General features: G+C 42.7%; 1 protein-coding gene and 5 gene segments (V, D, J or C); 1 reads left to right on the top strand and 5 right to left on the bottom strand.

The window, feature by feature from the left end:
• The window catches only part of LOC144986879 (T cell receptor alpha variable 4-like), a 538-nt gene extending 236 nt beyond the window's left edge, over window positions 1–302 (bottom strand). Inside the window, 2 exon segments of the V gene segment in view lie at window positions 1–114; window positions 193–302. The exon segment at window positions 1–114 is cut by the window's left edge and continues 236 nt beyond it. Of these exon segments, the coding sequence occupies window positions 1–114; window positions 193–247 (169 nt within the window).
• A 5,957-nt stretch (window positions 303–6,259) lies between these two features.
• LOC144986878 (T cell receptor alpha variable 13-2-like) lies at window positions 6,260–6,852 on the bottom strand. The segment is given in 2 exon segments: window positions 6,260–6,678; window positions 6,757–6,852. Coding segments are annotated over 2 exon segments (474 nt in total).
• A 12,663-nt stretch (window positions 6,853–19,515) lies between these two features.
• On the bottom strand, window positions 19,516–20,199 carry LOC144986727 (T cell receptor alpha variable 3-like). The segment is given in 2 exon segments: window positions 19,516–19,949; window positions 20,028–20,199. Coding segments are annotated over 2 exon segments (426 nt in total).
• Window positions 20,200–24,732: 4,533 nt separating this feature from the next.
• On the top strand, window positions 24,733–30,643 carry LOC101167093 (uncharacterized). Its single transcript, XM_004084928.5, has 3 exons — window positions 24,733–25,102; window positions 25,697–25,888; window positions 28,814–30,643. Exons 1-3 carry the CDS (start codon window positions 24,871–24,873, stop codon window positions 29,875–29,877), a joined length of 1,488 nt encoding a protein of 495 aa, XP_004084976.1. The 5' UTR covers window positions 24,733–24,870; the 3' UTR covers window positions 29,878–30,643.
• Window positions 30,644–31,617: 974 nt separating this feature from the next.
• On the bottom strand, window positions 31,618–32,209 carry LOC144986877 (T cell receptor alpha variable 4-like). The segment is given in 2 exon segments: window positions 31,618–32,021; window positions 32,100–32,209. Coding segments are annotated over 2 exon segments (459 nt in total).
• A 23,751-nt stretch (window positions 32,210–55,960) lies between these two features.
• On the bottom strand, window positions 55,961–56,686 carry LOC144986728 (T cell receptor alpha variable 4-like). The segment is given in 2 exon segments: window positions 55,961–56,498; window positions 56,577–56,686. Coding segments are annotated over 2 exon segments (459 nt in total).
• Between the last annotated feature and the right edge of the window lie 15,403 nt (window positions 56,687–72,089).

The raw sequence follows: 72,089 nt of genomic DNA, 5'->3' as shown, positions 1-72,089 counted from the left end.
AGAAGAAATAATCACTCGTTGATAGTTTGGGATATTTGTAGGACAGAGTGACAGAAGTTCCTTCCAAAGTGGACTCTTCTTTCTTGACTGCAGTGAGTTCTTCACAGCTGACATCTAAAGGAAGAGAGAAGTCAGATCAGTGATGGACAAACATCAAATGCTGAAATGGATCTTTGAAAGAATCCCATCAACCTGTTCCAATGACTAGAAGCAGCAGAGTGAACACAGATGTCTGCACAGACAGCATGTTGGATGAAGCTGATGTTTGGCTTTTGTGTGTTGAACTGTGTTGAAAGTGGAAGTTTGTGTCTCTTCTATAGTTCACTAACAGCTCAGCTCCTCCCTCAATCTCTCCATCTCCTCTTTCATTTGTTCTTTCTGTTTTCTTAGCTCCCCTTCCTCCTGGGTATTAGTCTGTGTAACAATTGCAGCTGTTTACATTCTTTTTACCACCAAACTTTATCATTGCAGCTTATGCTCCAGTGTTTACATTCTTTTTATTACCAAACTTTAACCTGTGACAAGGGGAAGGTTGAGGATTGTGTATTTATATAGCATTCATCTGAGCACCTGGTTCCAGCCAGATATAAAGGCTATTAAGGCAGGAATATAAATTGCGTGCACATGTGCCTCCCAATGCTTGATGCTTCACTGTGGTGGTGAACGTGCAGATTCTGCAAGGGAGCTTGGATTGCTGGTGAGGCAACTTCGTAGATGGGATTGCTGCGGCCGGGATACGTAGCGCATCCCCTGGGTTTAATCTCCAGATCACTGAATTTGTGGTGCTGCATTTTAGCTCTCTTCCCTACGACTCATCTCATCAGTGAATGACTCCACCCCTTGCTGAAAGCTGCTGCTTTGCTTTGAATTCTTCTTCTGGTGTCATTTTGGCAAACGTTTTTTTCTATTGAGAACTTCCTCTGATCTCATTTTCAGATTTAAGAATTTTGTTTTAAAAACCTCAATTGACTTCTAATATTTTTTGTTCATTTGTTGTCATTTGAGTTTTTTTGTCACTTCTTCCCATCCAACACTCATTACTCTCTTCCTTCCAACAAAAAATAGTTGACAATCTTTCCCACAACAGGAAAATTTGTTCTCTTGACCCATCACCTGAGGGAGCAGTGAGCTGCAGACAAGCCGTGTCCGGGAGACAGTAGCGTTAAGGCCCTCACTGGGTGATGTTAATTGCTCACCATTGATATGGTAATTGCCCCATTTCATTGCTTGCTATTAATAATAAATTCCCCCAGGAATCGAATCCTGTCTTCCTGCATGTCAGTCTTTCACCTTACCAACCAAGCTACCCAGCACTCAAACATGTCTTCAAGAGTATAGTGTGCAATAGATTCTGTTTTTTCACTGAGATGTGTTACAGTAGTGTACATGCAGAATTTACTATTGATTTATACTCTTCATATGAAACTCACAAATCTAAATGCCTAATCCTCTGCAGAAATCTAAGAACACACATTACTATAATGTTTCTAAAAATTTTACTAACAAAAAGAGCATTGTGTTTTCCATTGTTTTGCTGTAGTGTGTAATGATGTGTATAGTGTTTACATTTTTGAAAGCTTCAAGCTGCTCTTTTGCTGTGAAAGTTTGAGTTTTGAAATGAGAAGTTGTGGTTGTGTTTCTGTAGCTTTAGAAAAGGTTGTTGTGTTTAGACATTGGGGAACATGGAAGACACCTTTGTGAAATGTGTTTTGGCATTTGAGAAAAACTGTAATAGTTCAAATGATGGATTTTTATTGAAAGACAATATTTTTTTTGGTTCTTTTGTTGTTGGCTTTGACAAAGATTTACTTTAAAAAGGAACTTGAAAGGATACGGGGTGAGACATACTTTATTTATTTATTTAAATAATAAATGAATACCAGTGATGTGTCTTTTATTATGGCCCGCAGCAGCAGTCACTGACTGCAAGGACCATATTGTTCTCGCAGTTGGAACGACTTTGCCCTTCTTTCAGCGAGAATGTGACCCCTTCCGCATGCTCGAAAAGTCACCAAAATGTGCACACACATGGGATAAATTGCAAATGAATTTTCCACAAAGTCAACGTCACCCCCCAAAGACGATGACATCACGGCCAGCGATCCCGTCAAAAAAATGAATGGGCTGAAAATCGCGTATGGGGCCGAACAAAATGTACTTCAAAATACAGTTGCAAAACCCAAACACACGTGTTGGAGACATCCCAAAGAAGTTTTGAAATCATTATTGGACGGCCACACGACCTACGGCTTAGCGGCCATTTTGTGGCGAACTTCGAGAATTGGCGATTTTTGTGTTTTCCCACGATATGGGAAAACAACACTTTAGTTTGAGCAATTTTCACGCAATTGCACACACTTGCTGCCAGCTCCAGCCTACAAACACCACAGAAGTGTCGTTGACCTTTGACCTTGGGAAAAGGCCGCCATCCTGCATTTAAAAAAAAAGCCCCTTTAGTGCCACATACAAACAAAACTCGTCCTAGGGATTTTTTTGACATTGTCTCGTAACTTTTCAGGCATCCATAGCAAGGTGATGTGGACAAAATGTTAGAATTAGAAGTTGTAGATTTTGAAAATGTGGCGAATTCGTAACCGTTGCCATGTTAGCTAGCTCGCACATTTTTTATCGGATTACGGTGAAGAGAAAAGATGCGATTCCCTGGCCCACGCTATACAAAACAATGTCACGCACGACAAGATCGATAAAGGAATGTGGGCGTGGTAAAACAAAAACGTTGAAAAAATAAATTTCAGATTTTTTTTTAAGAATCGGCTAACGAAACCCAGATAACTTTGTCGGGTATATCCAAACACAGTTTTAAAATCATAATGTGATGGCAACATGACTTATGGTTTGGCTGTCATTTTGTGCCAAAATCTGCCATTTTGAGATTTTCGCGTTTTTACATAATATGGAAAAATGAACTTTTTTTCAAGCGATTTTTACTAAAGTTGGCTCACATGTTCTTAGCTTAAGTCTACAATCACCTCTGGAGTTTTGTTGACCTTTCACTTTGGGAAAAGGCCGCCATCTTGAATTTTCTATCAAAAACACCTTTACCACCGGATTCAAATGTGAACTTGTCGTTGGAATTTTCATCAATCATCTCGAAACTTTTTGGGCATCAATGGCAAGCTACTGTGAAAAAAATGTTGGCATTAGAAGTTGTAGATTTTGAATGGCGTGCGTGTGGCGAGCTAGCAAAGTGGTGCACTGTTGTAACTCTCATGTTTTTCAATGGAATACTGTGAAATTTGAATGGATGCATTCATGCCTGAAACTGAATACATTGAAAAACACTGTATATGGACATATAAGGAATGTGGGCGTGGTTAGCATAAAACCACTGTTAATAAAGATTTTTTTTTAAAGAAGTGAGACTGTTTTTTGTTTTGTTTAACCTGATTTGGAGGCTGTGAAGATTCGAACGGGGAAGAGAAGATCAGCCTTCGGAGAATATTGCTCCCCCCCCCCACACAAGGAGGAGTGGCCCACAGTTTGAGAACACACAGAGTAAACAGCCATTTATTTATATTTTATAAAAGATCATTCCCTTTGTACATGTCTTCACTGCCAAGATTATTTCTTAAATATTTCCCAGACAACAGTGCTCAATACGACTGGCTGAGAGATCCATTTAACACAGCAGCATCTACTGAGGAGGATCAGTTAATTGAAATCATGTCAGACTCCACCCTGAGGATGAGGTTAACAGCACAGACAGTCCCTGAATTCTGGCTGGGTGTGGAGAGGGAGCATCCCCTCATAGGGCAGACAGCTGGGGGCATTCTGCTTCCATTCTACGTCCTATCTTTGTGAGAATTTCTGCTGTTCCCACTTTGAAAACAAAAAACAGAGCGAGGTTCAATTTTGAGAACGACTAAAGAGTTGCAGTAACAAACCTGCAACCTAGCAAATCAGGCACATGGCAGCCAAGTTTAGGCTGTTGGACATTTGTCCAGAAATGTGTTTGTAAACTTGATGCTCCTGTGGGACAAGCTAGTGTCAAAGGTTTTTAGCCTCATCGCTGCATGGGATCATTGACTGTATCTCTGTATTTCTCATAGTCAGTCAAAGCAGGGAAGTCGAGGAACTGAGCTCGTATCGTGTTGAGGAAACAGATTTATTTATTTTGAAGAGGTCTACAAAAGACAAAAACATCTGTAATCATTTCTCCATGTTTGGGTTCATGAGATCATTCAGAGATTTTACTAGTACTGTGAGCTTTACCATCTACTGCAGCAGTTGTGTCTGAATAACAGCGGCTATCAGCTGTACTTCTGTCTCTCATGACCCAGTTTGATGATTTAATTACCCACAATAGTAGAAGAAGAGAAATAAAATTAGATATAAATAAATGAATACAAATTGGTGACTTTTGAAAGAGCTAAAAACTACCTCAAACAGTGTTTAATGTATACAACAATTTCTCTAACTCTAAAATAAAAACTCATTGCAGTATCAAGAAAAAACTTCATAAACTGCAGGTGTTAACATAAAAAACTTTTATCAAAAAAATCTAGGCATTTACTATAAAATTGCTGTTCCAGTTAATGTATTTTCTACTTCTGCCAACAGTGCTGGCAATTACATGTAATATATCCAGAAAACATTTTCCACATTTGTATTTGGGTTCAAATCCATAATGAACTGCAATTGTACTGCGAGCAAAAATTTGATCATGATCAGTCTGGTTGGTGTGAGCGGGAGGAGATGTTGATAGTCTGTCAGATCAAACCTTTTTTATCCCATAAACATTTCCTTCTCAGTCAGAAGTTTGTGGGACAAAAATAAAGTTAGTGGAGAAAACCCACACATGCACGAGGAGAACAAACTCACAGAAAGGTCCCAGCTGAGATTAAAACTGCTGACTTATGAGGTAACAGTGCTAACCATTAAACTACAGTTCAGCCCACATAAAGAACACTGGTTTCAGTTCAAGGATGTTTTAGGGGAAAAAATTGGGAATAATTGAAAATCAAAGTGGGTGGATCAGTCAATGTTTTTAAAAGTAAGAGAAAGAAGGGGAATAAACCTTACATCTTCAGCATGACTGAGGTTATTCTGAATTGATGTCTCTATTTTTTTAAATTTCATGATAATAAATGTTTGTTGTGTTGATTTGTGTTTTTGATTTCAAAATATTTTTTTCTTTTTTACTTAAGGTTCATAAAGTGAAAGACTACAGTATTTCTGACCAAGTTGATTTGTGTTACAGATCAATAAAAAGCTGGAAATCAAAGTTCTTGCTGAATCTCATTCATCAAGGGAGGAAGAAGATATATTTGTTGGTTATTCAGGAAAGAATTACATCACAAATACTATTGGAAAGCTTAATATCAGTTTAAATATTTATTAGTTTCTTTGTCCCATGTTATTGTTTCATTATAGTTTGTGTAAAACAGCTTCACGTACATGTTTATTGGTTGATGTGGATCATCTGCTCATGTGAATCCTCCCACAGTGTTTCATTAGCAGCTGTAACCACAGAGACTCTGATCAAACAGGAATGAACAGAATCCATCTGATATGAAGCTGTGCTTTGAAAACCACTTCCCTCCTCTTTGAAGAGTAGTCCCATATCTGTCTCCAGGTTTTTGTACAGCCTCTTCTACACTTTGGATCACTGTGTGTCTAGAGCACAGTAGTAGAGAGCTGTGTCTGCCAGGGTTAACTTTGTGATGATCAGTTCAGTTGATGTGTCTGTTGTTCTGGATTCATATAGTTTATCTGGGATGTTTTCAGCTGTGGAACTTTTTGCTCCTTTCAACAGAATAAACTGAGGAGCCTGACGGTCAGAATCATGTTTGTACCAATAAAGCCTAGGATAGCTGTCGGCTGTCTGATAGTTACATTTCATTGTAACAGATTTTCCTTCAGTTCCTGTAAGTTGATCTTGTTCAGGAGAGATTGTGTCTCCAGCTGTGAGTCCTGGAAAAAGTGGAGAAAATGAAGCCATTAGATGAATGAGATGCTGAGTTGATGCAGCAGCTTCTAGCAAACTTGAATCTCTGTTCTTAAACTCACCTAGAATGTGAGATAGAAGCAAAAAGAGGTAAAGCAACATATCTTTGGAGTTCTTGAAGCCACACAGACAGCAGATGAACTCTGTTCTTCCACTGCAGCACAATGAGGGTGAGGTTCAGTGGGCGGGGCCAATAACTTTCTTTTCTGCTAAACTCAACCAATCAAAGAGTTTAATTCTTCCACAGCAGGTCTGTGTGATTTTCACTGCTTCATTTCTCTTTTCTCTTTGTTATCTGTTCAATGGGTCAACAACCAGTGCTTTCACAGTGTGTGCCGCCCTGTAGTGGATGTTTTGTAGTATTGCGTTTCCCTGTTGCAGGTTTTTGTACAGAGTTTTGTTGTTTCCTGTCACTGTGGGCTCCACAGCACAGTAGTACACAGCAGAGTCTGTCACTGCAGCAGAGGAGATCTGCAGATCTATGTGTTTGTTTTCAACTTGAATTTTCAGCCCTTTGACTTTTTCATTTCCTTTTGCTCCTGAAGAAGAATGGGAGATCAAGAACTCTGGAGGTTTTCCTGGAAATTGTTGATACCAGTAGAAATAATCCGCAGTTGACAGTTTGGGATATTTGTAGGACAGAGTGACAGAAGTTCCTTCCAAAGTGGACTCTTCTTTCTTGACTGCAATGAGTTCTTCACAGCTGACATCTAAAGGAAGAGAGAAGTCAGATCAGTGATGGACAAACATCAAATGCTGAAATGGATCTTTGAAAGAATCCCATCAACCTGTTCCAATGACTAGAAGCAGCAGAGTGAACACAGATGTCTGCACAGACAGCATGTTGGATGAAGCTGATGTTTGGCTTTTGTGTGTTGAACTGTGTTGAAAGTGGAAGTTTGTGTCTCTTTTATAGTTCACTAACAGCTCAGCTCCTCCCTCAATCTCTCCATCTGCTCTGTCATTTCTTCTTTCTCTTCTCTCTTTTCTTAGCTCCTCTTCCTCCTGAGCATTAGTCTGTGTAAAACTTTAGCATTGCAGCTTTAGCCCATTCTTTTTACTATCAAATTTGTTTAACCTGTGGCAAGAAGAAGGCTGAGCATTGTCTATTTCAATGGCATTCACTGAAGCACCTGGTTCCGGCCAGTTATGTTACCAGGGCAGGAATATAAATGGCGTGCACAGTTCCCTCCCTATGCTTGATGCTTCACTGTGGTGGTGAACGTGCAGATTCTGCAAGTGATCAGCAATCCTGTTTGGATTGCTGGTCAAGCGTCTTTGTAAACATCATTGTTGCGGCCGGGATACGCAGCGCATCCCCTGGGTTTAATCTCCAGATCACGGAATTTTTGGTGCTGCCTTTTAGCTCTCTTCTCTACCTGTAGAACTCATCTCATCAGTGAATGACTCCACCCTTTGCTGAAAGCTGGTGCTTTGCTTTGAATTCTTCTTCTGGCGTCATTTTGGAAAAGGTCTTTCTCTACTCAAAACTTCCACTGATCTCATTTGCTCATTTTTCCAGGTGGTTGTTATGGGCACGAGGAGCGCACCTAAGGACATCATTGTCATATAACGCCTGGAAGCGGTGAGTCCGACCATAACTACGGTTGGGCGATGTCCCCTAATTTGGCCGTTGACGATGTCTGCTGTCAACCATCGGGATGGATGATGACATCGTCCGGGGGGGGGGGGGGGGGGGGGGCTATTTTTTACATTTTTCGTTCTTATATAAATGCTATTCGTTATTTTGCTTTTTTTTATTTTATTTCCCAACTAATGGTTAATCCGCGATGATCCAGTATAAACTGAGGGAAGTGACTTTAACAGAAAAAGTAACAAGCAAGATAGAAAAGAAGAAGTCCGCTCCCGCACTTAACTAGCGAAGTGGACCGGCGGAGGGCGGATTTACAGCTTTATGTTTGATGGGAAGGGGGGGGGATGTTGTTAGCCTGTGTTAGCATACTGCTAATCCTGGCTCCGTTCAGAAAAAGCACTGACCACACGGATTAAAATTCAAATGATGAGCGAAAAAGTGTTTCATAATAACCGTAACATTATTAAAAGCACGTTTCGAAGATCATCTCGTATTTTACCGAGCTGACATGTCAATATATATAGCCGCTCGGCGCTGTTATCGTTTTGTATTGAATTGTTACATTCAATAAAGTTTGGAAAAAAAGCCGCTCGGCGGAAGTTGTATTCCCTTTCCGGTTTTCAAACTGCGCATGTGCAAATACTGCGCAAGTGCGAATGATTTATTCCGACGGAAAGTGTGACCTTAGTGAACGTTTTTATATTCTGAAAACATTTTTCTGGGCCCATGTACACGGTTGGATTCTAATCCGACCATTGATCCCATCAAGATATTTTGTACATGTAACCGCGGCTTATGGTGTCGACGCGCAACGTGGCGGGGGCGTGGCATCACGATGGTGGTCTCTCCATCGGGATGTCAGTCACCCATCACGATGGACGATGATATCGTCCATCGGCACAACCCTAACCATAACTGTTTTTTTTGTATATATTTTCAAAGTTATGGTATCATGTGAATATTGGGACTTCATTTATTCATTTAATGGGCAACGCCCCTCAATTCTCCTACAAAATGAAATTTTGCATTCAAAACAATGTTATTTCTCAGCCTTTCTTGTAGGGTTACTCCCAGTTACACTTGAAAAAGCTGTTCAACAAAAAAAGCCTTCAGATCTCATCTTTTCACTCAGTTGTTGGACATAACAAGTAAAAAAGAGGAAAGGACAAAGGAGCAATACCCCACAACTGCCATGACTCCCCCCCCCCCCCCTCAATGTTATAGCCCAAAAGAATCCAAAATTAATGTAACTAAAGAGATAAAAAAAGCCACAAATAAATAAAAAAACACATATCAACAAAAAAAAAGTACTTTTCTTAGGAAAAGACACAAAACGTGCAGATGGACAGACAGACAGACAAATAGACAAACATAGAAAGAAACATAAATCCAGCTTCCACAGGGCACTGACAAATATCCTGTTTTTGCTTGTCCCAAGCCTGGTAAATGCAGAGGGTATTGTCTGGAAGAGCATTCAGGATAAAACATATAATACAAATATTTCAAAGAAGCTGAGGTTGAAACATCTGTTCATTAAAAATTTCGTCTGACTCAAAGGTCAAAGGAACATTTTCAGTTTTGCATATATGTATTTTGACGACAATCACCAGAACTCAGTTTTGGGTTTAACCAATAAAAAGCGTTTTCTGCTACAGTGGTCAGCAGGTCATCTCTGCAGGACATTGAGTTACCCCTTGTGCTATCTTAGATGACCACACCCTTGTATTGTCTTCTCCCTCCCTACCATGACAAAGGTGGATAAAGGTGGAAAGATTTAATGTAATCCATGGACACCAGTGAAAATCACAAATCATTGAAGAAAAAAGGTTCAGCCCACTGTCTAGTGGGTCTATATGACCCTACTCCCAATGTTAAAGTGCCTAGGATAGCACAAGGTTTACTATGGCATAATTTACTAATGTTAACCTCAAAAGAAACCTTCAGGATTCAATGAGTTCTGTCAGCAACGGGTTACAAAGTTGATATCCCACAAAGATCATCTCCAACAAGACCTTTGTCCCCATCTGTCAACACTGAACTACTGCAGGTTGTTTTCCACAGATTTATGGAGAAGGTTTGCAGGAGGACATTTCTGACAGCTCTATGCACAGACAATCCTGAACAAACCACAGCAGAAAAGCTCCTGTGATGTATCTGCAATGCTGGAACCTGAACATGTGGAAAACATTATGTTCACAGATAAGTCCAGACTCTGTTGTTGGATCAGAATGTCCAAGTATGCAGAAGCCAGAAGATGCTCTGCTGAATACTGCACTGAAGAGGAACATGTTTTAGGGGAGGTGGTATGATGGTTTGGTCCGGCAATCTGAACGCTGAGAGAGAAGAGAAGAGATGACTGGCTAGAGACAAGAGTTTACACCCAGTGATAATTCCAGGTTTCCAGTCTGCAAAAATTCTAAAATGAGAGTGTTTGTCCCCACAGACCTGGTCAAAAAGAGAATACCTCCAGAATCTGGAAGTAGAGAAAATGAGACAGTTCCACTGGTTTAACAGTGTGGGACGCCCTCTAGTGGATGTTGTGGAGTGCTGTGTTATATTTGAAGGTTTTTGTACAGAGTTTTACTGTTTCCTGTCACTGTGGGCCGCAGAGCACAGTAGTACAGAGCAGAGTCTGACACATGAAGCTTCTGGATCTTCAGAGGAACTGATTTGTCTTTGAGTTCAGCATCAAATCTGTCTTTCTTGAACTCTGGAGCATTTTCTTTTGTTTTTGAGAAACGTCTCAACATGTACTTTGGGTAACTGTTCACTTCTTGTTTGTACCAGAACAAATATGGGTATGGATCACTGGTCTCAAAGGTACAGTTGAGTGTGAGAGAGTCTCCTTCAGCAGCAATGACTTCTCCTCCTGGTTGGATCACTTTGTCTTCTCCTTTACACTCTGAGGAAGAACAGAACATGCAGAGGAAGAGATGAATCAATAAAGATGGTTGATTAAAGGAAAAAATCAGCAGCTTTAACAGCTCTTAATGTACAGCTCAGTAATGTATTGAAGTGTTTGAAGAGGAAACATGTTGATCTTTGTGTCTTACCAAAGAAAAGAGCAGCAAGAAGAATCCACAGCCAATGTTCCATCTGTACAACAAGGTTTCAATCAACAGGAGAAACTAGCTGATGTTCAACATTCACTCTGACAATTGTTCTCTTCACAGACCACTTCTTATTGACTGAATGTTGAATGCAGAGCTGAAGGAGAGCCCCTCCCACTTCACTATGTCGCCCTCTTGTGGAGGAGCAGAAGGTGCAGTGGAGATGTGGCTCACGTGCACAGGTGCACAGATTTGATTCGTCTGGGCTTGTGGAGGTTTGTAGAGAGAAGCAGTTGCATCTTGAGGGGAGCACAGAAGTGTCTTGGAATTTCCTTGAGGTTCGAACAGTGACTTCAAGGGACGTAGTTGAAAATAGAATGAATTATGGTGTGTGTGGGAAGTATTTATAAGGCTAATCTAAGGTACACGCTTTATTATTACATTATTACGTATGGATGATGCTGTTGTATGGTGCCATTATGCCACACTCTAGTCGTTAGTAAGGTGCAAATGTTGGTCCCTTACTGATCCTACAGGAATGCTGCATGCACGGGGTGTGCATGTGAAGTGGCTGTAGGACACTGACAAAACCATGCTCTGGTTGTCTAATTTCTTGATTCTTAACAGACAGGCTGCACACAAGGAGCCAGGAAAGAGCACACATCACTCTTGGACACTGCAGGATTTTATGGGAGGTGGGGGGTGGGGGATTTAGAAACAATGAAAAATCTGTGCAACATAATTGTGTCTCACCTACTTCATTCTTACTTATTACCCTTACGTGTTGTGTAAGTATTTGCCACAATCTGCTGCTTGCAGCATGCTCATACAAAAGAATGTGCATGAACATTTTCGCTTTATGGACTCATCAAGTGCTCTGCAACCTTCTTAATTCATGTGGGTCACCTGCGCACCCTGACAGGTTTACTCATTTTTGTCTGGAGACGGCCCCTATCCAGCCAAAAAGGCAGTTGTGACTAGTGCTGCATTCCCACTGAACGGGATTCATGCAGCAAATTTGCATCTGCTGCCTGTCTTTTGACCTGAGTCAAATTTGCTGCTGGACGTTTGTACAAAAATGTGCTTGAAAACTTGACATTCCAGACGCATGTGGGAGGAGCTAGTGTCAAAAGGTTTTAGCCAAGGGTCTCCCTTGGGGGCCCTGCCTTGTGCCTGGGGTTGGGGTGGGGAGATGCTTAGACCTGCCGGGTGGTGGTGGGTTGCTTGTCTGGGGCCTTGTTGCCTTGAGCTGGACTCCTAGCTCTAGCTAGGGCTTTCCTCTGGCTGGGCTGGGGCTTGCACTCTCCAAGGCCCCTGTGTCCCTCTGCTCTCTGGAACTGGGGGCCCCTGTGATGTTCCTTCTGGCCCTGGTCTGGGTGGCTGATGTTAGGTTTCCCAGTCGGCGTATTCCCTAGACCTGGTATCCTGCACATTTCTCTGGAGGGCCCTGGAGGCCACTGTTGGCTCGGTTTTCTTGAGGCTCTTTCTCTTGTGCCACCTCACTTTTACACAAATAGTGTGCATGATGGAGTGACATGCTTGACATGTGTTTCTTTGTCTGCATAAGTACGTGCGTGTGAGCAGTACTTGTATGTTGTACGTGTCGACATGTTTGTGTGTGAAGATCTTTGGAGCCAACAGGTGTGTTCGTAATATTTGAGTGTGTCTATGAACAAACCCCTCCCTTTTAACTATCATCTACACCTGACAGTAATAATGATAAATCTCCAGCAACTTGTTGATTTGTGACTCAACCCCCTCCTACTTTTTAATTATCCTCAATTTTATTTAACCCCCTTTTTTTCTCCTTTCTTTTGTACCCTGACCCTTTACCCTCTAGCATCCCACTCTCTCCTTCTCTCTTCTTTTTTTTTTTATCCGGTCCAACAAGAAATGTATACATACAAATGATATAAATAAAGTTTAGCCTCAAATACAAAAAGGCATTACACAAATTTACACCTCGTGTGTCTGAAGATTCACTATTGTAACAGTAAAATGTCCAACACAAGACGCCTTCAGCTCTAATCTGTTTTCTCCGTTGCTGGATGGGACAAGTGAAAAAGCATCAGTAGTCACATCTCCTTCTATACTGGAGGAGCTGCAGTCTGTCTGAATGATGGCCGCTTTCAGCAGTGCTTGCGTGTCTCAAACCACGTTTGATGACTTGCTGCCCCCCATTATGACATCCCTGCCAAACAAACTGTGTTTTGTGTGAATTTAGTTTAAGGCTTTAGGGTCAAACTGGTACAGATAATCTTGGCTATTTTTTTTCCTGTTGTGATGCTGAAGAAGCCTCTGAAGAGGGACTAATGTTACAGTGAGAGCAAAGACATTTATGATATTCTACATCTCCATGTTTCTCACTTAAACAAGAACACTGAAGAAAAAGTTCAAGATGACAGACCTTTGAAGAATGGACTGGAGTGAATTGAAGGAAATCCAACTGAGAATAAACAAATGCGGGGACTGTGGTTCATAATGAACTCATATTTCAGTAAAAATCTCTGTCAGAGAACAGAATAAGTTTAGATAAAGCTTAAACCTAGCTTAGATCTACTTTGAAACATAAATATTAAAGCAAAAAAAAGCTTACTTAGGTTTTAAATTCAAATACTTTAACATTATACCAAAATGATGTTCAGAAGCTGCAAACTGGGGTTCATTCCAAACTGTAGTTGTTATTTCGGGACATAAGATTGTCAAGAAATATCTGTGGCTACAGAACTAAAAACTAGCTCAAACAGTGCTAAATGTATAGAACAATTACAGTAACTCTAAAATATAAACTAAAAGCAGTTTTAAAAAAAACATAATAAACTGCAGTTCAAAACAAACATTTTCGGTAAAAGTCTTTCTTTAAAAATGTTCCTTACCAATTCACTTTTTGCCAAGATCCACAATGCTGCATTGCCCACACGTATTTTACGTTCATCCAAGGCTAAATGTTGTTGTTTGTCGTACGTATTATCCTAACTCTAAACGTAACCGTCACCCTTCCTTCAGGTCCGTGCGGCCAAGAAAAATGTACTGGCTGCACATATTTAGAAAATTACCTGTTATTAGTCACTTTCAAAAAACAAATACATAAATAAAAGCACCCTCAAAAGATTCTATGGCTGTTTCCGGTATTTCAGATAGTTATCTGCATGTCAGAATGATTTATTCTGATCAAACGTGTTGCACATGTAAACATTTGTTTTAATAAAATACATTTTTTCAGGGCCCATGTACACGGTTCAATTCTAATATGACCTTTAATCGGACTAAAGACATTTTTGCACATGTAAATGCAGCTGGTGACTGCAACATTGTGCATATAAGCAGTGGTACTCCCATCCTCTGGTGAAACTGTTAAAGAGGTGTGTGTTCTACTGCCAACAGTGCTGGCAATTATAATTATTATATTCAGAAAACATATTCCACATTTGTATTTGGGTTCAAATCGATACCTAAAATCGATACCTAAAATCGATAACGGACTGCATTAGGGCCACACTTTGGGCACACCCACTGAATCCCTTTTAACCCTTGTGCTATCTTAGGCACTTTAACATTGGGAGTTGGGTCATCTAGACCCACTAGACAGTGTGTTGAACCTTTTGTCTTCAATGATTTGTGATCTTCGCTGGTGTCCATGGATTACATGAAATCCTCTCCACCTTTATCCACCTTTGTCATGGTAGGGATAACACGTCAATGTGAGGATCAGGTCATCCTGACCCCACAGGATAGCACAAGGGTTAAAGGGCAGCTGGAGTCCCCCACCACCACCACCCCACACACACACCCACACTGACAATTTAAGATACTCAATGAACCCATAAAGCATGTTTTGGACTGTGGAAGAAGACTGGTTTCAGGGTCAAAGGGAGTGATGGCTGCCACCTCATCACCTCATCAGGGTAGTAACCTCCTGGACCACACCCTATAATGGTTCACTGTATATTCTGCATATACTTTTAGATGATTTATTTTTTCAATCATAACACAAACAGACATTTGGTTGAACCTAAAACTTATCAACAGACTTTGGTTTATTTTATTATAATTGTTTTCATTAATTCAGTGCTATGTTTTTTGAGTTAACATTGCTGCTGCCATCTGCTGCTGGAACCATGAAATCTGACACAAGAATGCATGCCAGTCAGCAGAGGCCTTATATTCAGCAGATAGCTAAATGGACTGAACCATCGCCTGGGGGGCGAAGAAACTCTCTCAAAGGGCAACTGGAGTTCATCCCAGCAACCCCCCCCCCCCCCCCCCACACACACACACACAGTGTGAATTCAAGATAATCAATGAGTTGAACCAACACATGCACGATGAGTACGGCTTACAGAAAGAACCCAACTAAGACTTGAACCTTTTTTGTTGTAAGACAAGCGTGCTAACCACTACATCAATGTGCAACCCTAGATAAAAAAAAAAAAACACATGAAGTCATTCTGAGTTGATGTCTCTATTTTCTTTATTTCATCATAATAAATGCTTATTGTGTTTTTTATTTACAAAATATTTTTTTTCGGGGTTTTTTTTTTGGGGGGGGGGGGGGTTCATAAAATAAAAGACTAAACGAAAGACTGATTTTTATTATCTATCAATAAAAAGCTGGAAATTAAAATTCCTGCCAAACTTTATTCTTCAATGGAGGAAGCAGATTTTTTTTTTTTGTCGTTGAGCTTAAAATTACATCACAAATCCTATTGGAAAGCGTGATATTAGTTCAAGTCTTCTGTTTCTTTGTTCCATGTTTGTGTTTAATAGTGAGGTGTGTAGAACAGCTTTATGTTTAGTGGTTGATGTAGATCATCTGCTAATGTGAATCCTCCCACAGTGTTTCATTAGCAGCTGTAACCACAGAGACTCTGATCAAACAGGAATGAACAGAATCCATCTGATATGAAGCTGTTCTTTGAAAACCACTTCCCTCCTCTTTGAAGAGTAGTCCCATATCTGTCTTCAGGTTTTTGTACAGCCTCTTCTACACTTTGGATCACTGTGCTGTATCTGCAGCACAGTAGTAGAGAGCTGTGTCTGCCAGGGTTAACTCTCTGATGATCAGTTCAGTTGATTTGTCTGTTGTTCTGGAAATATATCGTTTATCTGGAATATTTTCACGTGTGGAAGTTTTTGCTCCTTTCCAGAGAATAAACTGAGGAGCCTGAAGGACAGAATCATGTTTGTACCAGGAGAGTAGGACATAGTTGCTATCTGTCTGATAGTTACATTTCATTGTAACCGATTTTCCTTCAGTTCCTGTAAGTTGATCTTGATCAGGAGAGATTGAGTCTCCAGCTGTGAGTCCTGGAAAAAGTGCAGAACATGAAGCCATTAGATGAATGAGATGATGAGTTGATGCAGCAGCTTCAAGCAAACTTGAATCTCTGTTCTTAAACTCACCTAGAATGTGAGATAGAAGCAAAAAGAGGTAAAGCAACATGTCTTTGGAGTTCTTGAAGCCACACAGACAGCAGATGAACTCTGTTCTTCCACTGCAGCTCAATGAGGAAGAAATAATGTGACTGGATGATCTAACGTTCAGTGGGCGGGGCCAATGAGCTCTTTTTCAGTTCATGTCAACCAATCAAATAGTTTAGTTCTTCCACAGCAGCTCTGTCTCTGATCTTTACTGTCTGTAGACTTTGTCTTCAATCCATTGGCTTAACAGTCAGCGCTTTCATAGTGTGTGACGTCCTCTAGTGGATGCTTTGTAGTATTGTGTTTTCTCTGCAGGTTTTTGTACAGAGTTTTGTTGTTTCCTGTCACTGTGGGCCTCACAGCACAGTAGTACACAGCAGAGTCTGTCACTGCAGCAGAGGAGATCTGCAGATCCATTTGTCTTTGGTCGTCACTCACTTTGAAGGAAAATCCAGGAACTGGCTGGGAAATTGGTGTTCCTGTTCCAGAATTGGAGATCAAGAACTCTGGAGGTTTTCCTGGAAATTGTCGATACCAGAAGAAATAATCACCTCCTGTTGCAGCATTTTTATATTTGTAGGACAGAGTGACAGAAGTTCCTTCCAAAGTGGATTATTCCTTCTTGACTGCAGTGAGTTCTTCACAGCTGACATCTAAAGGAAGAGAGAAGTCAGATCAGTGATGGACAAACATCAAATGCTGAAATGGATCTTTGAAAGAATCCCATCAACCTGTTCCAATGACTAGAAGCAGCAGAGTGAACACAGATGTCTGCACAGACAGCATGTTGGATGAAGCTGATGTTTGGCTTTTGTGTGTTGAACTGTGTTGAAAGTGGAAGTTTGTGTCTCTTCTATAGTTCACTAACAGCTCAGCTCCTCCCTCACTCTCTCCATCTGTTCTTTCATCTTCCAGCTCCTCTTCCTCCTTGTTAACAGACTGCTATAAGTTTGTCAAAAAGTCTAAAAAGTCTAAGTCTAAAAAGACTTTTGTCTTTTCTATAAAAATAATTCACCCCGTAGTCAGAAGAACTGTGAGATTTCTATTTCAACTTCAGCTTAAACAGAAAAAGTTTAAACCTTTTTTTCAGCTGGTTTCTGCTTTGCAGAACATACAAGTCAGACATACATTCACCAGTCACTTTAAAGGCACCTGTCCAACTGCTCGCAAGTGCAAATTTCCGCCAATCACATGGCAGCAACACAATGCATTTACATGTAGACATGGTCAAGACTGTCTTTTGCAGTTCAAACAAGGCATCATAATGGAGAAGAAAGGTGATTGAAGTGTCTTTGAATGTGGCATGGTGGCTTGCCCCTTTAATGAGCTTTAATAGTGAACACTTCAAAGAATGATCTCTGGCCATATTTGTAAACTATGGTGGAAAATATGTATTTGGTCAATAACAAAAGTTCAACTCAATACTTTGCTATATATCCTTTGTTGGCAATGACAGCAGTCAAACGTTTTCTGAAAGTCTTCACAAGGTTTTCACAAACTCTTGCTGGTATTTTTGCCCATTCCTCCACACAGATCTCCTCTAGAGCAGTAATCTTTTGGGGCTGTCGCTGAGCAACACAGACTTTCAACTCCCTCCAAAGATTTTCTGTGTGGTTGAAGTTCTTGAGACTATCTAGGCCACTCCAGGATGTTGAAATGCTTCTTACGAAGCCACTCCTTCGCTACCCGGGCGTTTGTGTTTGGAATCTTTGTCATGCTGAAAGACCCAGCTATGTTTCATCTTAAATGCACATGCTGATAGAGGGAGGTTTTGACCCAAAATCTGATGATACATGGCTCCATTCATTCTTTCCTTTTCACGGACCAGTCGTCCTGGTCCTTTTGCTTAAAAACAGCCCCAAAGCATGATGTTTCCGCCCCCATGCTTTACAGTAGGTATTATGTCCTTTGGATGCAACATAGCATTCTTTCTCCTCCAGACACGTTAAGTAGAGTTCTTTCCAAAAAGTTTTATTTTGGTTTAATCTGCCCATATGACATTCTTTTAGTCCTTTTCTAGGCTTTCCAAATGCTCTCTAGCAAACTTTTGACTTGCCTGCACATTTACTGGCTTTATCAGGGGACTACAGGATTTGAATCCCTGGCGGCATAGTGTGTTACTGATGGTAGTCTTTGTTACTTTGGTCCCAGCTCTCTGTAGGTCATTCACTACGTTCCCCCATGAGGTTCTGGGATTTTTGCTCACTGTTCTTGTGACCATTTTGACTCCACAAGGTGAGATCTTGCGGGGAGCCCCAGATGGAGGGAGATTATCAGTGGTCTTGTATGTCTTCCATTTCCTAATAATTTCTCCCACAGTTGATTTCTTCACATCAAGCTGCTTACCTATTGCAGATTCAGTCTCCCCATGGTGCTGGTCAACAATTTGGTTTCTGGTTTCCTTAGACAGCTCTTTGGTCTTGGCTTAAGTGGAGTTTGGAGCATGACTGAGGTTTTGGACAGGTGCCTTTTATATATATAACAAGTTCAAACAGGTGCCATACATACAGGTAACAAGTGGAGGACAGAGGATCTTCTTACAGAAAAGGTTACAGGTGTTATGATTAATGCTGAGTGGCAGCCTCGCCCCTCCCCCTCTCTAGATTTAACAGCTGTTTACACTTTAGCAATTCTTATTTCAGGTATTTATAGAGTAGTATTTTGAGTTTTCATCATCACAGTGTCCTGTTTAGTCCTGTCAGTTACCTCATGATTCTGTCCTACATGTGTGGTGGATTTTTTGTTATTAAATCTTTTGGCTTTCAAATCCCTTGGATTCTAGTCTTTCCTGCTCCTGAGGTCTTACTAGTTACGAGCCATAACAAAAGGATTGTGAGAGACAAAAATCTTGCTTGTTTGTAGTGACCAAATACTTATTTTCAAACAGAATTGGCTGATAAATTATTTAAAACTCAGATAATGTGATTTTTCTGGATTTGTTTTTCTCATTTTGTCTCTCATAATTAAGGTATACCTATAATGAAAATTACAGGTCGCTATCATCTTTTTAAGTGGGGCGGCTGTGGAGCACCGGGCGGTCGACCCATGATCGTTATATTGCAGGTTCGATTCCTGCCTTGCACGCCCATGAGTCGATGCGTCTTGGGCAAGACACTTAACCCCACCTTGCCTCTGGTGGTAGGCGGGCACCTGTGTTTGGCAGAGGAGCCGCTACCAGTGTGTGAATGTGTGTGTGACTGGGTGAATTGGTCCGTGACTGTAAAGTGCTTTGGGCCCTGTAGGTAGACAAGCGCTATATAAGTATAAGCCATTTACCAATGTGTGTTTGGGTAAAAGGGACTTTGACTGTAAGCGCTTTGAGCCTTCCATTATAGTGAAGTGATTTACAAGTATGTACCATTTACCATAACTAAAAAGGTCAAAAGGTTAAAGACCTATTAGTTGTCTAACACCTTTATGTGTGACATTTGTTCTCTGCATTTGACCCATCCCATGGAAAAGCAATGAGCTGCACACACAGCTAAGGTAACCATTTAATGGTTGTCATGAGTCCAATGACTCGACAATCAGTGCTTTCATGCCCTCTAGTGGATATTTTGGGTGACTTTACTCTGCAGGTTTTTGTACAGAGTTTTGATGTTTCCTGTCACTGTGGGCTTCACAGCACAGTAGTACACAGCAGCGTCTGTCACTGCAGCAGAGGAGATCTGCAGATCCATTTGTCTTTTGCCGTCACTCACTTTTAAAGAAAGACCAGGAACTGGTTTTGACATCAATTCTCCTGTTCCAAAATGAGAAATCAAGAACTCCGGAGGTTTTCCTGGGAACTGTCGATACCAGAAGAAATAATCACTTCCTGTTGCAGCATTTTTATATTTGTAGGACAAAGTCACAGAAGTTCCTTCCAAAGTGGACTCTTCCTTCTTGACTGCAATGAGTTCTTCACAGCTGACATCTAAAGGAAGAGAGAAGTCAGATCAGTGATGGACAAACATCAAATGCTGAAATGGATCTTTGAAAGAATCCCATCAACCTGTTCCAATGACTAGAAGCAGCAGAGTGAACACAGATGTCTGCACAGACAGCATGTTGGATGAAGCTGATGTTTGGCTTTTGTGTGTTGAACTGTGTTGAAAGTGGAAGTTTGTGTCTCTTCTATAGTTCACTAACAGCTCAGCTCCTCCCTCAATCTCTCCATCTGCTCTTTCATCTGTCCTTCCTCTTCTCTCTGCTCCTATTCTTCCTGGTTAACGATCTGCCTGAAGGTTGTATGTTCATTGTTGATGGAAATTCAAAGACTTTAGATGCAATAGATGAACTTTAAGCCTTTAATGGATTCATGGTTTAAAAATGTCCATTACTCTGAGACATCATTGGTTTCTCTGATGAGTTTGGCATATTCAGTTTCGAATATATTAACGCCACAGATCTGTAGTATTCATGAACTTTTTTTTTTTACCACTGAAGTTTTCTGTCTGCACTCTACTCTACTTTACTTCATTTGCTGTCATGGAAAACTTAGGTTGTGTCCGAATTCCTTCACTATTGACTACTTACTGCACTACATTGTGCAGTATGTAGTAGAAATGTGCCTCTCTACAAATCCAAAACTAAGTGTCCTAGCAATTTTCCAGAAGTCTCTGAGAAAAACCAGTGTGCCTTAATGTTCACTAGATATAGAGCACAATGCATCACATTTGAACATTTTTGTGACAAAAAGTATTTTAATTATTTTCTCACAAACCATCCAAATTTTCATCATCATAACACAGTAAATTCGTAAATAGTCTTCATTAAATGCTCAAATGCTATATATTGTTAGAGTAAGCCCCATCAATAGCTGATTATATATTTCTTTATATAGTTGTTTCCCTTTCGGCTTTTCCCATCAGGGGTCGCCACAGCGAACGAGTCGCATGGTAAACTTGGCAATGTTTTACGCCGGATGCCCTTCCTGACGCAACCCTCTCAAAGCAACCGGGCTTGGGACCGGCACAGAAGTAGAGAAGGGAACAGGGAGCAGCCCGGAGTCGAACCCTGGTTTCACGGACGGAAGGCGCCGCAAACCAGCACGAGCTAAACTGGCTCCCACATATTTATTTATATAGCTATATAGATATACGCAAAATACCTATATAGCAAAAAGAATCCACAGCCAATGTTCCATCTGTACAACAAGGTTTCAATCAACAGGAGAAACTAGCTGATGTTCAACATTCACTCTAAAAATTGTTCTCTTCACAGCACCACATCTTATAGACTAAATGTTGAACACAGAGTAGGAGGAGAGCCCCGCCCACTTCACTCTGTCACCCTCTAGTGGAGGAGGGTTAAGACTCAGATTTCGTTCTCAGCACGTTCTCCTTGAGTTTGTGCTCTGAAGACTGCAGGTACCGGTAACTGTCTCTATGGGGGGTCTTAGAATGTCTTACATAAAAAAGGTTTAAATCTAAAACTGATTCATTGAACAGCAATACAAATTGCTTAGAGCAGTAGAAATGTTAAACAAAACTGTTACTGTTTAAACAGATATCTATAAACTGCTTTTTAACACCAAGTTTTTATCCCTCTGACCTCTCCATCCCTCTGAAAAACAATATGGTGGGATCTTCCTCCATAGAAAATCTATTAAATTCATTTATTATTTAGATTAACGGAAACTTTGTGAGCTTTGAAATAAATGTAATTTATTTTCAAATGTAAATATTTAAAAAGGTATCCAGAGACTTTCTTTGTCATTTATTTGATGTATTTTTTTATTTTACTTAAGTAGGCTGAAGGGATAGAAGTATATTATTAATTAATTTCTCTTTTTGTTCACAAACGTTTCCTTTTCTAAACAAGTGGTGATTTTACATATTGAAGTTTTACAAGATATTGAAGTAATAAAAATGAATTATTTAACACTTTTTTAAAAATATTGTTACTTTCTAGTCTCTGTACTAAACAGGACTGTCATAACCAATGAGTTATATCACTAAAGGAGACAGCCCCGCTTGGGAAGCCTGGCCAACGGTGGCGGAGCGCAACGCCATCTTGGTGAGATCGACGGCGCCCAAATGACAATGCTTTCTATAGCCTTTGGTGGCACCTAAGGAGCATTAATATAATTCATATATATTAATGTTTATATATATTTATACATATATATATATATATATATATATATATATATATATATATATATATATATATATATATATATATATATATATATATATATATATATATATATATATATATATATATATAATATATATGTATGTCATTTATATACAACATTTACATAATTTGTTGTTAAATAAGAGAAACAGTCAGCCTTAAAAGCTCAAACTTTAATGAAAAATGCATAGTTGCAGGACTTCTTACAAATAAAAAAAATTATTACAAAGAATTTTTAAAAATAAATTTTAAAAAACGTAGAATTTTTAGACCTTTTTGACATTTAATTTAAATTATTTAGAAAAGCCCAACAACAAGTTAATAGGAAGTCAATAACAGTAATAAATAATAACAATATATACATAATAAGTCAATAATTATAATAATAATAAATCTATAGTAATTAAATAATAATAATGATAAGAATAAATCAATAATAAGTCAACAATAAGTTCAAAAGTCAATAACAGATTTACGCTAAAAAAAAAGAAGAAGAAAAATAAAGAAAAACAATTGATTTACTCTTCTAATTCATGTGAGTGATCAATTTGTGTAACACAGATGGTTTGGTGTCGGGTTTCAAGCGAACAGTCTGGCCTCTTACCAAAATCTGTTTCCACAAAATGTTTTGAACATAGCCAGACTGTATTGCTAGTTGGTACCACAGTGATCCATCTGGATTAGCTCTTTTGATAGTTAAGACCAATGAGTTATATCACTAGAGGAGACATCACGTGGTTCCTCGTGGGAGGAGAGCACCGCCATCTTGGTGAGGTCAAGTTACTACTGCAGTGCATGCATGTGAACACATTTTTTGCATAATACCAGTTAATTTTGCGGGTTTCAACTGCCAAAATCAGAGCACTGAGTCCATGAAGGAGGAAGGTATCTCATTTCACAGGTAAGTACTAAATTTCTTTTCTTTTAATGCTGCAGGGGCTTCATTAATCATACACATGTTGACATGCATGATGCTGCAGGGCTGTTATCAACATGCTGCATGATGTATGTATAATTTGCTGTCGACATAAATGTACATTTTATTTTGCTAAACTTGTATACAGCATACTAGGCTATTATAGTAATACAGATTTATACATTTCAGACTCAGTGACTGAACTTTTCTTGCAGGTTTCCAATGGATTCAGACTTAAGGAAAAAGTGGATCTTAGCAATAAAAAGATCTAACCCAGATGGATCACTGTGGTACCAACTAGCAATACAGTCTGGATATGTTAGAAACATTTGTGTAAACACATTTTGATAAGAGGCCAGACTGTTTGCTTGAAACCCGACACCATACCATCTGTGTTATACCAAATTGATCACTCACATGAATCAGTATAAATCTATTGTTTTTCTTTGTTGTTGTAGTTGTTGCTTTTTTAGGGTAAATCTATTGTTCACTTTTGGACTTCTTTTGAATATTTATTTTATTATTATTATTATTATAATTATTAATAGACTTATTATTATTATTATTTATTGACTTATTTATTTATTTTTTGTATTGACTTACTATTTATTTGTTATTATTATTATTATTATTATTATTATTCACTTATTGTTGGGTTTTTCTAAATAATTTAAATTACATGTCAAAGAGGTCTAAAACTTCTAAATGTTTAGAAATTATTTTTAAAAACTCTTTGAAATTATTTTTTTCTTCGTAAGAAGTCCTGCAACAATGCATTTTCATTAAAGTTTGAACTTTTAAGGCTGCCTGTTTCTCTTCTTTAACAACAACAAATGATGTATCTATATATATATTATATATATAAATATAATATATTTACATATATGTATAAATATATATAAATGTAAAAATATATATAGTATATAAAAGCTACCTAGACACCACTAAATGCAATAGAAATCATTGTCATGTGGGCGTCGTCGACCTCACCAAGATGGCGTCGCACTCCGCCACCGTCGGCCAGGCTTCCCAAGGGGGCGTGTCTCCTCTAGTGATATAACTCATTGGTTAAGACCCACTTTTTCCTTAAGTCTGAATCAATTGGAAACCTGCAAGAAAAGTTCGGTCACTGAGTCAGAAATGTATAAATCTATGTTACTATAATACCCTAGTCCTTGTATACTGTATGTATGTTTAACAAAATAAAATGTACATTTATGTCTACAGCAGATAATACTGTAGCGATCTGGGGGTTAGCCCCTAAGGCTCATGGGAGGTGGGGAGTTTTGGGGTGAAAACCTCAAGTGAGAGGGCTGGAAGCATAAGTGAGGTCCATGCTGTTTGGGCTGTTCATGTGTGCTTGTCTCAATGGTCCTGATTAAATTGGCTTAGTGACAGTTTAGCTAGATTGTTACAATATGTAAATCATCCCTGCATGTTGATAATAGCTGCATTATGCATGTCAACATTTATACTATCAGTGAGGCCCCTGCAGCATTAAAAGAAAATTAATTACAATACTTACCTGTGAAATGTTATGCCTACCTCATTTGTGGACTCATTTCTGTGATTTTGGCAGTTGAGACCCGCACAATGCCTGGCATTTTACAAAAAATGTGTTCACATGCATGCACTGCAGCAGTCACTTGACCTCACCAAGATGGCGGTGCTCTCCTCCCATGAGGAATCATGTGATGTCTCCTCTAGCGACGTAACTCATTGGTCATAACAAAGACCAACCGGAAGTTGTTTTTGTTTCATCCGGAAAGTATGTTAGCATTAGTTTTCTTAGCTTAGCATGTGTGAGCCTGCAGGCTGCTGTGTTGTGGATTCTCCGCTGAATAGAGTTGCAGCTGCAGCAGCGATGTCTTCAGTTCAGTCTCTGAGAGAGTTTATCAGCGAGCGACTCACTGCTGCTGCTGAAGAAATCTTCAGACAGTTTGAGAAAACCATCATCCAGTATGAGGAAGAGATGGATCGTCAGCGCAGACTGCTGGATTACAGCTGGAAAAGAAGCACAAACAGAGCAGGTATGGATGGGAGGCATTACATCAGGTTGTACTAGATCGCTGCCATTCTCGAGTCCGCACCTCCGTGGTTTTTCATTCATTTAATTTTCTGCCTTGTTTGTGGACTTCATGGAAAAAAAGTCAAGCAGCAGAGCTCTGGACGGACATAGATCGTTCATGACGAAGATGGTCCACCCCTAACCGATTACCAATCATTGACCATCGATAATTTGTTTTTGTGTCAGAGTATGGCTCCTGTCTTTGACTCTATCTGTGAAAGAGAACAAAACATCTCTATTCTTCTGTTTCTGAAATGAGCCTTTGAGCTGTAGTGATGCAGGAAAAGAATCAGTTGTGGTTCCTGATAAACATCCACTCATATCATTTTGAGTGCGTCTCCATGGAAACAGATAAACATGAGCAGACAGCATGCTCTGTCCAGATGAAGCCTCTCTGTGATGACACAGACTAGACTGCCTTCCATGTTTGCTTTTGTGGATTCTTTAAAATAAAAAACATCCATTCTGTGTAGACGTTGATGAATCTTTCTGTCCACAGATCCGAATGTGGATTATTTCTTCTCCTTTGAAGCTGAATGTTGTGTTTCTGCTGCAGACCTCCAACAGAAACACACGTGGAAGCAGAAACCGACTGTCGCTGACCAGCAACTCTTTAACCAGGAGAGGAGCTGCAGCCAGAACCAGAAGGAAGCAGAACCTCCACAGGTCCCAGAACAGCAGGAGGAAGAGGAGATGAGCTGCTTGCTGGAGAACATCTGGGAACCAGAACTGGAGCTTCACAGAGCAGGTCTGTAAAGGTCTGAATGAATGACAACATGAACGTGAGCCATGTTTGAACTTTATTGAAGATCGGCATGAAGTTCTTGGGGGAATTTTCAGCAGCTTGAAGAAAAACTGTGAAGATGCTGTGGATGAAGCATGAATTTATTGTGCGATTGCAAATATGAAAAAATACAAGAACAGTCTAACGGTCAAACATCTTCAAATTCTGACATCTAACCATTTCAAACTGTGTGTACAGGTCATTCATGCACAGGAAATGTTCCACTGAATGGCCTGAAAAGGCTTTTGGAGTAAAGTTCAGTCTCTGAGGGTAAAGTGTAAAAACAGTAAAGTGTTTAAGGGTTTATGGTTCACACTTAAAGTAACCATCATGAAGTTTTCTCTTCCTCGCGTACCTCAGAAGCTACGTTCACTCCGGCGTTGCACCTTCAAGCGGCCACTATCAATATTTGTTAACTCACGTTGATGCATGTTTCGGGCTTCCGCATTCTAAACTCTAACATTAACGCGTCATCACTCAAGTTTCTACGACTTTTTTCAGGCTCTACGTACAAAACAAAGCTTTGATATTTTACACCAAGCCTCTTTCAACTGTAGGTGGCGAACATCTGCTAGTATACAGTAAAAGGCCCTTCCTGCTCGTCCAGTGTGAACACCACATTCTTGATTGTGTGTCTCATGTCTGGTGTGTCCGTAGTTTCGCGGCAAAGCTGAGCGGACTGTTGGTCTTTAACAGGGACAGCATTGCAGGCCTGGGATTATCACCGGTTGGTATCTCTCGACATGTAGATTGATGATGAGGCTGTTTTTCTCCAGTGGGGGAGATGTTGCCCCAAACCATCATACTGCCACCCCTAAAAGATGTTTCTCTCTCAGTGCAGCATTCAGCAGAGTGTTCTCTACCTTCTGCTCACTTTGATCATATGCTACAAAAAAACAAATCTGGTCTCATCTCTGAACATACCAGGCTCCAGTGTTGCAGACACCAGGAGAGACGGGACAGTGAAGGTCACTCATGGCTGCTCAGGTGTTCTGCTGCAGTTTGTTCTGGTCCCGTCAGACCTGAGACAAACGGTACCTCAGTGTTGACAGAGGATGGAGAAGGCTTTGGTCTGGTTCTGGGGCTCAGTCCAGAAGAAGTCTCTGGCTGTGGACACAGCAGCTGTTGGGCAGAGACCATCAGGCTGCATTATCATGAGCATTTCCTTCCTGCTTCCTGCTCTCAACTCTGCTTTTTCTAAAAATGGAAGCTGCTGCATCTATGAAGGGACCGGATGTTGTCTCATTCTGATGAGCAGGGATTCTTTTTCAGTGGGAGTCTCAGAGAGAAGGGGTACATCTTTTGGTTTAAACCTGACTGTCCCCCACACACTCTTCTGCTGGGTGGGGGGTTGCTAACTTGACCATCTAAGCCAGGGGTGGCCAAACCTTTTGACAGAAGGGTTGGACCAGGAGCAGATGGACAAAAACATGCTTTAATTTTGGTCGAAACTTCTCATATATACTTCAATGCAGAACATTTTTGAGTTTTTATTTTCCAAACTGACTTTTTTTCTCATTTTAGTACCATTTGCACCTATAAGTTGATGTCCCATTAGGGAAAAACGCAAAATTAGAGAAATGCTGTGTTCATGCAGTGTTGGAATGATCAGAAAAATGACCGTCTGACTAGGAAAACATACATGAATGTCAGAAAAACAACAAATCTTCTAACAACACATGAATGCAGATTAACATTACAGTTTGGCGGGCCAGATTAAATGATTTTCAGGGACGCATTTGGCCCCAGGGCAATAGTTTGCTCACCCCTGATCTAAGCTTTAAAATTTAACAGACTCCACTTTAAAAACGTACCACTCAAGAAGGATGTTTAAAGACCCACTCCAAGGAAAATTGTGTTTTTAATGATGTTTTATGATGATAAAGGAAATGTTTTTTTTTTATCTTTTGGCTTAACCTGTTAGGGGTCGCCACAGTGAATCAGTTTTTCATGATTGGCACAGATAGTTTGGCAGAGATTTTTCCCTGACAACCCTGTATTTTTAAAACCCAGGGAGACCCAGATAGGCAGGAACCCAGCTTTCCTGTGTGACTATCCCAACTGAGCTTTCCAGCTGCAAATATCAAGAAAATAAAGCTTAAAAATTCATTTTGTTATTCAAATTTTGTGAATCAGGAGCAGACGACTACATGCTGTTTAAAAAAAAAAAGAGATTATTTGTTTGACGTAGAAAATACACTGGGTGGGCCACAAGCTCCCTCCATTCTGATGCATCCACTTCCAGACAAATAGATCCGTATACGTATTTGTTTTATCTCGCCTGAACTGACATCTGGCTGTAATCTGAACAGCTGGATGACGCCAAAACTGCTCCCCATTTTTATTGCACCAGTAATGTTAGGTTGGGGGTGTGAGGGGCTGTAAGCCATCCAGGGGGGCAGTGTTAACAGATGGATGACAGGAAGTGGAGGCGGGCTTATTCTGCACTAATGGTCACGCCCACAACTCTGATGTAAATCCTTCCCCTCTGTAGAAACTATGTCTTAGAACACGCAGTTATTTTTACATTTTGCTAAAAATGGCTTAATCATAATTACAAGACCACTGGGAACGTTATAAAAATAGATCAAAAGAGGATCACAGTGATACTTTAAAGGTAATGCATAAACTTGTCAAAAGACTTCTTTGTGATCTCTAACATCCTGGACCCTCCGTGTGACTCCAGACTCATCAAGATTCTGGTCCAGATCAGTCCTTGACAGATCCTGGTTTCAGAGATGAAGGTGTCCAGGTGCTGCTATTGTCTGTTTGACATTGTTGGGGGTCCTGCTCATTTTTAGTGATGGCTTGTCCCTCTCACAAATTTCCAAATAGAAGAGCTATCATTTCTCCAAACTCATTCAATCTTGTGTCTGTTTGTTCCTGCAGATCTCCAGCAGCTTCCTGTTTGTAAGGAGGAGGAGGAGGAGCTTCTTTCTGAGGAGCATCTCTCTAAGTCTCCACACATCAAAGAGGAGCAGGAAGAGCTCTACACAGAAGAGGAAGGGGTTCAGCCTGAACTGAAGCCGGAATCTGAAACCTTTATATTCCCGTCATCCTCTGAGGAAAGAAGCCTTCATGCAGCAGAACCAACTTCTGAGCAGCTGCTGCTCTCTGAGAGCCGAGATCCACAGCAAGTCAAGCTGGAAGACTATGAATCGACTGAAGCTGCAGAAAGATGGAGAAGTAGTGTCTGTTGGAACATAAATGCAGAAGAGTCTCCTCTGTCAGAGACGGATGCAGGTGAGAGGTCAGCATGGAGGAGTCCCAGCAGGATCGGGTCTCCTCCTTCCACTCTGAGAAGACTCTCAGATGTTACAGAAATGCATAGACAGCCAGGTGAGAAGTCAAACTTCTGTGAGGTGTGCAGGAAATGTTTCCGAAGCGTTTCCGTCCTGAAGGTCCACATGAGAATCCACACGGGCGAAAAGCCGTTTTTCTGCCAAATCTGCGGAAAGCGATGCCGTCAGCAGAGTGACCTGGGGCGCCACATGATGGCTCACACGGGCGAGAGGCCCTTCCCATGTCACCTGTGTGAGAGGAGTTTCATCCAGAGGGGGGATTTGCTGCGCCACATGAAGGTGCACACGGACGAGAGGCAGTTCCCCTGCAGGCTCTGCACCAAAACCTTCAGCGAGGACGGCCAGCTGAGCCGGCACATGAGGAACCACAGCAGGAAAAAGCCCTACTCGTGCAAAGTCTGCAAGAAGAGGTTCATCAAGAAGACTCACCTGACGGCTCACGCCAGGACGCACACGGGCGAGAAACCCTTTCTGTGCGACACCTGTGGGAGGGGTTTCATCAACCGCAGCAACTTGACGCGCCACAAGAAAGTCCACACGGGCGAGAAGCCCTTCATCTGCTCCGTGTGTCTGAAGACGTTCAGCCGCAACGAACACCTGTGGAGCCACATGATGCTGCACAAGGGGGAGGAGACTCTGTGCAACCGGTAACACCGAGATGTGGGCGTGGTCTTCTTCCCTGTTGCTTCTCTTTTACGTCAGAATAATAGCAGAGCAGCTTGTGAAGCCAGGCTGAACATGGTCCTTCTGCGTATGAGACTCATGACCGTCGCTGTGAAGATCTGAAAGCGGCGGTTTCAGGAGCTGCTGCCGTGGCTCCCAGGACCTTCAGGCAGCTGGAAGAAAGTCGCTGGATTTGTCCTCACGTCCCTTTATATTCCTAAAAATGAGCACTCCAGTGGAATCACCTGATGAACCTCCAGGGAAGCAGGAAGGTGTGGTCGTTAAATTTCACCAAAATTGTAGGAGAAATTGGTTTAATTCTGATAGTTCTTTGAAAGATCTGCCATAGAAAGATACCAACCAGAACATCTGGAGTTTTTAACCCTTGTGCTATCTTAGATGACCCCACCCTTACATTGATGTGTTATTCCTACCATGACAAAGGTGGATAAAGGTGGAAAGATTTCATGTAATCCATGGACACCAGTGAAGATCACAAATCATTGAAGAAAAAAGGTTCAGAGCACTGTCTAGTGGGTCTAGATGACCCAACTCCCAATGTTAACGTGCCTAGGATAGGACAAGGGTTACGGTTGTATAGATGTACTCAAGAAGACATCCAAAACTTTGAAGGATTTCAACACTTTTCATTTCATGCTTTGGGTTTTAGGATTGCTACCAAACGTAAAGGTTTCCTGGTTTATGTTTTATATGAATTTATGTGATAAACACAAATAAAAATGTTTACATTCTTTCCAAGTCTTACCTTTCTTCATCATCAGAACAGAAACTAATCTATATCAAAGTCTGTGTTGATGAACTGTGAGTTTTTGAACCTTTATGTTGTCGTTTAGTTGATGTGGCTCATCTGCTCATGTGAATCCTCCCACAGTGTTTCATTAGCAGCTGTAACCACAGAGACTCTGATCAAACAGGAATGAACAGAATCCATCTGATATGAAGCTGTGCTTTGAAAACCACTTCCCTCCTCTTTGAAGAGTAGTCCCATATCTGTCTTCAGGTTTTTGTACAGCCTCTTCTACACTTTGGATCACTGTGTGTCTATAGCACAGTAGTAGAGAGCTGTGTCTGCCAGGGTTAACTCTCTGATGGTCAATTCAGTTGATGTGTCTGTTGTTCTGGATTCATATCGTTTATCTGGAATAAGTTCTATGTGGCTGGAGCTTTTTGCTCCTTTCCGTAGAATAAACCGAGGAGCCTGAAGGTCAGAATCATGTTTGTACCAATAAAGCATAGGAGTGCTGTAATCTGTCTGATAGTTACATTTGATTGAAACCGATTTTCCTTCAGTTCCTGTAAGTTGATCTTGATCAGGAGAGATTGAGTCTCCAGCTGTGAGTCCTGGAAAAAGTGGATAAAAAGAAGCCATTAGATGAATGAGATGATGAGTTGATGCAGCAGCTTCAAGCAAACTTGAATTTCTGTTCTTAAACTCACCTAGAATGTGAGATAGAAGCAAAAAGAGGTAAAGCAACATGTCTTTGGAGTTCTTGAAGCCACACAGACAGCAGATGAACTCTGTTCTTCCACTGTAGCTCTATAAGGAAGAAATAATGTCACTGGATGATGTGAAGTTCAGTGGGCGGGGCCAGTGAGCTCTTTTTCAGTTTATCTCAACCAATCAAAGAGTTTAGTTCTTCCACAGCAGCTCTGTCTCTGATCTTAACTGCTTCATTTCTCTATTGATTTTGTCTTCAGTTTACTGACTCAACAATCAGTGCTTTCACAGTGTGGGACGCCCTCTAGTGGAAGTTGTGTAGTATTGTGTTGTTGCAGGTTTTTGTACAGAGTTTTGTTGTTTCCTGTCACTGTGGGCCTCACAGCACAGTAGTACACAGCAGAGTCTGTCACTGCAGCAGAGGAGATCTGCAGATTTATCAGTTTATCATCATCTTTCACTTCATGAGAAAATCTAGGATCCAAACTCTGTAATGTTGCTTTTGATCCCAAGTGAGAGAAGAAGAACTCTGGAGGTTTTGCTTGAAACTGTCGATACCAGAAGAAATAATCACTCGTTGATAGTTTGGGATATTTGTAGGACAGAGTGACAGATGTTCCTTCCAAAGTGGACTCTTCCTTCTTGACTGCAGTGAGTTCTTCACAGCTGACATCTAAAGGAAGAGAGAAGTCAGATCAGTGATGGACAAACATCAAATGCTGAAATGGATCTTTGAAAGAATCCCATCAACCTGTTCCAATGACTAGAAGCAGCAGAGTGAACACAGATGTCTGCACAGACAGCATGTTGGATGAAGCTGATGTTTGGCTTTTGTGTGTTGAACTGTGTTGAAAGTGGAAGTTTGTGTCTCTTCTATAGTTCACTAACAGCTCAGCTCCTCCCTCAATATCTCCATCTGCTTTTTCATTTGTTATTCCTCTTCTTTCTCCTCTTTCTGCTGGTTAACAGTCTGCCTAAAGGTGCGATGTTCTTCATTGATGAAAACTTGAAGCCTTTAGAAGTTCTCTTGTCTTTTCTGTTAAGTTCCTCCCTGAGACAAATAAACTTTGATCTTTTATTCTATTCATAGATCTCTGAGATTACTCTGAGATAGTTTTCTTTTCTTCAGATGAGTCTGGCATTTTCAGATCCTGACTTCATGAACATCACAGTACTCCAATGAGCTTCTCTGTAGAAAAAGTGTTTACTGTTGTGCTTTAGTTTTCTTTGTGGCTCTTCGGACAGCCTTTCTATCACAAAGTGTTTGCGTCAGCATCAAGACAATTTTCTTTTTCACCTTGTAAACTAGCTTTTTAGTACACAGACACTGATTTTTAATCAATGTTTTACTTTTCTCTACAGCTTTATTTAGTTTCGAGTGTTTTCTCGAACCTCTCCTACAACATGAAAGCTTTGGAGGTCAATGAAATCATGAGTTCACAATGGGGATAAAGATTACATTTAGAGCACCCTCTAGTGGATAACGTGGAGTATTGTGTTGACTGCGGGTTTTTGTACAGAGTTTTGCTGTTTCCTGTCACTGTGGGCCGCAGAACACAGTAGTACACAGCAGAGTATGTCACTGCAGCAGAGGAGATCTGCAGATGAACTGATTTGTCTTTGAGTTCAGCATCAAATCTGTCTTTCTTGAACTCTGGAGCATTTTCATTTGTTCCATAGGTGTCACGCTTCAATATGTACTTTGGATAACTGTTCACTTCTTGTTTGTACCAGAACAAATATGCAGATTTGTCAATGGTCTCAAAGGTACAGTTGAGTGTGAGAGAGTCTCCTTCAGCAGCAATGACTTCTCTTCCTGGTTGGATCACTTTGTCTTCTCCTTTACACTCTGAGGAAGAACAGAACATGCAGAGGAAGAGATGAATCAATAAAGATGATTGATTAAAGGACAACAATCAGCATCTTTAACAGCTCTTAATGTACAGCTCAGTAATGTGTTGAAGTGTTTGAAGAAGAAACATGCTGATCTTTGTGTCTTACCAAAGAAAAGAGCAGCAAGAAGAATCCACAGCCAATGTTCCATCTGTACAACAAGGTTTCAATCAACAAGAGAAACTAGCTGATGTTCAACATTCACTCTGACAATTGTTCTCTTCAGAGCACCACTTCTTATTGACTAAATGTTGAGTGCAGAGCTGAAGGAGAGCCCCTCCCACTTCACAATGTCACCCTCTGGTGGAGGAACAGAAGCTCCATTAAAGTGGGGAAAAGTGTGGCACTGTTTCAGTTCAGCTGATACTGACAGAAAAAGAAACATCATAAATCTATGATGTTTGTACAAATGGGATTACTTTCAGCAAGGACAAAAAAAAAAACTTTTTTCCTTTGAAACACCTTTGTGAATTTGGGTTTCTGTTCTTACAATTCCACCTTCTCTTCTACAATGTGGAAAATATTATGAACCTGGTGTTACCGTTGCGAATTTGTCACATTATTTTAAAAGGACTTTGATTAAAGCGATAAATGAGAGTGTAATCAAAGGCATGATGGGAAATAAACAGAAGCTTACTCCACGCCAACGGTCCCACCTACAATTTAGAGGCAAGTTTCTAATAATCTCTGGCCACTCTGTTGGTCACACACTTTATCTTAGAAAACGACACAGTTTTCTTATTTTTATTTTGGCTAAAAAAGGGCATTATCATAATTAAAAGACCACTGGGAACACTTTTACGTCAGATCAAAAGATGATTGGTTGGGACTTTATAAAGGCAAATACAGTGGTGGACAAAATTGTTGGTACCCCGCAGTTAAAGAAAGAAAGTCCACAATGCTCACTGAAATGACTTGAAACGCTCAAAAGTAACAATAAATTAAAAATTATTGAAAATTAAATAATCAAAATCAGCCATTACTTTTGAGTTGTTGATTAACAGAATTAATTAAAAAAACAAACTAATGAAACAGGGCTGGACAAAAATGATGGTACCTCCATAAAAGACTGAGAACAAATCGCCCAGGGGGTCATGATGAACTAAGGTTTGTCCTTTAATTGACATCACAGCTGTTTTCAAACCCATAATCAGTCAATCTGCCTATTTATACCGAGTATAATAGTCACGTTACTGTTTGGTGAAAAGGTGTGTACCACACTGAACATGGACAACAGAAAGTGAAAGACAGAATTGTCCCAGGACATTAGAAACAAAATTATAGACAAACATGGTAAAGGTAAAGGCTATAAAACCATCTCTAAGCAGCTTGAAGTTCCTGTGATGACAGTGGCACACACTATTCAGAAGTTTAAGACCCACGGGACAGTAGCCAACCTCCCTGGACATGGCTGGAAGAGGAAAATTGAGGAGACGGATAGTTGGAACTGTATCCAAAGAGCCCAGAACAACCTCCAAAGACATTAAAGGTGAACTCTTAGATCAAGGTACATCAGTGTCAGATCGCACCATTCGTCGTTGTTTGAACCAGAGTAGACTTCGTGGGAGACGACCAAGGAGGAAACCACTGTTGAAAGGAAATCATAAAAAAGCCAGACTGGAATTAGCAAAAATGCATGTTGACAAGCCACAAAGCTTCTGGGAAAATGTCCTTTGGACAGATGAGACAAAACTGGAGCATTTTGGTAAGGCACATCAGCTCTATGGTGGTAGACTCAAAAATGAAGCATACAACCAAAAGAACACTGTCCCTACTGTGAAACATGGAGGAGGCTCAGTTCTGTTTTGGGGCTGCTTTGCTGCATCCGGCACAGGGTGTCTTCAAGTTGTGCAAGGTAAAATGAAATCTCAAGATTATCAAGGCATTCTGGATATAAATGTGCTGCCTAGTGTCAGAAAGCTTGGTCTCAGTCGCAGGTCATGGGTCTTCCAACAGGACATCGATCCAAAACACACAGCCAGAAACCCCCAAGAATGGCTAAGAGAAAAGCGTTGGACTATTCTGAAGTGGATTCTATGAGCCCAGATCTGAATCCCATTGAACATCTGTGGAAGGAGCTGAAACATGCCATTTGGAGAAGACACCCGTCAAACCTGAGATAACTGGAGCAGTTTGCTCATGAGGAGTGGGCCAAAATACTTGTGGACAGGTGCAGAAGGCTCATTTACAAATACAGAAACCGTTTCATTGCAGTGATTGTTTTTGATTTGAAATGGTTTATTTCAAGCAATCAAATAGAAATAATACACAAAAGCAATACAATCATCAGTTATACATTCATACAATAACTAATCAAACTTAGGATAATTAGACATACTAATAAATATTGCTTGAAAGGGAGTGGAAGGAAGCGAATTTATATAATCCCACCCTGTTATACTGTAACCATTTTATTACATGATTTATCAATATCCGGTTCCTAGCTTTTATCAGACAGAATTAAGAATCTTGAAATAACAATAAAGCACATGACAAAGATGAATTGCTTAATTGTAATGTAAAAATAACTATTTTAGAAATCAACATGGTAAATGCAGATCAGTTATATAAAAAATATGCAGATTATGTTACTTATAAAAGTCATTCATATGATTAAAAAATAATACTATATCAGTAAAATACACAACACTGTTTCAGAGATTTTCATAGCAAAATTTCATCAAGCATCAAAAGTTAAAACATGCAAAATTATGTTACATTAGTAAAGATTTTTGAATCAATTCATCAATTTTTTGGAGCAAGTGAAGTAATATTCATTAAATGTCGATCAATTTAACCATTTTCAATAAGTGATTAATCATTTGTTTTACTTTTTTATTTTTTTATTTTGTATTTTTTTTATTTTTTTCTTTGTTTTTTTAATAATAAAGTAATGCTGTGAGGGAAAAATAAAAAGGGTCCATAATCTGTCGATTGTCCAAGGTTGTGTAACAAACTTTTCTAAACTTAATGTTGGAAAAGAGTACAATAAAGCAATTCAAAATATTAACTGCTTAAATTAAGAAAAACAGGTGCGTGCAACATAAACATCAAACAAAGAATGACAACTCAGAGGTCCCACTTGAGGTTTGTTCAGGTGTATTATATATTCACCACGCCCTGGTACTATTCATTCGACAAAACACACAACCACCACCGTATTTTTACATATGTATCTATATATATATACACAAGTCTCTGTTCATATACTAGAGTCCAACTACTAATGGAGTTTGTAAACTCAGTCCCAGCAATGCATTGCAAACAAAAACAAAAAAGGCTCGATCTCACCGGCGTTTTCCAGATCTATGACGTGTAGATTTCATGATGAGGAAGTTCCACGCAATAATCCGCCCTCCAGGAAGTGGGGAGTATAATCCAGTGTGTGGAGCATGAAAACGGAGCGGCTCTGGGACATTCGACGCAGTTTCTCAGACACGGCCCATCCGTTGTGTTTCTCTCTCGCGCTCCCGGGGCCTGTTTCACAAAGGAGGTTAAGTGTAAACTCTGAGTTCATAAACCCGGAAATCAGGGAAACCCTGGGTTTTCCGTTTCAGAATCGGAGGTTTGTCAAACCAGAGAAAGCAGAGTAAGTCAAACCCGTTTCTGAAAGAGAGTTAACTTTTACTCGGAGTCAGTATCCATGGTTACTTATGCTGTGAACCTAACCTGGTCGGGAGCAGGTTTTATTCTCCAAACTCGAAGTTTCTGCCGGTCCCCTCCCCTTTTTAAAGACGAAGCACTATATTTCGCTTCAACCTTCATTGCCCACATTTCCGTCACGCGATCTAAGTGACAAGAATGGCTTGTCCTTTTTTGGATTACCCAATAGACGAGGAGGCTGCATTAATTCGTAGAGAATTACATTTACGTCGTACGAGGATTTTGAGACCTCGACTCGATGTTTTGTCATTTCCCCATACGTTTTTGTTTGAGCGTTACCGTTTTTCGTTGCAGTCAATTACATATACAATGAAAACAACATTAGGTCTTGCTATGTAGATGTTTCATATGTCAAATATTGTCAACAAAGCCTACATCCATGACATGCTCACATTTGACCTGATTGAATTATGTTTTTATACTTCATTTTTAGCTGCTGCCATGTTCTTTTAATTCCTGCAGGATTGCATCTACGTGAGAATGAAATCAGGGACATTGAATTAGATTAATGTAACAATTACTTTTTGGAAACACAATTTTCTAGCACTGCTTACTTTCTTAATCCCATATAAACCTATACCACTTGATCAATACAGGGGTAGTGTTGCAGTGTGTGTGTGCTGAGCGGGGTGCAATCCACGAGAGACAAGGGGAGGGGCGATTGCAGGTGCAGAGGGGGGGGGGGGGGGGGGGTGAGCACGGATGAGGAGGACGGAGAAGGTGTCATTCCCAGAATAACTGTTTTGGAGTCATTCTTATTCCGCTCTGGAGGTTGAGGGTTTCCAACGGGAAGTGAACCCCGAAGGAGAATTCCCTTCGGCCCTGAAGGAAATCTCCCCTGCGCTTCTGACCACGCACGGTCGGAAAGACGAGAGAAAAGAAGGAAGTCTTTGCGCAGCGAAAGGTTCAACAGTAGACAAAAGTTCACTTTTAAAAACACAATTGCATGTATTAATATTAAAATGACCAACGTTTGCTAGAGGGGAAGGTTAACAAAAAAGTCCTCTAAACATTACCGACGTTAAATGCATTTTCCCCCAGATTGGTTCTGAACACTATGCAGCATTTCATGCAATTACACCAGGAATAACACTTCAAAAGTACACCTAAATATAGCCATTTTTTATTTCACACCTTACGCTATTTAAAAAGTTATTACAGTCAATATTTATAACAATGATTTAAATGCAAACTTAGGCATTAACTTGAGCAGCTATGTTTTCCACGCTAACTGTCTCTGTTTTGCAGATGCAGCGGTGTTGCTTTTCTTCTGGAATATGTTCTCATATTCACTGCAACTCTGCAGCAGCACGTCAAGTTCAGCTGGCGAAAAATACGCAGACCTCTTTTTTTCACGGTTGCCATGGTGACTCGTGATATCTGCGCTCCATTGATAATGGCTTCTTATAGACGCGGTGCGCACGCTCACCTCCGAATCAGTCCACTCAGAGTTGATTGATCTAACGCGGATCAGCTGCTCTGAAACTGAAAACTCAGAGTTGTCAATCTCTCGATTGACCAACTCAGAGTTCAGGTTTGACCTCAGAGTTGGTTGAACCTCCTTTGTGAAACAGGCCCCTGGTCTCTTTTTTTAAAGCATCAGCTGTTTGCCCTCGCTGCCTTTGCGTCATTGGCCGCCTCCCTCTCGTAGATCCGCCTCTTCTTAAAGGGGCATGCTGCTTTTCCTCATTCACAAAAGTCCATTCATAAAAGTCCCAAAACATAAAGCTCTGTCCAGATAAAGTACATTAGCAGCATAAGCAAGTATTCTGCCCCTGCAGGGATTCATAACAAAATACATAAAACAGTGCTCAGCATGCTATTTGTGGCAACGTCACAGACCCCCCCCCCCCAGCCGGAGGTGAAGGGGACAACTGCCCAAAATAGGGTTTAATGTTACTCACATGGACTGTATCAAGTCTATCTGGTTCCTGCCATTTCAGCCTATAATTCACGGGACCCAGAATTTTCGTCACGGTAGCTGGACCGGACCATCGCGGCGCTAGCTTTGACGAGAATTTATCAGAGGCCTTAGACTGCGGATGTGCTCTAACCCAGACCAGATCTCCCACGTGAAACTGCGCATATCTCCGATGGGTATTGTAGTATCTGGCTTGTCTGTGTTTGAACATTCCCACTCTTTGCCTCACCTCCTGTGCTATCTGATGTTGACGTTCAAGTAGAGAATACTGAGGCTGTTGGGGATCCAGTGCTGGCTTTTGGTGTATCAGTCTCTCCAGTGGTCCCTTCAGAGATCGACCCAATGCCAGTTCAGCTGGAGTCCGGCCAGTGCTCTCATGCTGCGTGTTGTTTATCGCGAACCGAAACTCCGACAGCCACTTATCCCACTCCTCGTGTCGACTTCCTACATATGATGACATCATTGTTTTTAATGTGCGATTCACCCGTTCTGTCAAGTTAGTCTGCGGGTGGTAGCTGGTGGTCATCTTGTGTATGACACCCCACTTCTGGCAGAGGTCGGAAATGAGTTGGCTGGTAAACTGCGGACCACGGTCTGATACCAGATATTTCGGTACCCCCCACCTAGTAAAGATCTCATCTCGTAGAATCTGACAGAGACGAGGTGTCTTACTGTCTCTTATCGGAAACAGCTCTACCCACTTGGTGTAATAATCCACTACGACCAAGAGATAGTTGTTGCCTTTCCTGCTCCGAGGAAACGGGCCCATAAAGTCAACACCCAACATGTAAGCAGCCTCCTCCACTTGGGTGGTTTGCAGGAATCCAGCCGGCTTCTGGTTGTCGGGTTTGTACTGCTGACAGATGGCGCATGATTTGATGTGGCTCCAGACATCTTTTCTAATTGAGGGCCACCAAGCCACCTCCAAGATCCGCAGCAGGGTTTTAAGTCGGCCTCGGTGAGCCCCTAGTGGATTGTCGTGGAAATAATGCAAAAAGTTGTTAATTTGCTCTTTGGGCACCACCAGCTGGTATTTTAGTCCTACCCCCTTTGTTGGTACGGTCCGGTAGAGGATGTCCTGTAGAATCTCCCAGCCTATGCGCCCCTTCTGCTGCCCGATGGTCACGGATTTGCTTCTCATCTCTCTGACTTCGGGATCTTTAGTTTGTGCACGTGCGATGTCAGTCAGCGAGAGAGGCAAGCCAGAGGAACAGGTGGTTGCATCGACTGGGATATAAGAGGCCACTACAGAGGGTGGATCATCCCCGATGGCTCTCGAAAGGGCGTCAGGAACCACATTCATGCAACCTTTCCGGTAGTGAACATCAAAGGTAAACTGTTGTAAACGCAGTGTCCATCGTGTTAATCTGGAAGAAGTCTTGGGAGTATTGAATGCCCATGATAAGGCACTATGGTCGGTAAAGACTCTGAACCTGCCACCTTCCAGGTAATGCCTCCACTTTTCCACAGCCCAGACAACGGCTAGACACTCCTTTTCGGAGGTGGAGTAATGCCGTTCTGCCCCTTGGAGTAGACGTGAGGCATAGGCAATCACCTTCTCCCCTTCTGGAGATTGCTGGGTAAGGACAGCACCTAACCCCAGATCACTGGCATCTGTTTGTATTTGGAAAGGCAAGGACAGATCGGGCTGTGCCAGCACAGGAGATGTTTTTAGTGCCCTTTTCAGCTGGTCAAAGCTCCTTTGGCAGTCCTCTGTCCACACCCACTGTACTCCCTTCCTCTTCAGGTGGTTTAATGGGGCGGCCAGATCTGCAAAATGTGGCACAAATTTATGATACCAGCCCACCAACCCCAAAAACCGTTGAAGGGCCTTGAGGTTTTGAGGGATGGGATAGTTTGTCACGGCTGAGGTCTTCTCTTCGTCCACCTCCACTCCTTTGCCTGAGACAATATGTCCCAAGAACCTGAGCTGATCTTTCAAAAAGTGGCACTTTTTCAGATTCAGCGTAAGGTTAGCAGCTTTCAACCTTGCAAAAATGGCCTGAAGATCTTTGAGATGCTGCTCTGCATTAGGAAAATATACAATAATGTCATCTATATACACAAAACAAATGCGCCCCTTTAAGTCTCCCAACACCGTCTCCATGAGCCGTTGGAAGGTAGCCCCTGCATTCCTCAAACCAAATGGCATAACATTGAATTCATAGAGACCCATTGGAGTAATGACAGCTGTCTTAGCTCTATGGGATGGATTCATAGCCACCTGCCAGTAGCCAGACTGAAGATCCAGTGAGCTAAAACATCTTGCACCATGCAACGACTCCAGAATGTCGTGTATTATGGGCATTGGGTACGCATCTAGTGGAGTTTTTGCATTAAGTCTCCTATAATCTATGCAGAATCTGTAGGACCCGTCAGGTTTTTTGACCAACACCACTGGGGAAGCCCAGGCTGACTGAGATGGTCGGATAACATCATCCTCGAGCATCTGCCTTAAGTGTTCCCCAATGATGTCTCTCTTCATCGGGGATACTCGATACGCTCTGGATCGCACTGGGATCTCATCAGTGGTGTGTATGTAGTGTTCGATGACGTTAGTCCGTCCCGGCTTTTCTGCACAGACGGAGGGCCATGCCTGTAAAAATGCTTGCATCTGTGGTGGATGCTCTTTTAGAAGGGCTCCACGAACCTCAGAAGAATTGGGGTGTTGCGATCTGGAGGGAAACCACGAAGGATCCATAGCCACATACAAATTAACAGGCTTGTTGGTGGGAGTCCACGTCAGGCGAGCGGGAGTTCTGTGAAGAAATGGATGTGTATACCGTTTCTCGCGGAAACAAAGCTCATAGGTATTTTCCCCAAAATCAATTTTGACTTTGGTCTTGTTAAGGAAGTCCAGTCCCAAAATCAAAGGGAAAGCCAAGTCAGCATCGGCCATAATGTGAGTCTCTATAGTCCATGTGGTTCCATGCCAGGTGTATGGGAGCGTTATTTTCCCCTCGGCTGTGTGAGATTGGCCATCTGCCAAAACAAAGGTTAAGGGATCTTCAATGCTTAAATTGTCTTCTGTTCTTGCTAGTCTCTGCCATAAACCTTTCTGCATGAGAGTGTACGTACTGCCGGTATCCAGCACAGCTTCCCCAGAAAGCTCTCTGGTTCTAATCGGAACCACCAGTAGGGGAGGTGTTTGAGCTTTGGCTAAGGCAATATGATGACTTCCTCTAGAGTCCTGATCATGACTGAATGAGCATGAGTTACTTTTATTTGTATGTTTTTTCTTGGGTTTATCCCGGGTTGCCTGATTGTTAACTCTAGCCCAGTAATCTCTCTTTGAGGCCCAGTCACGCTCCACCATTGATCCCACCTTCACCAACTGTTCCACTGTGGTCACAGTTCCCCTTAAACAGCTAACAAGAGCAGGATTGCAATTATTCATTATGCGTCTCACTAGCTCTGCTTCAGACATGTCAGACTTCCATTTTAAGCACAATGCTCGATAATCATACACAAAATCTCGCAAGCACTGGTCAGGTGTCTGAACTTTATCTCGTAGCTGGTCCTCCACCTCAGTTAGATAGTCAGTTGGAAGGAAAGCTGTTAAGAAGGACCTTTTAAACTCAGACCAATTATGGATTTTTACTTTCTCAGCCATCCACCAGCTCTTAGCAGATTTCTTCAGGACTGTTGACAAAGTGGCAAGAAGTTCGGCGTCGGTTAAAGGCCTCAGAGACAAAAAATTCTCCACTTGCTCCACAAAGGCTAGGACATCCGGGGTGTTACAGGATTCACCAAATGTTGGGAAGTCGAGGCGCACAGGAGGTTTGGACATAAGAGCAGGAATCCCAGACACATTAACAGAATGCGTGTTTTCTATGTTATGCGGGGGTGGATAAGAGAAAAAAGATGGATTGCTTGGAGTACTGGTTCGTTTTATAAGACTAATCTCATTCTTCCACAGTTCATCCCTTCTCTTAAAACAATCAACTACTCCCTTTTCCAACCGATCTAAGGAGTTTTTCAAAAGAAGTTCCATACTCTCAATATTTCGGTCTACATAATCTCTGAGACTTTGTTCTCTGTTAACAGCGCTTTCTAGGGACGCTCTAAAATCTTCTTCCAGACCATTTACTTGTTCTTTAAGGCCTGCTATGGCACCTTTTATTTCCAGAACTTCACTGTTTGGACATGACACTTCATTGGTTTGTGCTTCATCTTCGTCATCATCATTATCATCGTCATTGTCATCGTTAGATTCACATATTTTCTCTTTGTCGACAATATACAGTTCACTAAGCAGTGATGAAACCTCAGATAAGGGTTCTCTAAAAGTAACAAAGGCATTTGGGTCTCTCCCTGGAGTTGCACTCATGCCTTCACCACAATCAGACTCTCCAAGATCTGCCATGTTTATGAGTCAACACACACCCAGCAAAAAAAAAACAAGAACAACTGGAGGTTGTCGATTTAAAGAAATGCCTCACAGTTCAGTCCCCATACTGGCCACCACTCTGTAACAAACTTTTCTAAACTTAATGTTGGAAAAGAGTACAATAAAGCAATTCAAAATATTAACTGCTTAAATTAAGAAAAACAGGTGCGTGCAACATAAACATCAAACAAAGAATGACAACTCAGAGGTCCCACTTGAGGTTTGTTCAGGTGTATTATATATTCACCACGCCCTGGTACTATTCATTCGACAAAACACACAACCACCACCGTATTTTTACATATGTATCTATATATATATACACAAGTCTCTGTTCATATACTAGAGTCCAACTACTAATGGAGTTTGTAAACTCAGTCCCAGCAATGCATTGCAAAGAAAAACAAAAAAGGCTCGATCTCACCGGCGTTTTCCAGATCTATGACGTGTAGATTTCATGATGAGGAAGTTCCACGCAATATGGCACTTGAACAGGGACTTGTGTATATATATATAGATACATATGTAAAAATACGGTGGTGGTTGTGTGTTTTGTCGAATGAATAGTACCAGGGCGTGGTGAATATATAATACACCTGAACAAACCTCAAGTGGGACCTCTGAGTTGTCATTCTTTGTTTGATGTTTATGTTGCACGCACCTGTTTTTCTTAATTTAAGCAGTTAATATTTTGAATTGCTTTATTGTACTCTTTTCCAACATTAAGTTTAGAAAAGTTTGTTACAGTTGGCATTTCTTCTTCTGCTGATTAACAGCCGTTCTTCTGGGTTTAAGCAGTTTATAGTTCTCTTCGATGTTATGTCTGCAGACATTAGATAGAGGTCCATATCCTTCTTCAGCTGACATCAGCGGCGTTGAGGTCAAATTGTCTGCAGGTCAAAAACTCTCTGCTGAGAATCAGGTTACGTTAGACTTAAAGAGAAAGCGATGAATCAAGGCGTCATATTTCTTGAAATTGTTTGGCTCTTTGACTTACTCCATGTTGTTTCAGACGACCTTGATTAAACACTTCTCAAAGTCCTTCATGGTGTTCAAAACCAGAACCTTGGACCGGTCCGGTGGACTGAGTGGTTTGACGTAAATCCTGCAGCCTTTTACCCAAGTGTTCTCAATCTGCTTACGCTTCCTGAGAAGCCTGTCGTGTTTTGCGATTTCAGCATTCCTTCTGGTCAGATGGTCATTCAGATAAACAGCAAAACCTTTCAGATTCTTCTTTTGATTCATCAGAGCTAGATTGTGTTTTTGATTCACAAACCTGATGAGGATCGCTGGTTTATCCGTCGCCTTTCTCCTGGGGAGCGGGTGGCAGGTCTCGATGGTGTTGAGATCCAGGGAAATCCCTTTAGACGTGAGAAATGATTCTATTTGGTGATCCAGAGACTCTCCACCGATCTCCGTTTCAGCACTGCTAGCTACGCTAGCGCTATTAGCATTAGCAATGCTAGCTCCAACTGCATTTAGCTTTGCCCGAGGTTTGATTGGTACTCCAGTGAGAATGACATTCATCCTTACTTGTTGTTCCACATCGTCCAGTCTTTTCTCCAGAATGTCGTCCCGGTTTTCTCGTTGCTCGTTTTGAGCCCGAAATCTTCGGAACTCTTCCATCAGTTCAATCAGTGGAGCTAGCTCAGCATTCACTTGTTCCATAAAGGGATACACCGTAGCTTTGATATCATCAAGAATCTTTTTAAGGTCTTCGTATTCCTGGGTTTTCTTGGGGACCACGGTCAGCTCTCTTTTTGGAGAAAATCAGCTTTTTAAGTAATTTGAAGATAGTTGTATAGCCGCAGAGAGCCACACACGTCCACGTTGTAACCCCGGAACCAGAAGTTATTCTCTTATTATTTAATTTTCAGTATGTTTTAATTTATTGTTACTTTTGAGCGTTTCAAGTCATTTCAGTGAGCATTGTGGACTTTCTTTCTTTAACTGAGGGGTACCAACAATTTTGTCCACCACTGTATATTTTAGTTTGGGGAAGTTTTTCGACTCCAGCCTGGAAGATGCTACCGCCATCCAGAAGTCCAACAAAGAACTTGGAGTATGGCTCACTAAGCTCGACAAGTCTGGTCTGCCGGGTAGATTTAAAGCTTGGATCTACCAGCATTCCAACTTGCCTAGAGTCTTATGGCCCTTGCTGGTCTATGCAGTCCCAATGACTACAGTAGAGTCCCTAGAAAGGAAGATCAGAGGCTTTCTTCGGAGGTGGCTGGGCCTTCCACGGTGTCTTACCAGCGCGGCATTGTATGGGACAAGTAATATCCTGCAATTGCCCTTCAGTGGCCTCACAGAAGAATTTATGGTAGTACGCACCAGGGAAGTCCTACATTATAGGGACTCCAGAGATGGCATGGTGTCAGCAGCTGGCATTGAAGTGTGGACAGGAAGAAAATGGAAGGCTGGAAAAGCAGTGGAGGAGGCAGAGTCATTTTTGAGACAAAAGGCACTGGTGGGCACCGTGGTGAAAGGCAGAGCGGGCTTGGGCTATTTCCCAAATACTGTGGTCAGCCAGGCCCATGGCAAAGAAAGACACCGTCTACTCTAGGAGGATGTCCAAGCAGGTGTGGAAGAAGAGCGAGCGAGCAGGGAGCATGGACTAGGTGGGAGAGTACACTCCCGCTTAGGAGTAGCTGGGCAGACATCTTGTAGGCAGATTTCCATCGGATCCGTTTCCTGGTACAAGCTATCTATGATGTCCTGCCTAGCCCAGCAAACCTTGTAGCATTGCCACATATTTATTAGGATGGTTATTCTACTATGGGTAAAACAGAAAATAGGGTATACCTTCCGTATGATAGCCCTTAAGTTTAATGGTCCAGTGTTTTGTGTTTGTTTACATGATTGATTTAATGTTTGTGGGCGTGTGGAGGATTGCAGCATGTAAAGTTCATGGACTACAAATATGGTGGTCCCGTCACCTAGGTGACGGTTGATTGGGCAATCACAAAAGGTGTGGAATGATGGAAAAACATGACTTGGCAAAAAACACCAGACCGTGAAGGAGGGCATGCCCAGAGCGAGTCAGCAACAGCCGCGAGACGAGGATTTCTAGCCACAGCCCAGCACGTCAACTGTGCATATCGGATTGTGTATTCTTTTTGTGGGAGTCTTCCCGCCTTGGGGGTGAGGCCCCAGACATTCCGCTTTTCGGGGGACGATCGTGGGTCAACGGAGCCGGTAAGGCGTATGATTTCTAACTTGCGGACGGAGCATTCAAAAGCCCCGCGCTAGTTGAGACTGCTTCCGCAGTTATGGGTGGAAGACGCCAACAGGAGTGGAGGGACATAAGGAACATTCAGACTGGGGGTGTATGTGTGTAGGGGGGTGAAGGGTTGTTGATCTCTGGGGTATGTTGTATATATATCTATATATTTGTGAATAAGGCGATTTGAATCCCATTCGGTCTGCATATTTTTGTTTCTTTCATATACACTTAAATAATCAACTATAATCAGCATTTAAGAAGGAACAACCGGACCTGTGGGTTTGTAAGGCTTTCAAATTTTGTTTGTAGAGTGTTACAACCTCCATGTCTTGGGAAAGAGTGAAACACCATCCTGCCTTCTTTGCTCTGGGAGTGGCTCTTTAGAACATCTCCTCAGCAGCTGCCCAAGGGCTCTGGCTGATGGTCGCTACCGTTGGCACCATGACCAGGTGCTTAAAGCTCTTGCTGAGAGTTTAGCCTCAGCCATTAAAACCAGCAAAAACCAGCGCGCTCCAAAGAAGGCTGTACCCTTCATCAAAGCTGGAGAGAAACCTCAGGCGCGGCTACAAGGAACAACAGGCCTCCTCCACAAAGCCTCGGACTGGCAGCTGCAGGTCGACCTGGGAAAACAGCTAAGGTTCCCTCAGCATATTGTTAGTACAAATCTCCGCCCAGACATGATATTAATCTCTGAAATTTCAAAAAGCCTGATAATGCTGGAACTCACGGTGCCCTGGGAATTTACAAGTATTAATAAAATGCTTTGAAATTACAATCAGTGCAATAATCAGAAAGTCCAGATTGTTGTCAATTAATTGTAATCGAATTTGAAATGTATTCGAATTGAAAGTGTTAATGATTATATTTTTGGATTTGAGCCAATTATGAAAAGCAGACCAAAACTCTTTTACATGAAAATGCTCAAAGAAAAGATGTTCCACAGTTTCTACATCATTTCCACAAAAGACACAAAGATCACTATCCCAGTTAAAGCGAGAATGTAAAAAATGATTGGAAGGGTAAATATCATTTAACGGGAATGGTCCAAAAATAGCACTGCTCATGTAGCAAACCACTATATTGTGGCGATCTGGGGGTTAGCCCCGCCTTCAGCTTTTAAGACTCATAGGAAGCGGGGAATCTTGGTTCTGTTTAATCGCTCACCATAAGTGAGGGAGCTGTGAGTAGAAGTGAGGTTAATGCTGTTTGGATGGTGGTGGGTGTGTTCAAAACAGATGGACAAATATGATTGTCCGCTAATTTAAGTGAGTGGAGCAGATCCATACATGTGTGGCCGCTACTAAGTAAGAGTGAATTAAGACTGGGGCGCAACATTCAGTACTTGCCTGGTTAGTAGAGGGTGGTGATTCAGTGCTTGCTATTAGTAATTGTGGCACTTTAGTTCTGCTATCGTGAAATATATGGCAGAGTATGGAACGGCCTGACCCTTGCGAAACGGCGCTCTCGCCTTTGAGAAAGAGGCGTGTGTGAGGAGGAGAAGGGGAGGGGTAGTGGGCACAGGTTGCGAGGTAAAATGGCGCACGGAGACCATTGCCCAACACCTGGATCATCGGGTGGCTTAAGTTACTCAGATCATTCTAATAATGTCATTCTTCACTAACTGTTGCGGACATTTTTAATAATTGTCTGTATTTTCCTTATACATTTACTTTTACGGTTGTTCAGTTGGTGATAGTAACGTATAAATAAAGACAGAAGGTGATGCAGGCTGGAAAACAGCTGCACTTTTTCAGACCATAAATAAAAAATAGATCATTTGTTTATGAAAGTATTGAGGATTTTGGAGGATTTTTACTCTTGGAGTTGCACAAAATTAGAGAAATTCCAAATATTTTTGGAGTAATCATGAGTTCTGTAGTTTAGTCTTTAATATTTGATGAGACCTAAACATGATTTCCACAATAACAGGCTTTTAAATAATCAAATCCTTCTGATACGTTTCACTAAGACACACACACAGGACCAGAGACACACACAGGACCAGAGACACACACACAGGACCAGAGACACACACAGGACCAGAGACACAGACACAGTACCAGAGACACACACAGGACCAAAGACACACACGGGACCAAAGACACACGCAGGACAAAAGACACACTCAGGACAAAAGACAAACACAAACAGAACATCACACACTAAGCAGATATGAACTTGCTAAAAATGATGTCAGGAGTTGAGCTCTAAGAAAATGACGAAAGAGCAAAGAAAATGGAATAATTTGATTTATTATTTCTAAATTATTATTATTTCCTGGCTTTGTTTGTTCATACTTGCATAATTTTGACAGAATAAATTTATTATTCTGTATTTATATTCCTGTCTGTTTTTATTCACATTTATGTTTAAAAAGTTGAAGTTAAGTTAAAGTTTAAAAGGTTTAAAAGTTTAGCTCTAGTGTGTTCAATAAATGTTTATCTTGTTCGGCCCGGAACCTAACGAGTGTTTTGGATTTAGGCCCCCTCTGCAACTGTGTTTGACCCCCCTGTAATACGAGTCTAGAAAATTCATGCATGTTTATGTGTGTAAAATGAGCAAATAAAAATAGGGCACACAAAAGGACGTCCTCAAATTGTGTTTGTGTGTGTGTGTGTGTGTGTGGGGGGGGGGGCTAGGAGGTTTTTAGTAAACAGGTCCTGTGGTGCCCCTTCATACCACTTAGTGCCCATGAAATAGCCCTCGGTCTCAAAAAGGTTGGTTCCCTTTGTAAAGTCCTCTGCCGATTAGGCATCACAGGGGCAGCAAAAAAGAGGGCCATTAAATCCGTGAGCAAAGCCGCAGAGAAGGCTACGAGGTGGCTGTGGATGAAAAGGGCTGATCCGTGGACTGCTGCTGGGACGCAAGTCGGGGTCTGATCAACCCCGGTTGGGTCACCTGGGTGAGGGTGTATGATGTTGTGAGACCCGAAACACCAGATGATCTCAGGATACATCACTGAGGATGCATCCCAGTGCATCCATGAGATGTTTCATGCATAAATTGCAATGTTTTGTATCATGTATGTATAATGTTTCCCAAAAATTAAACAATTTTAAATTTATTTAGAGATTTTACAGTCTTACCAAAACTGATTAATCTGACTGATAACTCCTGTTAATATGAGCTCACATGTGCATGCATCAATTGATGATTGATGATGAGGCTTTTTTTCTCCAGTGGGGGAGATGTTGCCCCAAACCATCATACTGCCACCCCTAAAAGATGTTTCTCTCTCAGTGCAGCATTCAGCAGAGTGTTCTCTACCTTCTGCTCACTTTGATCATATGCTACAAAAAACAAATCTGATCTCATCTCTGAACATAACAGGCTCCAGTGTTGCAGACACCAGGAGGGACAGTGAAGGTCACTCATGGCTGCTCAGGTGTTCTGCTGCAGTTTGTTCTGGTCCCGTCAGACGTGAGACAGACAGGACTCAGTGTTGACAGAGGATGGAGAGAGCTTTGGTCTGGTTCTGGGGCTCAGTCCAGAAGAAGTCTCTGGCTGTGGACACAGCAGCTGTTGGGCAGAGACCATCAGGCTGCATTATCGTGAGCATTTCCTTCCTGCTTCCTGCTCTCATCTCTGCTTTTTCTAGGAATGGAAGCTGCTGCATCTACGAAGGGACCGGATGTTGTCTCATTCTGATGAGCAGGGATTCTTTTTCAGTGGGAGTCTCAGAGAGAAGGGGTACATCTTTTGGTTTAAACCTGACTGTCCCCCACACGCTCTTCTGCTGGGTGGGGGTTTGCTAACTTGACCATCTAAGCCAGGGGTGGCCAAACCTTTTGACAGAAGGGTTGGACCAGGAGCAGATGGACAAAAACATGCTTTAATTTTGGTAGAAACTTCTCATATATACTTTAATGCAGAACATTTTTGAGTTTTTATTTTCAAAACTGTGACTTTTTTTCTCATTTTAGTACCATTTACACCTATAAGTTGATGTCCCATTAGGGAAAAACGCAAAATTAGAGAAATGCTGTGTTCATGCAGTGTTGGAATAATCCAACAATCCACAACAAGTCAAGCTAGAAGACTTTGAATCGACTGAAGCTGCAGAAAGATGGAGAAGTAGTGTCTGTTGGAACATAAATGCAGAAGAGTATCCTCTGCCAGAGACGGATGCAGGTGAGAGGTCAGCATGGAGGAGTCCCAGCAGGATCGGGTCTCCTCCTTCCACTCTGAGAAGACTCTCAGATGTTACAGAAATGCATAGACAGCCAGGTGAGAAGTCAAACTTCTGTGAGGTGTGCAGGAAATGTTTCCGAAGCGGTTCCGTCCTGAAGGTCCACATGAGAATCCACACGGGCGAAAAGCCGTTTTTCTGCCAAATCTGCGGAAAGCGATGCCGTCAGCAGAGCGACCTGGGGCGCCACATGATGGCTCACACGGGCGAGAGGCCCTTCCCATGTCACCTGTGTGAGAGGAGTTTCATCCAGAGGGGGGATTTGCTGCGCCACATGAAGGTGCACACGGACGAGAGGCAGTTCCCCTGCAGGCTCTGCACCAAAACCTTCAGCGAGGACGGCCAGCTGAGCCGGCACATGAGGAACCACAGCAGGAAAAAGCCCTACTCGTGCAAAGTCTGCAAGAAGAGGTTCATCAAGAAGACTCACCTGACGGCTCACGCCAGGACGCACACGGGCGAGAAACCCTTTCTGTGCGACACCTGTGGGAGGGGTTTCATCAACCGCAACAATCTGACGTGCCACAAGAAAGTCCACACGGGCGAGAACAGAGGACACACCCTGGACTTGGTCATAACCTACGGCCTGTCTGCTGGTGTGTCCTCTGTTGTTGACTTGGCTGTGTCAGACAATTATTGTGTGTTTTATAAGGTGACTGGTTTTATCCAGCAAGAGGCCTCAGTGAGAACTGTGACGAAGCGATATATAACTCCTGAAGTGGCAGAAAATTTTATTGACATTTTAAAACAAACTCCTGCTCAGATTTTACCTTTGTCCTGCGATTCTCTGACTGATGATTTTATTGACAGACTTAAGTTTGCCATTGATACAGCCGCTCCAATGAAAACAAAAATCTTGAAACATAATCCGAAGACGCCTTGGAGAAACGGTGCTATTTTAAATCTGAAGAGAATTTGTAGGAAAGCAGAGAGAAAATTTAGAAAAACTAATTTAACAGTCGACTATGACTTTTTAAAGGATCAACTAAAAATGTACAACCACGCTGTTAAACAGGCAAGGACACTTTATTTTTTCTAATCTCATCACAAATAATAAAAACAACCCCCGGTTTCTTTTTAAGACTATTGATTTTTTATTAAACAAAGATTTTAATAAATCTATCATGCCTCACTCACAAACTGCATGTGAGGACTTTGCTGACCACTTCGGGAGTAAAGTCAATGCTATTAGATCTAACCTTCAACCGGTACATAACAGTAATCCTAGCAGGTCAGTGGCATTGTCTTTACCCGAGGAAACACTGGAGAGTTTTGTCCTGGTTGATGCAGAGATGCTTGGTCGAGTTTTTTCCCAAGCAAACACTACAACCTGCCTTTTAGACCCTATTCCCACTTCTCTTTTTAAAACATTTTATAAATTCTTTGAGTCCGAGATTTTAAACATAGCTAACTGCTCTCTTCAGACTGGGGTCTTCCCCTCTGCCTGTAAGACGGCCGTGGTGAGGCCCCTTCTGAAGAAGAGTAACTTGGACCCAAAGATCATGGACAATTACAGACCTGTGTCCAACTTACCATTTTTAGGAAAAATTATTGAAAAACTTGTTTTTATTCAATTGCATGATTTTTTAAATGAACATAATGTTCTTGAAAAGTGTCAGTCTGGTTTTAGGACAAATCACAGTACTGAGACGGCCCTTTTAAAAATTTTAAATGATCTCAGAAATACTTATGACTCGCAGAAACTTTCTGTTCTGGTGCTGCTAGATCTAAGTGCCGCCTTTGATACGGTAGATCACCATATTTTACTTGACAGACTAAGGAGTCGGGTCAGCCTCTCAGGAACTGCTCTTAACTGGTTTCACTCCTATCTCACAGATCGCCATTTTTTTGTAAGTATGGATACTCGTTCCTCAGGAGTCCATGAAATAAGTTGCGGGGTTCCCCAGGGTTCAATCTTGGTTCCAATACTTTTTAACTTGTATATGTTGCCTCTTGGGGATGTCATCAGGAGACTTTCACTGCTATGCTGATGATACACAGCTTTACATCGCCGTGTCTCCTGATGACCTTGAACCTGTCAACACTTTTTTAAACTGCATTTTAGATATAAAGCTGTGGATGGCAGAAAACTTCTTACAGCTCAACCAGGACAAAACTGAAGTTTTAATCATTGGTCCTGAAGACAAGAGAGAGAAGATTTTACCCAAACTTAGGAATTTTAAATCTTCTCAATGTGTGAGAAACCTGGGTGTTCTTTTTGACTCTGAGCTGAATTTTATTCCCCACATCAGAAACGTTGTGAAAACAGGATTTTACCATCTTAAAAACATTGCCAGAGTCCGCCCGTTCCTCTCTCTTGCCAGCACAGAGGTGCTAATGCATGTTTTTATTTTTAGTCGTTTAGATTATTGTAATGCCCTGCTCTCTGGTTTACCGAAAAAGTCGATCTCAAATCTGCAACTATTACAAAACTCTGCGGCACGAGTTCTGACGAGGACCAGAGGGCGGGAACACATTACACCTATTTTAAAATCGCTGCCTTGGCTCCCTGTGCGTTTCAGGATTGATTTTAAAGTTCTTTTAATGGTTTATAAATGTTTTTATGGTCTTGGGCCTTCTTATTTAAATGATATTATTTTAAAATACGAAACCCTCGCAGACCCTGAGGTCCTCTGGCACTGGCCTCTTGGTTGTCCCTAAGGTGAGGACCAAGACACACGGTGGGGCTTCGTTCTGCCATTACGGCCCTCGCCTGTGGAACGGCCTGCCAGAGAGCCTCAGGGCCGCAGAGACTGTAGAGGTTTTTAAGAAGAGGCTCAAGACCCATCTTTTTAGTCTGGCTTTTAAATGACTTTGAACATTTCCTATGTCTTTTTATTTTTTATCTATCTATTTTTTAATTAATTTATTTATTTACGTATTTATTCATTTATTTATTTGTAAGGACTATTATTATCTCTGTTTTTAATATGCTATTCTTTTTATTGTTATTTTACCAATGATACGTAGGTTATGTTTTAATCAGTTTACGTATTTTATTTTTTAATTACTAAAATTGTTAAATCTTATTTTATTTTTATTTTTTATATTTTTTATATTTTTATTGTTGTTATTTTATGATAATTTTTATTCTGATGTTTTTAACTCCAGTGTTTCCTCTTGGGGATCCATTTTTCTGGGGCACCACTGGCTTGACCTGTAGGGGGTGCTGTTGCTGCAGTGCCTGTTCTCGTTGGGCGGGCTGGGGTCCCGCTCCGTGGTCTAATAGCCATGGAGTGGGCCCTGGGCTGCTCTGTGCTGGGCGGGCGCTGTAGTACTGACCCCAGTGGTCGGGCTGGGCCTTGGAATAAATGGATCCCCATCATATCATATTGTTTCCTCGCAGCAGTACCAAGCCAGACCTTCTTTAAGCTGCAGTTCTTTGTTTCTGTTCAGGGTTCTACGGGGGGAACTGGGTAGGTGGGGTGTGGGTGGGTGGGTTGGGAGGGGGGGGGTGATGGAGGGGTCCCATCTTTGTGTGATTGTCCTTTGTTTGCTGTTTTTAACAATCTTCGGCTTTTATGACTGTTTTATCTGCTTTTATGTGAAGCGCTTTGTGTTTTTAACTGAAATGAAAGGCACTATATAAATAAATAAAGTTTGAGTTTGAGAAGCCCTTCATCTGCTCCGTGTGTCTGAAGACGTTCAGCCGCAACGAACACCTGTGGAGCCACATGATGCTGCACAAGGGGGAGGAGACTCTGTGCAACCGGTAACACCGAGATGTGGGCGTGGTCTTCTTCCCTGTTGCTTCTCTTTTACGTCAGAATAATAGTAGAGCAGCTTGTGAAGGCAGGCTGAACATGGTCCTTCTGCGTATGAGCTTCATGAGCGTCGCTGTGAAGATCTGAAGGCGGCGGTTTCAGAATCTGCTGCCGTGGTTCCCAGGACCTTCAGGCAGCTGGAAGAAAGTCGCTGGATTTGTCCTCACGTCCCTTTATATTCCTAAAAATGAGCACTCCAGTGGAATCACCTGATGAACCTCCAGGGAAGCAGGAAGGTGTGGTCCTTAAATTTCACCAAAGTTGTAGGAGAAATTGGCCTGCAGGTTTAATTCTGAAAGTTCTTTGAAAGATCTGCCATAGAAAGATACCAACCAGAACATCTGGAGTTTTTAACCCTTGTGCTATCTTAGATGACCCCACCCTTACATTGATGTGTTATTCCTACCATGACAAAGGTGGATAAAGGTGGAAAGATTTCATGTAATCCATGGACACCAGTGAAGATCACAAATAATTGAAGAAAAAAGGTTCAGAGCACTGTCTAGTAGGTCTAGATGACCCAACTCCCAATGTTAACGTGCCTAGGATAGTACAAGGGTTACGGTTGTATAGATGTACTCAAGAAGACATCCAAAACTTTGAAGGATTTCAACACTTTTCATTTCATGCTTTGGGTTTTAGGATTGCTACCAAACGTAAAGGTTTACTGGTTTATGTTTTATATGAATTTATGTGATAAACACAAATAAAAATGTTTACATTCTTTCCAAGTCTTACCTTTCTTCATCATCAGAACTGAAACTAATCTACATCAAAGTTTGTGTTGATGAACTGTGAGTTTTTGAACCTTTATGTAGATGTTTATTGGTTGATGTGGCTCATCTGCTCATGTGAATCCTCCCACAGTGTTTCATTAGCAGCTGTAACCACAGAGACTCTGATCAAACAGGAATGAACAGAATCCATCTGATATGAAGCTGTGCTTTGAAAACCACTTCCCTCCTCTTTGAAGAGTAGTCCCATATCTGTCTTCAGGTTTTTGTACAGTCTCTTCTACACTTTGGATCACTGTGTGTCTACAGCACAGTAGTAGAGAGCTGTGTCTGCCAGGGTTAACTTTCTGATGGTCAGTTCAGTTGATGTGTCTGTTGTTCTGGATTCATATCGTTTATCTGGAAAAAATTCTCTCGTGGAACTTTTTGCTCCTTTCCAGAGAATAAACTGAGGAGCCTGAAGGTCAGAATCATGTTTATACCAGTACAGTAGGACATAGTTGCTACTTGTCTGATAGTTACATTTCATTGTAACAGATTTTCCTTCATGTTCTTTAAGTTGGTCCTGGTAAGTAAATATTGTGTCTCCAGCTGTGAGTCCTGAAAAAAGTGGAGAAAATGAAGCCATTAGATGAATGAGATGATGAGTTGATGCAGCAGCTTCAAGCAAACTTGAATCTCTGTTCTTAAACTCACCTAGAATGTGAGATAGAAGCAAAAAGAGGTAAAGCAACATTTTTTTGGAGTTCTTGAAGCCACACAGACAGCAGATGAACTCTGTTCTTCCACTGCAGCACAATGAAGAAGAAATAATGTCACTGGATGACCTGAAGTTCAGTGGGCGGGGCCAATGAGCTCTTTTTCAGTTCAGCTCAACCAATCAAAGAGTTTAGTTCTTCCACAGCAGCTCTGTCTCTGATCTTTACTGCTTCATTTCTCTGTTGTCTTTGTTTTCGGTTCAATGATTCAACAATCAGAGCTTACATAGTGTTTGACGCCCTCATGTGGATGTTGTGTAGTATTGTGTTGTTGCAGGTTTTTGTATAGCGTTTTGTTGTTTCCTGTCACTGTGGGCTGCACAGCACAGTAGTACACAGCAAAGTCTGTCAGTGCAGCAGAGGAGATCTGCAGATTTATCAGTTTATCATCATCTTTCACTTCATGAGAAAATCTAGGATCCAAACTCTGTATTGTTGCTTTTGAACCCAAGTGAGAGAAGAAGAACTCTGGAGGTTTTCCTGGAAACTGTCGATACCAGAAGAAATAATCACTCGTTGATAGTTTGGGATATTTGTAGGACAGAGTGACAGAAGTTCCTTCCAAAGTGGACTCTTCCTTCTTGACTGCAGTGAGTTCTTCACAGCTGACATCTAAAGGAAGAGAGAAGTCAGATCAGTGATGGACAAACATCAAATGCTGAAATGGATCTTTGAAAGAATCCCATCAACCTGTTCCAATGACTAGAAGCAGCAGAGTGAACACAGATGTCTGCACAGACAGCATGTTGGATGAAGCTGATGTTTGGCTTTTGTGTGTTGAACTGTGTTGAAAGTGGAAGTTTGTGTCTCTTCTATTGTTCACTAACAGCTCAGCTCCTCCCTCAATCTCTCCATCTGCTCTTTCATCTGTTCTTCCTCTTCTCTCTCCTTTTTCTCCTTGTTAACAGTCTGCCTAAAGGTGCGATGTTCTTCATTGATGAAAACTCAATGCCTTTAGAAGTTCTCTTGTCTTTTCTGTAAAGTTCCTCCCTGAGATAGATAAACTTTGAGCTTTTATTCTATTCATAGATCTCTGAGATTACTCTGAGATAGTTTTCTTTTCTTCAGATGAGTCTGGCATTTTCAGATCCTGACTTTATGAACATCACAGAACTGTAGAAAATGTGTTTACTGTTGTGCTTTAGTTTTCTTTGTGGCATTTCGGACAGCCTTTCTATCACAAAGTGTTTGCGTCAGCATCAAGACAATTTTCTTTTTCACCTTGTAAACTAGCTTTTTAGTACACAAACACTGATTTTTAATCAATGTTTTACTTTTCTCTACAGCTTTATTTAGTTTCGAGTGTTTTCTCGAACCTCTCCTACAACATGAAAGCTTTGGAGGTCAATGAAATCATGAGTTCACAATGGGGATAAAGATTACATTTAGAGCACCCTCTAGTGGATAACGTGGAGTATTGTGTTGACTGCGAGTTTTTGTACAGAGTTTTGCTGTTTCCTGTCACTGTGGGCCGTCTTCTCCTTTACACTCTGAAGAAGAACAGAACATGCAGAGGAAGAGATGAATCAATAAAGATGATTGATTAAAGGACAACAATCAGCAGCTTTAACAGCTCTTAATGTACTGCTCAGTAATGTGTTGAAGTGTTTGAAGAGGAAACATGTTGATCTTTGTGTCCTACCAAAGAAAAGAGCAGCAAGAAGAATCCACAGCCAATGTTCCATCTGTACAACAAGGTTTCAATCAACAGGAGAAACTAGCTGATGTTCAACATTCACTCTGACAATTGTTCTCTTCACAGCACCACTTTTTGTTGACTGAATGTTGAATGCAGAGCTGAAGGAGAGCCCCGCCCACTTCAAAATGTCGCCCTCTGGTGGAGGAACAGAAGCTGCACTGCAGTGAGGAAAAGTGTGACAATATTTCAGTTCAGCTGAAACTAACAGAAAAAGAAAACATCATAAATCTATGATGTTTGTACAAATGGGATTACTTTCAGCAAGTACAAAAAAACCTTGTTTCTTTGAAACACCTTTGTGAATTTGGGTTTCTGTTCTTACAATTCCACCTTCTCTTCTACAATGTGGAAAATATTATAAACCTGGTGTTACTGTTGCGTATTTGTCACATTATTTTAAAAGGACTTTGATTAAAGCGATAAATGAGAGTGGAGTGTAATCAAAGGCATGATGGGAAATAAACAGAAGCTTACTCCACGCCAACGGTCCCACCTACAATTTAGAGGTAACTCGGAAAGACGGCACCTGGGACAGTATGGGTTAGCACCCCAGCCTGTGTCTTTCGTGAGAGAGAACCCAAACAAGCTACGGAAAGCCCTACAAAGAGATACCCGAGAGGGGGGTAGGATGAGATCTCCATCCGGACGGAACTAAGGTTAAGAACTCATGCAAACGGACAAATGACAAACGTGATATGTATTTGCAGAAAGCTGTGCAAGAATCATCGTGGCCTAAAAATCCACCAGGCCAGAATGAAATGCTTGGAGCGGGAAAGTGAGGCGCAACGCACAGGTCTCAAACCTGGTGAGACTTGGGAGACGACCACAGAGCCCAGTCCCTCCACAGACCAAAGCCTCCCAACCCCAGCTGAGTAGTTCCGCAGCAGCGGATTAAGTGGCCCCCAGCCAATAAATGGAGTGAGTGGCGTCCGTTTGATGAGGATGTGTCCAACATCATCCAAGCCGCCGCCAAAGGAGATGCTTAGAGCCAACTCCAAACGATGACTACCATCATTGTTAGCTATGCTGCAGAAGGATTTGGCCACATAGAGAAAGGACAGACCAAGCATACCCCCTACACCAGGAACCGCAGGGTTACTAAGATACATCACCTGCGTCAGGAGTTGCGTAACCCTCAAGAAAAAGCACAAGACAGCTACTGAGGAGGAAAAAAGAAAATTAGCAGAGCTGAAAAACATCCTGCGAAAGCAGCTGACGAGCCTACGCAGAACTGAGTGGCACCGGAGACGGGGTAGAGAGAGAGCCAGGAAGCGTGCGGCCTTCATCGCCAATCCCTTCGGCTTCACAAGGAAACTCCTTGGGGACAAGCGCAGCGGTCAGCTTGAGTGTTAAACAGAGGAAGTGAACCAATTCCTCCAGGACACAGTGAGTGAACCCCTGAGAGAGCAAGAACTGGAGCCCAACAAAGATCTAATCAACCACGCCCCACCTACAACTGAGTTCAATCTGAGGGAGCCAAGCCTGAAAGAGGTTGAGGAGATCATCAAGGCAGCTCGCTCAGCATCTACCCCAGGCCCCAGTGGTGTACCTTATGTGGTATATAAACGCTGTCCACAACTTATCAGACACCTGTGGAAAATCTTAAGGGTGATTTGGTGAAGTGGAAGAGTTCCTGACCAGTGGAGGTGGGCTGAAGGAGTGTGGATCCCCAAAGAGGATAACTCGAAAAACATCAACCAGTTTCGAACCATTTCGTTGCTGAGTGTTGAAGGGAAGGTGTTTTTCAGCATCGTCTCACGAAGACTGACAGAGTTCCTCCTCAAAAATGACTACATCGACCCTTCAGTGCAGAAGGGGGGGATTCCTGGAGCACCCGGCTGCTTGGAGCACACTGGTGTAGTTACACAACTCATTAGAGAGGCACATGAAAACAAAGGCCTAGCTATGGGTCAATTCCACACAAATGGTAAATGGCGTATACTTATTTAGCGCTTTCTGCCTTCTTACGAAGGCCCAAAGCGCTTTACAGTCACAGTCCCATTCACCCATGCACACACACATATACACACACATTCACACACACATTCACAGACTGATGGCGGATCCGCTGCCGAACACTGGCGCCATCCTCCCACCAGAGGCAAGGTGGGGTTCAGTGTCTTGCCCAAGGACACTTCGACACATGGGCGTGCAAGGCGGGAATCGAACCTGCAATCTTACGATCATGGGTCGACCGCCCTACCGCTGCACCACGACCCCCACAAGCTGGTTGAGCTCGCCTTACACCTCCACCATGTCCCCAGTAAGATCAAGGACCTGATCGTGGACTACTACAATAATTTCAGGATGCAGGTCACTTCTGGGTCAGGGACTGAAGAGACTCATCACCTGGGCAAGGATTGTCAAGGAACGAAGATGTGGACACAAGATGCAGGACGACAGAAGTTGAGAACACAAGGATTTTAATCCTGAGGAAGGCTCTGAGACTCGTAAACTAGTAACAGTCATAAGAGAACGATCCGGTGATAAGTGAGGAGGAACACAAGGTATATATACACACAACAGTGATTGACAACAGGTGAGTAAAACAGGTGCTGGCGATGAAGACGTCAAGTCCACAGAAGCACAACAGAACACCGAACCGGAACCTAACAAAATAAAAGCCCCAACCCGGAAGTGAAGGTGAACCTAACCGCCCTGGACCCCGGTACCCGACAGTACCCCTCCCTCAAGGGGCGCCTCTGGGCGCACCACTGGGCTTGTCAGGATGGCGGCGGTGGAACTCCCGGAGCATGTCCTTGTCCAGCATCCTTGATGTCGGCTCCCAGAACCTCTCCTCGGGCCCGTACCCCTTCCAGTCCACCAGGTACTGCAGACCCCGACGTCTGACGTCCATGATGCGTCTGATGGTCCATGCAGGCTGACCGTCGATGATACGAGGCGGTGGCGGTTGGGAGGGAGAAGGCTGGAGAGGACTCTTAACATGTGGTTTGAGCTGAGAGACGTGAAAGACTGGATGAACACGCATAGTACGAGGAAGGCGCAGTCGGACCGCCACAGGGTTGATGACCCTCTCCACCTCGAAAGGCCCGATGTACTTGGGAGACAGCTTCCTCGACTCCGTCCGCAGCTTGATGTTAGCTGTAGATAGGAGAACCAACTGACCTGGTGTGTAGGTAGGTGCAGGTAACCTATGCCGGTCGGCCAGTCTCTTGTTAGCTGCGGACGAGAGAAGGAGAGCAGCGCGTGCCTCCCTCCAGATGCGCCTGCAGCGGCGGTAGAGGTGTTGAACCGACGGGACCGTCGCCTCCTTCTCCTGCTCCGGAAACAATGGAGGTTGGTAGCCCAGGGAACTCTCAAAGGGGGACATACCTGAAGCAGATGATGTCATAGAGTTGTGGGCATACTCAACCCACGGCAGCAGGGTGCTCCAAGAGGTCTGGTTACGGGAACAGACGCATCGGAGAGCCACCTCAAGGTCCTGATTGGTCCTCTCGGCCTGCCCGTTGGACTGTGGATGGAACCCCGAAGAGAGACTGACCGTGGGGCCAAAGGCTGCACAGAAAGTCTTCCATAATTGTGAAATGAACTGAGGGCCGCGGTCAGAGATGATATCCACCAGAATGCCGTGCAGCCGGAACACGTGTTCAATGACCAGTTTGGCGGTCTCAACGGACGAAGGCAGCTTCCTCAGGGGCACGAAGTGGGCTGCCTTGGAAAACCGGTCCACGATCGTCATGATTGCAGTCTTCCCAGAAGAGGATGGCAGACCGGTAACAAAGTCCAGGGCGATGTGGGACCACGGGCGGCTCGGGACAGGTAAGGGGTGTAACAGACCTGCTGGTGGTCGATTGCTGACCTTGTTCTGGGCGCAGATCGTGCAGGCCGAAACAAACTCTCGGGCGTCCTTCGCCAAGCTGGGCCACCAGAAACAGTGACGCAGGAAGGAGACAGTTCTGTGTACACCGGGGTGACAAGTGAGGCGAGTAGCGTGAGCCCATTGAAGGGCCTGACTCCTTACGGCCCTGGGTACATAGAGTCTGTTATGTCTGACTGGTCTGACTACCAGGGTCAGGTTCCCGGGTCTGGGCAGCTTTGATATCCCTCTCCAGCTGCCAGGAGAGGGCACCCAGAACACAGGAGGCAGGTATCACAGTCTTAGGTTGCTGCCTCTCCACCACTGGTTCCTGTTGCCGAGAAAGAGCGTCCGGTTTGACGTTCTTGGAGCCAGGGCGGTAAGACACCACAAAATCAAAACGAGCAAAAAACAGTCACCACCGTGCCTGTCTAGAGTTAAGCGTTTTGCGGTCCGGATATAGGACAAGTTCTTATGATCAGTCCAGACCACAAAAGGCTGACCCGCCCCCTCCAACCAGTGCCTCCACTCCTCCAACGCCAACTTGATGGTCAGAAGCTCCTTGTCACCCACGTCATAGTTCGTCTCCGCCGGATTAAGCCGGCGGGAGAAGAAGGCGCAAGGATGGAGCTTGCTGTCCGCACCCTTACGCTGGGACAACACAGCTCCAACCCCAGTGTCCGAAGCGTCAACCTCCACAACGAACTGGGCGGAGGGATCAGGTTGGACAAGGACTGGCGCCGTGGTGAAAAGGCGTTTAAGGTCCCGAAAAGCGCCCTCAGCGGCCTCCGTCCAAAGAAAAGGAAAGGAGGTGGAGGTCAGACCCGTAAGGGGAGCTGCGACTGAGCTGTAATTCCGGATGAAACGGCGTAGATAGTTGGCAAACCCCAAAAACCGTTGGAGCTGTTTACGAGTGGCCGGGACGGGCCAATCCACCACCGCACTGACCTTAGCCGGATCAGGTCGCACCTCCCCACCTGTGATTACAAAACCCAGAAACGATACACTAGAGGAGTGGAAATCACATTTCTCGGCCTTCACAAACAGTTTATTCTCCAGGAGCCGTTGGAGAACCAGACGAACATGCCGCCTATGTACGCTGGGGGTCCTGGAGAAGATGAGAATATCATCCAGGTACACAAACACGAAATGATGGATGTAATCTCGTAACACATCATTAATCATGCCCTGGAAAACAGCTGGAGCGTTGGACAAACCAAACGGCATCACCAGATACTCATAGTGTCCAAGATGTGTGTTGAAGCGGTCTTCCACTCGTCACCCTCCCTCATACGCACCAAGTGGTACGCATTCCTTAAGTCCAATTTAGTGAAGATCTGGGCCTCCTGCAAAGACTCAAATGCAGTGTTCATGAGAGGAAGAGGATAACAGTTCTTAATAGTGATGGCGTTTAACCCACGAAAATCAATGCATGGCCGTAAAGAACCGTCTTTCTTCCCTACAAAGAAAAACCCCGCTCCCACAGGGGACGAAGAGGGTCTGATAAGGCCCGCCCGAAGAGAGTCAGTCACATACTGCTCCATGGCCTCCCTCTCAGGCTTAGACAGACTGTAAAGATGAGTCCTGGGGAGTGTAGCACCGGGCTGCAATTCTATGGAGCAGTCATAAGGCCTGTGAGGAGGTAATGAGAGAGCCCGGGATTTCGAAAACACCTCTCCCAGATCGTAGTATTCAGAGGGCACCTTGGAGAGGTCGGGTGAGGACGGCTGTCCTACTGGGTCAGCGGAATCAGCCCCTGGATGCCGAGCTGAGCGTTAACAGACCTCGTGACAGTGATTACTCCAACTGTTTATACGGTTGTTAGGCCAGTCAATGACAGGATTATGGGCCAGGAGCCAAGGAAACCCCAGAACCACCGGATTATGTGATGAGTCAAACAGAAAAAAACGAGTATGCTCGTGATGGTTCCCAGACAGTATGAGGTGGACGGGCTCAGTAATCTGGTCAATAGTGGCGACAGCCTCTCCATTAAGGGAGATAACCTGCCAAGAACGGAGGAGTAACTCGGTCTTTAGTCCGACCCGTTTGGCTAGCTCGGCATCCATGAGGTTCTGTTCAGCCCCTGAGTCCAATAAGGCCTGAACAGGAAACCCCCCACCCCTAGACATGACATGACCCTCCAGAAAACAGGAGGTGGATTTTGAACAGGTGGGCGCATGCCCTCCGTTCGTCAGTGTGCCCACTCTTAATGACGAACTGAGACATTTGGGCAGTGCTTACAGAAATGTCCCCGCTGACCACAGTAAAGATACTCACCCGCCGCTATCCGTCGTCTGCGCTCAGAGGGGGATAAACGACCACGACCCAGCTGCATGGGTTCCTCTAACGGAACTACAGAAGAGTCTGTGGAAGCAACCGAAGAAGGATGAGAAGAGGGCGGGTCGTAGTCATCAGTACGTCCCCGGGAAAAGGAAGCGTCCGACCGGCGCCCCCGTCGGCGATCCTGCAGTCGATTGTCGATCCTGATGACTAGAGCGATGAGAGGCTCCAGAGACGGCGGCAACTCCAATGGAGCTAGGTGGTCTTTCAGCACCTTGGACAGCCCCTCCAGGAAAGCGTCTACGAGCGCGGCGGGATTCAATCTGCTCTCTGCAGCGAGAGTCCGGAATTCGATAGCGTAGTCTGCCACCCGACGATTTCCCTGCGTCAACCGCATCAGCGCCCGGGCTGCCTCTCGACCGGGTTTCGTGTGCTGAAAAACTTGGGTGAAGGAGTCGAGAAAAACAGAAAGAGAAGCGCAGGTTGCTCCCCCACGTTGCTCCCCCACGTTGCCACTCCGCGGTGGCCCACGCTCCGGCTCTGCTGGTGAGGTGAGAAATAATAAACGCCACCTTGGCACGATCCGTGGGGAAACTGGCAGCCTGCAGCTCGAAATGGAGTTCACACTGTGTGACAAACGCCCGGCAGTCCCCAGAGTCACCAGAAAACCTCTCCGGTCGGGCCAGCTGAACCGCTGGGGCGGGAGACGTCTGGACCGGAACCATCGGTGCGGATGCGGCAGAGGAGGGATGGAGCGGATGAGGTGTCAGCGGCTGCTGAACCAGTCTTGCCAGGGTGTCGATGCGATCGCAGATCGCAGTCAGCTGTTTCTCCTGGCGATCGGCCATCTCCAGCATACCTCGGCGGAGGCAGTTCAGCTGTTCCTCCTGGTGGCGGATGACCCACTCCTGGCTGCTGGCGTTTGCTCGAGAAGCTTCTGCGTCTGCTGCATCCATGTTGACCGGATCGTAATGTCAAGGAACGAAGATGTGGACACAAGATGCAGGACGACAGAAGTTGAGAACACAAGGATTTTAATCCTGAGGAAGGCTCTGAGACTCGTAAACTAGTAACAGTCATAAGAGAACGATCCGGTGATAAGTGAGGAGGAACACAAGGTATATATACACACAACAGTGATTGACAACAGGTGAGTAAAACAGGTGCTGGCGATGAAGACGTCAAGTCCACAGAAGCACAACAGAACACCGAACCGGAACCTAACAAAATAAAAGCCCCAACCCGGAAGTGAAGGTGAACCTAACCGCCCTGGACCCCGGTACCCCACAAGGATGAGATTTAAGCCTTCAAAGTCAAGGTCTATGGTGCTGAAGAGGGGGAAAGTGGTTGACAAGTTCCGTTTTTCCATCTCAGGGACGGTCATCCTTACCATCACAGAACAACCGGTTAAGAGTTTGGGGAAGTTTTTCGATTCCAGCCTGAAAGATGCTGCCGCCATTCAGAAGTCCAATAAAGAACTTGGAGTATGGCTCACTAAGGTCGACCAGTCTGGTCTGCCGGGTAGATTTAAACCTTGGATCTACCAGCATTCCATCCTGCCTAGAGTCTTGTGGCCGTTGCTGGTCTATGCAGTCCCAATGACAACAGTAGAGTCCCTAGAAAGGAAGATCAGTGGCTTTTTCGGAGGTGGCTGGGCTTTCCACGATGTCTTACCAGCACGGCATTGTATGGGACAAGTAATATCCAGCAATTGCCCTTCAGTGGCCTCACAGAAGAATTTATGGTAGTACGCACCAGGGAAGTCCTACGTTATAGGGACTCCAGAGATGGCATGGTGTCAGCAGCTGGCATTGAAGTGAGGAGAGGAAGAAAATGGAAGGCTGGAAAAGCAGTGGAGGAGGCAGAGTCATGTTTGAGACAAAAGGCACTGGTGGGCACCGTGGCGACAGGCAGAGCGGGCTTGGGCTACTTCCCAAAGACTGTGGTCAGCCAGGCCCATGGCAAAGAAAGACACCGTTTACTCCAGGAAGAGGTCCGAGCAGGTGTGGAGGAAGAGGGCTGATCCGTGGACTGCTGCTGGGATGCAAGTCGCGGTCTGATCAACCCCGGCTGGGTCGCCTGGGTGAGGGTGTATGATGATGTGAGACCCGAAACACCCGATGACCTCAGGATAAATCACTGAGGATGCATCCCAGTGCATCCATGAGATGTTTCATGCATAAATTGCAATGTTTTGTATCGTGTATGTATAATGTTTCACAAAAATTAAAAGGTTTTAAATTTATTTGGAGATTTTACACTCTGATTAAAACTGATAAATCTGACTGATAACTCCTGTTAATATGAGCTCACATATGCATGCATCAAAATTAAATCTGAAGTTCATCATCTGGTCCTGAACCATTAAGGAAACAGTGTCAGTCCTGGAATAACAGGTGGCCCTTAACCCCTATGTAACCTTTCTTCATGGTGCACAAAACAAAAGAAAGAACTGAATATTTCAGAAATTATTTAAGCGGTATAATACTAGTTTGTCCCAAGCTTACAAAGCCCATATCCAAATTAAGGCAAACCTGAAAACACCAAAAGTTGCATCACCTCAGAAGACCACTGGAGGCTGGTGTCTGAAGACAGCAACTGCATGTTGACCAACAGGTTAATTTTTATACCAAAAATGTACATACTCACAGTCTGGTGGTCATGGTAATCATGTTTGAGTTCATGAGATCATTCAGAGAGAGTCTCAGCTTCAGTCCCCGCTGTTAAAGCTGCATCTGCGTCATAGCGTTTTTCTGTTGGGTACAGCTCAGGGGTTGGGAACCCATGGCTCGCGAGCCTTATCTGGCTCTTTTGATGGCCACATCTGGCTCGCAGACAAATCTTCAATTATATAAAAAAAAAAATTGTTTCATTAGATTAGACCAGTCCTTCTCGGGCGCGATGCGATGCCAGTTTGTAACGGCCTGAAACCTGTGAATTGCCGTCCTGGCAGATGCGCGCTAACGTCTTTGAGAAGAAAAAGGGGAGGGGTAGCGGCCTCAGGCAGCAAGGTGAGGCGGCGCTCTGATTAGAACACGCTGCCCGTCACATACCACACACGTGTGAGTATTGCTGTACTGACAATGTTTGGCTCCACGTCTGCATGTGAGCAGACGATCACGTTTAACGGATGAAAGTCTCAATGCCTGCATGAAGCTTAAACTCACCACGTATCAACCAGACAAGACCATCAGCAAAACCATGCAGCACCAAAAGTCACATTATTGGTAAGAAATACTCATCATTTATTAGCAAAAGCATAATGTAGCGTCCCTTTCCCACACCGAGGTACGGAGACTTCTTTTAAGGTTCTTTATTCTGGTTACTGCAGGCCGTAACCAATGCTGCACAACTTATTCAGCAACTCCCGAATCTCTCCCACCGAGAGCGCTCCCGCACCAGTCCTCCTATTTCCCTTTTTCGGCCCACAGCTGAACCCCATTGGTCCAAACTCCCCAACGACAGGCTGAGCGATAAAACTGTGGGCCAACCAGCATCTCTGCTTGATGCATTCAATGAACTCCGGAACTTAGAACGCGACCCAACAACAACCCAGTTAAACTCAGTCCGCTACAATAACAATGTTATTAAAAAGAATCCACAGACGTATTGTAAGCTCAGTAATTACAGTAAATGTGTGTGATCGGTAGACATGTATATGTGTGCTGTGATGATTGGTGGATTCCTTGAGAGACACTCATGTAATTATGGCCCGCAGCAGTCATAGACTGCAAGGACCATATTGTAACTGCTACGAGGGTCGAACACTCAAAAAGTCCAAAACGTCGAAAAAACGCGTCAAAACGCCAAAAAATGGAGTCAAAAGTCGCCCAAAGCACACAACGACACGACAATTGTGTAACGGAACAAAAATAAACACACACACGCACAACACCCCCGCACAAACGACAAAATTGTAGTCGCAAAAATGACGACAAAAACACAAAAAAGCCCCAAAAAGCCCTCAAAAGACGGGTTTAAAGCCAAAAAGACATGCCCAGCCTATAGTAAAAGACAGGCCGCATTGAAATACATAGGCCACCTGACTGCAAAAACTTCTATATTGTTTCTGCTTCGTTTCATTATTATGGCCCGCAGCAGTCATAGACTGCAAGGACCATATTGTAACTGGTACAAGGGTCGAACACTCAAAAAGGTCCAAAACGTCAAAAAAACGCGTCAAAACGCCAAAAAATGGGGTCAAAAGTCGCCCAAAGCACACAACGACACGACAATTGTGTAACGCAACAAAAATACACACACACACGCACAACACCAACGCAAAAACGTAAAAATTGTAGTCGCAAAAATGACGACAAAAGCACAAAAAAGCCCCAAAAAGCCCTCAAAAGACAGGTATAAAGCCCAAAAGACATGCCCAGCCTATAGTAAAAGACAGGCCGCATTGAAATACATAGGCCACCTGACTGCAAAAACTTCTATATTGTTTCTGCTTCGTTTCATTATTATTATTATTATTATTATTATTCTTGTCCTATAACGGCGTCTTTGAGCTTAATTTTGACCCCCGCCACATACCCGAAAACTCACCAAAATTGGCACACACCTGGGATAAATTGAAAATGAATTTTTGGCAAAGAGAACGCCACCCCCCCGAAGTCGATGACATCACGGCGAGCGATCCCGTAAAAAAAATGAATGGGCCGAAAATCGCTTATGGGGCCAAAAAAAAATATTTTGAAATACAGTTACGAAACCAAAACACGCGTGTTGGAGATATCCCAAAGAAGTTATGAAATCATTATGGGATGCCCACACGACCTACGGCTTGGCGGCCATTTTGTGGCGAACTCAGAGAAATGGCGATTTTCGTGTTTTTTGACAATATGGGAAAACTACACTTTTGTTAAAGCGATTTTCACGAAATTTCATACACATGCCAAAAACACGATTCTACAACTACCAAAGAAGTTTTGTTGACCTTTGACCTTGGGAAGGGGCGGCCATCTTGAATTTTCATAAAAAAGCACCTTTAGTAACGTATACAAACGAAAACTCGTCCTAGGGATTTTTATCGATCTTTTTGAAACTTCTCAGGCATCAATGGCAAGCTACTGTGGACAAAATGTTGGAATTAGAAGTTGTAGAATTTGAAACGCGTGCGCGTGGCGAATTCGCAACCGTCGCCATTTTAGCTAGCTCGCACATATTTTATCGGAATAGCCTGAAACTGAAATATGCGATACCCTGGCCCACACTGAACAAAACGATGTCACATACGACAAAATCGATAAAGGAATGTGGCCGTGGTAAGCAACAAACCGTCGCAAAAAAAAGTGCTGACTCGGCAAAAAAAATTTTTTTCGGATTTTATTTTTAAGAATCGGCTAAAAAAACCCAGATAACTTTGTCGGGTATATCCAAAGAAAGTTTTGAAATCATTACGTGATGGCCACACGACCTACGGTTTGGCGGCCATTTTGTGCCAAAATCTGCCATTTTGAGTTTTTCGCGTTTTTACACGATATGGAAAAATGAACTTTTTTTTGAGCGATTTTCACGAAATTTGACTCGCATGTCCCTAGCGTAAGTCTACAATCACCTTTGGAGTTTCGTCGACCTTTGACCTCGGGAAAAGGCGGCCATCTTGAATTTTCTATAAAAAACACCTTAACCACCAGATTCAAACGTAAACTTGTCGTTGGAATTTTCTTCGATCGTCTCAAAACTTTTTGGGCATCAATGGCAAGCTACTGTGTAAAAAATGTTGGAATTAGAAGTTGTAGATTTTGAACGGCGTGCGCGTGGCAAGCTAGCAAAGTGGCGCACTGTTATAACTCCCATGCATTTCAATACAATACAGTGAAAATTGAATGCATGCATTCATGCCTGAAACTGAATACATTGAAAAACACTGGATATGGACATATAAGGAATGTGGGCGTGGTTAGCATAAAACCACTGTTGCTAAGGACGACAAAAAGTTTACTTTTACCGATTTGTCCGAAACTGACGTCAATCTGTTCGTCCTCCCGAGGGGACCAAAACATAAAATGGTTGCTATGGAGATAAAATCAACAGAAAAGCCGCCATTTTGGAAAAAGTGGGCTTTTTAGCAACTTATGACATATAACTCTCACCAATGGAGGAATGTGTTTTTCTGAGTCAGTTGATGATGCTGATCGCTATGCTAGCAATTTTAGCCACATTAGCATAGCTAGCATAGTTAGCATAATTAGCATTTTAGGAAATGTGTTTTTTTGAGTCAGTTGATGATGCTGATCGCTATGCTAGCACTTTTAGCTATGTTAGCATAGCTAGCATAGTTAGCATAATTAGCATTTTAGGTAATGTGTTTTTCTGAGTCAGTTGAAGATGCTGATTGCTATGCTAGCACTTTTAGCCACATTAGCATAGTTAGCATAGTTAGCATAATTAGCATTTTAGGTAATATGTTTTTCTGAGTCAGTTGATGATGCTGATCGCTATGCTAGCACTTTTAGCCACATTAGCATAGCTAGCATAGTTAGCATAATTAGCATTTTAGGAAATGTGTTTTTTTGAGTCAGTTGATGATGCTAATCGCAATGCTAGCTCATTTAGGCACATTAGCATAGCTAGCATGGTTAGCATAATTAGCATTTTAGGAAATGTGTTTTTCTGAGAGAGTTGATTATGCTGATCGCTATGCTAGGACTTTTAGTCACATTAGCATAGTTAGCATAGTTAGCATTATGAGCAAATCCAGCCTTGATTAGCTTTTAATTTGTGGGCGGTGAGGGCGGAGAGGGCCGCGGTAGTGCGTAGAGTTGGGCGTGGAAGACGGGTTGCGTCTGCGGGCCATACAACGCCGCTTGCGGCTTTAATTATTATTCTTCTGGTTTCTAACGGACAGTTTGAGCTCAAATTTGACCCCCGCCACATACCCGAAAACTCACCAAAATTGGCACACACCTAGGATAAATGTGAAATGAATTTTCGGCAAAGAGAACGTCACCCCCCCGAAGTTGATGACATCATGGCGAGCGTTCCCGTAAAAAAAATGAATGGGCCGAAAATCGCTTATGGGGCCAAAAAAAAATATTTTGGAATACAGTTACGAACCCAAAACACGCGTGTTGGAGATATCCCAAAGAAGATTTGAAATCATTATGGGATGGCCACACGACCTACAGCTTGGCGGCCATTTTGTGGCGAACTCAGAGAAATGGCGATTTTCGTGTTTTTTGACAATATGGGAAAACGACACTTTTGTTTATGCGATTGTCACGAAATTGCACACACATGCCAAGACCCTGATTCTACAATAACCAAAGAAGTTTCGTTGACCTTTGACCTTGGGAAGGGGCGGCCATCTTGAATTTTCATAAAAAAGCACCTTTAGTAACGTATACAAACGAAAACTCGTCCTAGGGATTTTTATCGATCTTTTTGAAACTTCTCAGGCATCAATGGCAAGCTACTGTGGACAAAATGTTGGAATTAGAAGTTGTAGAATTTGAAACGCGTGCGCGTGGCGAATTCGCAACCGTCGCCATTTTAGCTAGCTCGCACATATTTTATCGGAATAGCCTGAAACTGAAATATGCGATACCCTGGCCCACACTGAACAAAAGGATGTCAGATACGACAAAATCGATAAAGGAATGTGGCCGTGGTAAACAAAAAACCGTCGCAAAAAAAAGTGCTGACTCGGCAAAAAAATTTTTTTTCGGATTTTATTTTTAAGAATCGGCTAACGAAACCCAGATAACTTTGTCGGGTATATCCAAAGAAAGTTTTGAAATCATTACGAGATGGCCACACGACCTACGGTTTGGCGGCCATTTTGTGCCAAAATCTGCCATTTTGAGTTTTTCGCGTTTTTGCACGATATGGAAAAATGAACTTTTTTTCGAGCGATTTTCACGAAATTTGACTCGCGTGTCCCTAGCGTAAGTCTACAATCACCTTTGGAGTTTCGTCGACCTTTGACCTCGGGAAAAGGCGGCCATCTTGAATTTTCTATAAAAAACACCTTTACCACCAGATTCAAACGTAAACTTGTCGTTGGAATTTTCATCGATTGTCTCGAAACTTTTTGGGCATCAATGGCAAGCTACTGTGTAAAAAATGTTGGAATTAGAAGTTGTAGATTTTGAACGGCGTGCACGTGGCAAGCTAGCAAAGTGGCGCACTGTTATAACTCCCATGCATTTCAATACAATACAGTGAAAATTGAATGCATGCATTAATGCCTGAAACTGAATACATTGAAAAACACTGAATATGGACATATAAGGAATGTGGGCGTGGTTAGCATAAAACCACTGTTGCTAAGGATGACAAAAAGTTTACTTTTACCGATTTGTCCGAAACTGACGTCAATCTGTTCGTCCTCCCGAGGGGACCAAAACATAAAATGGTTGCTATGGAGATAAAATCAACAGAAAAGCCGCCATTTTGG

The sequence above is a fragment of the Oryzias latipes genome, chromosome 17 (assembly GCF_053564925.1).
Source record: "Oryzias latipes strain Hd-rR chromosome 17, Olatipes_Hd-rR_3.1".
In the NCBI taxonomy this organism is placed as follows: domain Eukaryota; kingdom Metazoa; phylum Chordata; class Actinopteri; order Beloniformes; family Adrianichthyidae; genus Oryzias; species Oryzias latipes.
This window is presented reverse-complemented; position numbering and strand designations above follow the sequence as displayed.

What these genes read in the sequence shown, in the direction of transcription:
- LOC101167093 (XM_004084928.5), top strand. Translation starts at nt 24,871, where the DNA reads ATGTGTGAGCCTGCAGGCTGCTGTGTTGTGGATTCTCCGCTGAATAGA. An exon ending in AAGAAGCACAAACAGAGCAG is followed by an intron (nt 25,103 to 25,696) that starts GTATGGATGGGA and finishes TTTCTGCTGCAG; the next exon opens with ACCTCCAACAGAAACACACG. An exon ending in ACTGGAGCTTCACAGAGCAG is followed by an intron (nt 25,889 to 28,813) that starts GTCTGTAAAGGT and finishes TTGTTCCTGCAG; the next exon opens with ATCTCCAGCAGCTTCCTGTT.